This window comes from Mytilus edulis, chromosome 14, assembly GCF_963676685.1.
Source record: "Mytilus edulis chromosome 14, xbMytEdul2.2, whole genome shotgun sequence".
NCBI lineage: Eukaryota > Metazoa > Mollusca > Bivalvia > Mytilida > Mytilidae > Mytilus > Mytilus edulis.
In genome coordinates, this window is record NC_092357.1 from 58,256,283 (window position 1) to 58,328,371 (window position 72,089).

Here is a 72,089-nt window from a genome sequence, read left to right on the forward strand (position 1 = left end):
ATCTGAGATTACTTAATGATTCACCTTTCTTTCCCCTACTAAAAGCTACTTACATGGTGAGTAAAAAATCCGTTTGAACACGAAGAATAACTTATATAAATATTACTGTAGTAATTTCCTCTTTTACGACTACACATTTAAAATGGATATATATTACAGGAGTTAAGAGGACAGCACATGCAACAGGAAATGAAAGACATATCTTTTGGCAATCTTTATTCCAAATTGAAAAAGAAATGTGTCGATTATATTTGGTAAATCGGACGATCGAAATCTGTAATAAACGCTTCTAAAAATGGACTGACAGGTATCGAATATGTCGGGTTTTTCCTAGATTGTTGAATCTTACCTTTCTAACTTAGCTTGGACAGTTTCCCAATTGAGGAGCCTGTTATGCAATGGTTGTCGTTTGTTAATGTTTTACATAATTGTTTGTTTTTCGTACTTTTTTTATACATCAAGCTGATAATTTTATAGTTTGAATTGTTTAACATTTATGTTCATTTATAGCTCACGATATGGTATTGGCTTTGCTCATTGTTGAAGGCCGTATGGTGACCTATAATTGTAATGTTGGTGTTATTTACACTTTTGTGGAAAGTTTTATCATTGGCAATCACACCTCATCCTCTGTTATATGTCTACAGCTATAATTTAAGAAACATTTGATATGTGCCAGTCGAAAGTGAGGAGCCAGTTATTCAAGTTGTCGTGTTTTTATGTTTCTTATACGGTTGAATCGTTCACTCTTAGTGGTTGTATGAAAACTTTTTAATTGATATTCCAGTTCTACGTTTTGCCAAAGACTGCATTTATTCTTATAAAAAATGTAGTTCGTTATACAATATAATTCGCGGTTCCCAGTTTACAACATAATTCAGGAAAATGATAATGAATCCACAGTATATGCTATTTGTATATGTTTGCAGAGTTGATATTGTGGTATGCTGTAGAAACATCAGTCACGGTAGGGAGAGGGTTCACGCTTTACGCCACGTTCTTTATTTTTTGCATAACCAAAGCGTGAAGCATATAGTAAAAGGGTTGTCATAAGTTTGTGCCTGTCATTTTTGCCTTTTCGTAAATCATTCTGATACTAATTAGGCCATTAGTTTGTCTCTTTGAATTATATAATTTGTTTCATTTCGATCCTTTTAAAGTCGACTATATGGTATAGGGTTTTCTCATTGTTGAAAGCTGTATGGTTACCTTCACTTGCTAGAATCAACTTGATTTGATTTGTGGATAGTGGCGTAATTGACTAGCATACCATATTTCATTATGTCTATATAGTAAACCAGGTCGTACCAAATAGCCAGAGGCGCATACCATAAGTAAAAAGTCGATAACAAAAATACCGAGGTCCAAAAAAAATCAAATGGAAAAATCTAAAATTCTAGTAGATAAAACAAATGGATAACATCAGTCATTCTTCTGACTTAACTGAATAGACTTAAACGGTGTGTCGACTGTAATGATGACCCTTTTTTGAATGTGATATGGTATAGTTGCTTTGATATAGGACATGTCAAGTAGCAAGACTAATCACTTCAGATATATCAATGTATATTAAAATAAATGTGCTACATTTATTATGCATCTTCAAAATTATACTACCTTTGGTAAGAAAAAAAATATGTTGGAGAAAAATTCTATTTTAACGATACTTTAACATTACATGTATATGTTTTTGTTTTCCTTTATAACATGTATACAGATATGAACTACGGTTATAAAGATGCAAAATTGTATTATTAAGCAATGTGAGTGTTGTTTTTATGAATTGTATTTAAGACATTTAAAGGAATAAGGCATTGTGTTTCTTTTGTAAAAAAATATGTTGGCTTTTTTAAATTACACATTTTTCATATTTTTTTTACAATGATACAATGATATGTAACAGGGATGTGCTACTGGTATAAATGTATGTAGTCACTTTTGTTGTAAATGTGATTGTGCTGTTGTAAATGTGTATGCGTCTTTTTTTAACAGTTGTATACTCTACTGTTATTAACAAGTTATGATATTGTAAAAAGTACATGTAGTCTTTATAGTAAAAAAAGTTGATGTCTTTTTATTCAGAATCGCTAATTCTAAATTATGAGAAATAAAGCATATAAGACCAGATAACTGAAAGTAAAGTAATCTTTTCTACCTCTTTTGTTGCACCATGTATTGATGAGAAAAAGATTGAAAGCTAAAGATTGTTTGGTCACCAGGTCAACATGGTCAACATGGTTAAGGCGAACATTAAGATCATTTTGTAGGTTCATTGTTAAAACGTGTACCGATTAAACAAATAGAAAAGGCAAATAAGTAATTAAAATTATTTTCTGTCAAAGGCAAGGACAAATCAGCTCGAAATTATCATTCTGGAAAAACAAATTGCAAGTTTGTTTCTCTCTTTGTAATAGCTTGCGTATAAATAAATTACTCATAAAGAATTACAGATCACCATATGATCTACAGTAATAAGCAAATGCAGATATGCTATAATTTCATCATCGGATTACAGCGACAATGTCTAAAACGAGTATGCGAATCATTGCCAACAAACATTTGTTTTTATGATTCGACATTGGAAATTATCATAAAAAGTTTAGTTACAGCATTATCAGCGCTAATCATATATCTGAATAGGAGTTATATATTTTATTCAATGTTAAATCTATCTGATATTGTTCTGAAACCGTTATCAATTGTAAAAATCCTTATCTATTCACTCGATCGAGTTCGAAAGGTAGATTTTGAGTATTCCTATTTAAAACTGATAATCCGATTTAAAGAACAGTTATATCATCTGTTTATAGTCACAAAAAAACTTACAAATAACATTCTAATAATAAACTGAAATAAATCACAGACAGGTTTGCTTCTACAGTTCAAGTTGGCACCATTAAAACGTTCACACTCGCTGAGATTGTTTCCACCTGTCCTAAGTCAGTAGTTGTCGTTTGTTGTTGTGGTTCATTGGTGCTTTTCATTTCTCGTTTTTTTCATACATAGATTATACCGTTTGTAATCTTGTTTGGATGGTTTTACACTAGTCATGTTCGGTGCCCTTTATAGCTTGCTGTTCGGTGTGAGCCAAGGCTCCGTGTTGAAGACCGTACTTTCACCTGTAGTGACGAAGTTTTATAACTGTGAATTGGATGGATACTTTTCTCATTGGTACTTATACCAAATCTTCTTATATCTATATAATCCTTCAATCAGTTTAATTGAAGTCTGAAGCTGGCATGACAATAAATACTAGTAGTCATTTGTTTGTTTATTTATTATAATTGTCATTTTGATTACTTTCTTTTATTACCTTTACTCGGACACGGGCTTCTTTTGAACTGAGTTTTATTTTGCGTATTGCAGTGTGTTCTTTTAATTTACATTGACTTGAGATATAGTGGAAGGGTTAGGATCTCACTAAATATGATCAACCCCAGCGCGTGTTTGCTTTGTAATCTTATTTACAATATTGTAATGTATTCATAGTTATCTCAAAACCTTATTCTAAATAGACAATGGATTGCAACACGGATAATGTGACGCTCGTTTATAATGCAATGTTTCCAAACACAGGTTCGTTGACAAACCAAATCATTGTATCAGAATAAAAGTATATCATTTCAATAATACACTACGTGACTTTAATACTTGACTATACGGTATGGGCCTTGTTCATTGTTGAAAACCGTTCGGTTGCATATAGTTGTAAATTTCTGTGTCATTTGGTCTCTTGTGGAGAGTTGTCTGATTGGCTATCATAACACATCTTTTTGTATACGTAGAAAGCAAAACAAAATATACGGGTATGGAATGTTTAAATAATAGTGGTAATATACACACCATATTTATTGTGCAAATGTACTGCATAGTCCAACATCCAAAACTATCAATTGAAAATAAAATAAAGGCAACAGTAGTATACCGCTGATATAAATATGTTATTTACAACAAAAGTGACTACATACATTTATACCAGTAGCACATCCCTGTTACATATCATTGTATCATTGTAAAAAAAATATGAAAAATGTGTAATTTAAATGTAAATAAAAACGTGCCTTTAATGTCAGCGTAAATTCCCCTGCTAAATAAATGCAACAGTAGTATACCGCTTTTCGAATACAAACGAGGTCAAAAAGTTTTTTTTTTTAGATAGGCACATAGTAACGACTTTGTTTGTTCAGTTGCAAGCTTGAGTCTATAGTATACCTTTAACATAAAGTATAAAGAACAAATAATACACGTACAATACAATCGAATAAAACTTAGATAATATTGGTGATGGCGACATAACATATTACATGATAAACAAACAATCATTTACAAAAACATGTTACTATTGATTTGTCAACAATCTGTCAAGTGCTTTTTCATGGAATTTCCAGTAAAATCTAAAAGTAAAAAAAGCCGTACACATTTTTGATGATTGCAAATAATATGTCTTTATGTTTTTTTGGTTTTCTTTTTGTGTTGGTCAAAAAAGACTTACAAAACAAAACAAGTATACAAACTAAGTTCAGGTATTTTACATCCAATATTTTATGCTAGGATCTGAATTGCTGCAGTACAAATCTTAGTGATTTGCTACAACATAATTCAGACTCTTGTATTACCTTTTCTAAAAAGTTACTCTCGTACAATTTTGTGTGTCCTTTGAAGGATTGTTTTATGTAAATCTGATAGGTGTTCAATTAAATTTTACTATTCGTTCCTTTGTAGTTCTGGCATGTGTCTTCACAGGAAAGGAATATTGTTGGCAGCTCGCAAACATGTTTATCATCGATAGAACATGTAGTAGAAGCGCAGTACGATCTTTGTAAGATCGCAATGGTTGCTGTGCCATCGTAGTAAGAGCACGATTGTAGTCGGAGATACTGCGCTACGATTTCACAGCGTCGTTACTGCGACCTTACTTCGACCAATACCTTCTCACCCAATTACGCTTATACTACGACTATTCAACGTGTATACAACGCTGTTCACAACCATAGTTCGATTCTAGCACGATCTTGCCGTCCCTATCACACTCTTCTTACGACAAGACTACGTTCTTACTGCTGCGACCATTTCGAGCTCTATAGTCATGTTCAGTGTCATTTTCACATAAAATATATATAAGCTCCCCAGGTTTTGTTTGTTTGTAGTTAGTTGTCCTTTTTTCCTGACCATGCATGACACATTAAGGTGTGTCTTTTCATCAATCGTCAATGAAAAAATCGTTATTTGATCTAGATTGGCCATTTTGATATTGGTTTTGATTCAGGATGGATTGGTCGGTCCAACATTTTTACTGGATCAGAATTAGTTTCAGAGGACCTCTGTCTCTACAACCACTTCTACTACCACGCCCATGAGTTATGGTAGATTTTGGTCGAATGACTTTTGTTTCTTTATATCTACGTATGAGAAAAAGAAGGGATGGGACAGTATTTACAAGGAACACAATGTTGACGTTACAGCTAAGAGCGTAGTAATATCGCGGTATGAACTTGGTATTATTCGTAGTATGATCAAGATAAAAATATGCTTCAATCGCAGAAGAAGCGTAGTAAGACCGTGTTGCAATCGGGTAAATCGTGGTAAAGTCGTGGTGAAAACGCGATGATCAAAGCAAGATCGAGATAATCGTACAGAGGTCGTAGAGGTAAGTACTTTAGGACATGACAATTTGTTTGCCTTTATTGTATATCTGTGACCACTGTAGATAGTAAACTGAGAATTGATTGTAATTAGTAAATACTAGTTATTTGTAGTATATTTATGTTCTAGTGATACAGAAATGCGAAAATAATTGATATTAATAAAAAGCGAAAAAATAACAGATTTTCAGAAAAAAAGGGGGAGGGCAAACAAAATTGTCCTGTTCCTAAGTACTTATGCGCAGAATAAGCGTAGCGATAATGTGGAATAATCGTAGCGGGATAGTTATTGTAGCGTAATGAGGATGTAGTAGCATTGTGAAAATAAGAAAATGTCCGTGACATTTGAATGCCACTGACACCGCGAAAAACAGCAATACGCATTAACATCTTACTTTTAAAAATGTCCGAGTCATAGGTTACAAGATATGTACATCTCCTTTACACATATCTATTCTAAATGAGCATAACGTTTGATGAAACATTAAGATTATCCGTACTTGTATAGTAATTCAGTGTCTTTTTTAATATTTCGAAACTGGTCTCGACGTAGCGTATTCGCCTAAAATGCTGGAGATGGTTAGTTTGAATTCCGGCCAGGTCAACCCAAATTCTAAATAAAATGATATGTTTTTGTGTTTATGCTAATCATGCCCCATCTTGTAGTGAGGAGTAAACACTTATAGGCATAGACTCAAAATAATGTGTTCTTTTAAAGTGACATATCTTTACTGCGGGGTAATACCGTGTGAACTAGCACGTCAAAAGCACACTCAACGGGTAGCAATTTAAAATCAAAATAGCTACCCGTTAATATACAATTATAGGCTTTGAAAAAAGAGACCATGCCTGCGGCAGGTCTATGCATTTCTTCATATAGAAGGAATCCCTACAGCGGTATGAGTCTGTAGAATAAAGGTATAGTGCTAAAGATTCAAAGTTTATCACTAATGATATAAAAATCGTGCAGGAGATGCAAATTGTCCTGTAGATGAAGTGTAGCGCTGATGTAACCTCAAGCACTGCAAATGTACAGTATAACGATGTAGATATATTAAAAAGCTAGCAATTCAGATGTCAAGTTAGAAATAAGTTATAGCGATGGAGATTTCAATTACAACAGTATTTACTTTATAGCTGTTGTGCTAAATTTCAAACGCTAGACTATTAATCTTCAGCGCTAGACCTTTAAAAAAGGCTAAACTTTAAAAAAAAACCTGCACTATTTAGAATCTGGTATTACAATCAACGGTCTCTTTACAAGCTGTGTCAAAACTACAGACAAGGTTACAATGACAGATGAAATGTCAAATAACATACGGCAAGTTTATGAATTTCAACGGTTGTATGTGATTGACACTTAGCTAGATGAAAGTTTCATTCAACAGAGAATCGCAATATGGTTCCAAAATATCATAGCCGATACCAGACAATCTCAACATGAAAAACTTTTAACATATTCAGCTCAATACAATTTTATTCGTAAAGAAAAAGAAAAACCTGTAATTTTATTTTTATAAGGTTTTAGAAAAATTCCAATTTATTGATATATACTTTAGCTTTATCGATGATCTCACTGTCATTTTGTCAAAAACCGAATGTTCTGATCACATTTAATTGCTGTAGAGAAGTCATTCTAATGTCGTTTTAAATTATAATGGTCCGTGTGATACACGAGAAAACTGTAATTCAATAATCTATGGCATGACATATTACTTTTCAAAACGAATATTTAATTTTCAGTATATTGACAAAAAGTCGACCTACCTTGTGTTTATTTTGGATATTTTGAACAGAAAGTGCCAAAAAACTTTTTTGAGTCTCAACCATTTGTTTGAGATGAGATGGTTTACTAGGCGTTTCAAATTTGCTTTACCTTACGTGTGACCGTGTTGTTGCCGGAATAGCTAGCTAAGTCTAGTACATTACTTGCTTGTGAAATGATTGTAAAATAGTTTTGCATATTACTGCATGTGATATAATTATGTGGGAATAATCTTAACCTTTTAAATATTCAGCTTTTAACCACATCGGCGACGGTTGATAAAAAGTAATAGAAAATAGAACAAATTTGACGATGAATGTCCTTGAAAGATCGCAATACTTACAAAAAAGGATTATAATGGGGACATCCTATCTTGTAATACCTCAGAACACTTCGACGCATGCTAACTCATTATCTGTAAGAAATGTTAATAGAAATTAATAAAAACAAATATGTGTACCTGTAAAAGGGTACAGATTTTGCAGTTTAAAGATAAATATAGCAGGTATTTGGTTTTTTTTTGTACAAAAGAGGACAACAATTCCATAGTTTATTGTATGTTTCAGGTTTCCATATATAAAGTCATTCAAGAACAAAATATATACAGCAGAAAGGCAAAAGATAACAAATATACTCTCGAACTAATAGATCGGAAATAAAACTGACAACATCATGCCTATACAGTGAAACAGACAAACAACAGTACAAAAAACACAACATAGACAACTAACGAGTGAGCAACAAAAACACCACCAACTTGGTTTCCAACAGTGTCTCTGGAAGATGTTTTGCCAAGCACAGATCTTAACCAAAACACATATGGAAATGTTTTCTTCGTAATTTTCTACTACATAATTCGAACTTTCGAATGACCTCATTTTTAAACTTACTCTCATACAATTCTGTGTGTCTTTCGAAGGATTGTTGTAGGTAAATCTGATTGGTTTTCAATTGAATTTTATCGTATGTTTCTATGTTGTGATATTATGTCTTTGTACAGGAAACAGATATTGTCAAAAGCTCGTAAACATGTTTAACATCGATAAAAAATTAGAGTGTTCGGAGTCTGCTTTACAAAGGTTGTCTTTCTGCAAAAGAATTGAGAAAGGAAATGGGGAGTGTGTCAAAGCGACAACAACCATAGAGCCGACAACATCCGAGGCCACCAATGGGTCTTCAATGTAGCATTGTTTTGCGTTTAGAATTTTCTTCATAAATTGTAATTTAGTACCTTTATAGGCAATTTATTGTATATGTTTTTGTTTGGAAACTTTAACAATTCAATGCCCCACATGTCATTTATGTTGAGTTATCACAATGAAGTATTGTACAATTATGTAATATGAGAATATCTCTTGTTACATACAATATACGTTATGATCCTATCCTTGTATCTGATATCTAAATGTTCAACACAAATGTATGTTTTGTTGAAATTATATCATCGTTGATTTACTTTACGTGTGTCCCGGTCGTTCCGGAATAGATGGCTAAGCCTAGTATATTACCTGAGCAATGATTTTAGTTTTGTTTTTCATATTCCTACATATGATATTATTAAATGGAAATAAACATGAACTCTTAAATATTCAGTGTTTAACTTGACGGAAGGTAATGGTTAATTAAAAAAAAGATAATGTATAAATTGTTATTTTCATATCTTTTTAAGACGATGAATGTCCTTGACGGATCGCAATACTTACGAAAAAGAATTATACCTCAGAACACTTTTAATAGAAATTAATAAAAAAAAATGTGTTTACCTGTAAAAAAGTAGGCAATCACATAATTTATGTTCAATACATTTTCAGTATAAATTTTACTTTTTGCATTAAATTGATCATTCACATTATATAAAATACTATACTTTTGGGATTCTAATAAGCATCACATTAATAAAAACTAACAATAACATCTGATTTTTGGAATGAACATTTGTGTGCATGGCTGTATTTAAAAGTAATCACACAATTTGTATCATTGGTTTTAAATTATAAACTCATACTTACGGTTTCAAACAATCATTTCTAAAAATAACTTTCTTTATTAATTTAACTTGATTAAAATAAAGTATGTATGTATTCAAGCTACTAATTTTACAACATAACATCGAAAAATCTAAATCATGTGTATGCATGAAATAAGCTGAACATTGTCACATTTTTAAGAAAACTTAAATGAATCATTTGTAATACATACATAAATATTTGAACAAATGATAAAAACAAAATAGAAATTTGATATGTAAACATGTAAAATATATATAAATCATCATACGGAAATTATTAAGTAATAAATTTTACATATAATTAATTAAAATACAAAGATATTAATTATATTAAAATATATATGCAGTCTGGTTATCTAAGTTTGAATTAAAAGAATATACGTATAACATGTATAAAAAGGCGAAAGATATCAAAGGTATATTCAAAACGTTCAATTCGAGAAAATCTGCCGGCACATCAGCAAATGTCACACATTATTTTAGTACTAAATTTTATATTTCAAACTGTCTAATTATATTGGTTTCTATAATGTCCATTTTGTATACATATTTAATTTATTCAATACTAAGAATGATCTCGAAAGTCGCTATGAAATTACACGTCCGAAATATTTGTTTACATCTGAAACATGTAAGATTATAAATTTCTATTTGCCAATAACCTTTAAAACTCTAAGCTAATGTAAATATTTGACAAGTTCGTTATGCAACTTTTGATTCGGTCATATCAAATACACACATAATTCAATTGATTGATGGATTGATCACCTATCGTAATTCTTTTTGATAAATCAAATCACTTAATTATATAATTTCTGTTTACAACATGAACCCAACAAACTGTGTTGTAATAGCAACTTTATTTGGTATTTAAAGAAAGATAAATTTGTATTCAAGGACTCCGTTTGGATATGCCAACGAGAGCACATGGACTGCGCTCGGATTTTCAATCGCAATCATATGTATTGTTTTTGGTTTAAAATAACTTACTTGTAACACTGATATTTTATATTTGGACTTCATTAAATGAATTTGGACTTTACCAATTTGTTTATGTTTACTGTATTGAACTGCCGACTTGTATGTGAATAAAGAACTAGTACCCCGCATTGTGAATCGTTCCCAAAGACGGAATCCCAATCAAAGCCGTTCTGGCAATGTTTATAAGAGAAGTGCAAAATCTTCCTTCATACACACACAAAAGACGACGAAAACATAAACAAGTTATCATAACAGAACTTACTAAACAATTGACAGAGCAGTATTTATATTTGATATCTTGCAAACCAGGATTTGAAATAGAATTCAAATACTTCGAATACTCTTACGGTTAATCATTTTGACTGTTTTACTAATGTTAATCGGTCTGTTTAAGTCTATCCGATGAGGCAAATTTCTTTAATCAACACGACTATACAGTCTCTCGTTTCTGTAGGTCGTACGGTGACCTGTATGAAAATTTTTAATTCTTTGCAACTCTTCCCATATTTGGAAAGCACAGATAATTTTTTAGACTAGTTCTTGCCAATCGTTTGTAATAATATCAAAATATAATTATAGTTCGTTTTGCAAATTTAAGCATGTATGATTAGAGAGAATAGTTTAGCACAACAAATCTATCTTTTACGAACATTATTCGTTGTTAAACCTGACCGGCAAATCCTCCCACCAATAAATAGTTATCAAAAGTAACTAAAGACTATAATTTAGTACGCCACACGTGCGTTTCGTCTACATAAGACTCATCAGTGACGCTCATATCAAAAAAGTTATAAAGCCAAACAACTAAAAGAGCATTGAGGATCCGAAATTCCAAAAAGTTGGGCCAAATACGGCTAAGGTAATCTATGCCTGGGATAAGAAAATCCTTAGTTTTTCGAAAAATTCAAAGTTTTGTAAACAGGAAATTTATAAAAATGACCACATTCTTGATATTCATGTCAACACAGAAGTGATGACTACTGGGCGGGTGATACCCTCGGGGACGAAACGTCCTCCTGCAGTGGCATCGACCCAGTGGTGTAAATAGTTAGCAAAGGTACCAGGATTATAATTTAGTACACCAATAAGAATTTGAAAGTTGATACCATTGGTTGACTGTACGAAATAACTATGTTGAAGATTACCGTGGATACGATAAGATTGTCGTTACTACAATATTGTTGCCTTTTCTTTTGATCTGACATCCCCGAATGACCCTAGCCCTATGACAAAAATGAGATAATCTGTATTTTCAGAGTTTTTGTTGCTTTATCATTACTCTTTGTATGTATTGTCTTGAAAATATTTGATTGCCTTTTGAGGTTTTTTGTCACAGCCTTTTGAGTTTCTCTACGAACTAAGATTGTTTTGATATTCCTTTGGTATCCTTTCCTTCTTTGTGTAAGCTATAAACACCTAGATCTAGCCAATGTGTTGTTCTTTTATACAAGTTAGCGATTTAAATAATGTTGCTAGTATCAAGCAATGAGTGAGTTAAAAAGCAAACAAATATCAAGCTTAAATAATATGAACATCAACTAGATGATGTAATTGTTACGAGTCAAAATGATAAACAAAAATGGTCATCTATTACAAAAGCTTTCCAACCACTATAACAATACTTTAGTAAGTTTCTTTTCATTTCTTATTAGTTATAAAATGTAACCTGTGATACACGTTGCATTAAATCTAGAATAAGTGGTTCCTATAATTTAGAATTAACTTTTATGTCGTTAAGAATATAAAAAAAGATTATCTTTTTATTGTTCAAATATAATTTTGTAAATACATTTATATAAATAGATGATTATGCTTACCATAAAACTGTACACCATGTATTACTACTGTGTCTACGTGTATAACAGTCACTGTCGTTGTAGAAACCTTTACCATAATTAGTCGACGGTCATTTGCACAGTAAATCTTGCTATCGTAAACATTAATGTCTTTGTTTGCATTTGTTGTATTCGTGTTTAAGACAGTCATTACATTTTCACCGTTGTAAGTGGAAGATTTTAAAAGGCCAGTTCGATGTTCCATCCAATACAGTCGATCTTCATTATAATCTAATATATAACATATGAATTATGTTAATACATGCATTCTTAACATGTTTAAGCTTAATGGCTTTTATTTCAACATTTGAAATCTCTTGATATTTTTTAAGCTTTTGACCAAACGGAAAAAAAAGTTAGTTTAATTTCGGGATTGTGTCGTCAAGCTCTTCGAATGTGTACTTTATTTGGTCTTTATAATTTTTTGACTCTAGCGTCACTGATGAGTTGTTTATAGACTAGATGCGTGTGTGTCGTATTAAACCTAAATCCTGGCATCTATGATGAGTGTATTTATTAGACCAAGGACAATACCATCAATAGATAACTGTGTGTCTCTGAGTATTTTGTATTGTTCAGTAGTGTGTGTTTTAGTATTGACATGATTTATAACACATCACTATCTAATATTTTCGTTAAACATCCATTTATCATTGTGAAACTATTGTTTCAACTCCCAAAATCAAGGGGATCGTTTGATGTGTTTGATCATTTGATTTTGCGATTTGATAGAGAACTTTCAGTTTTGAGTACCAGTGTAAGGTAATTTTGTCATTGCACTTTTTTCTTGATATACTACTTTTGCCTCAAATCGATGCGTCTAACATATAAAAAGTTTAGATATTTTTGGCTCTTATTCTCGGATTTGCAATTCATTTTACGTCAATACAGTCATGACAGTTGCATGATTGTATCCAAAATTATTACCTTACTAATTTCAAGAAGATATTACCTTTTTGTTGTTTCGATGAAACCTTTTTTAATTGATGCTATAGATTTCTTTTGATGTTCAACTAACGTAATTTACTCATGTTTAAAACAATCTAAGACTTTCATATACCATATATAACATTTGGTCTGCTGACTACGGATGGTTAATATGTAATTATTCTCCAAAATTTTAAGGAAGTTATGAATTTCCAAAATCAATTATATTAATAAGTTGAACACACGTACATCCGTAGTCAGCAGACCAAATGGTAAATGGTCTATGAAAGTCTTGGATTGTTTTAAACATGAGTAAATAACGATGGGTAATGTTGTCCTGCAAGATATGTTCTGTGCTGGTGATATGGTTTGACTAATGTTGACTGGCGGGTTTGTTTACAATTAAACAACCATGTTAATAATTAATGTTTCACTAACACGTTAAACGTAACATGCGCAGTGTATTAAATCCATTGTACATGCAGAAGTCATGCAAATTGGCAAAACGAAAGTGTCTTCAGTTGATGATGTGCAGCTGATTAAAAACAAAATGTCCTGGTTCTTTGCTTTCGAAGAACAAAGAGCAAATATTCAAGATTATTGAAGCAAAAAAACAAATGATAGAAAAGGCATCAAGCATAAATTGGGAAAAATAGAGAGGGATTAGTATAAAATGCAATAACATGTTTCTTAATTCACTGTGAATAATTATGTTTAAACTTATATCATAGCGTTAGTAACAACAGATCATCGTCAACCTTCAACAATGAGCCAAATATATGTTACTGGAAGGCTTTAATATGCCTCAACATTCAATTCAAACGAAAAGAATAAGATTTATGTACAAAATGAAAAATAAGTTCGGGAACGCTCAACCCTTTCGTTAACGTGGGACTATGGTGAAGAAGAACAACATAAGAACAACTTTAAAACTCAGTTGAAATGGAGTTTACCGTGTAATCGTTTTAATTAGAAGCTAATTGTGATGATATATATTTATTACTAATAATAAAACTGTTTATAATACATAAAATAGGAAGTATATCCCCGGTCTTATTTAATTTTTATTAGTCTCTTTCCGTCAGTCCGTCCACCTATCCGTTCGTGTGTTTTTCTGGCTGTCCGTTTGTCCGTACGTCTTTTTGTTTGCCTTTCTGTATGTCTGTCTGTGTATGTCTGTGTTTGTCTGTTTCTGTCTGTCTGTATGTCTGTCCGTTTGTCTGTCTGTCTGTCTGTGTTATATCATGTATGTCTTCTAAATCAATTTTTCTTTTTGCTGGAAGATATTGATTTGATATATAAGTTTATCATAGATATAAGAGGATGCGGTATAAGTGCTATTATAACCAGATCAAGATTGGATTTTTTCCCGACCTGATGAGGGTGCAGAGTAAATATTCACGTAATATCATGCAAATATCAAGGTTTTTTTACAATTTTTTTCGTCATACTTGAAAATATTTATTTAAAATTTGTTAAATAGATAATCCATGATAACCTATAGATAAAGTTCGATTTGATTTCCGTTGAGATGAATTGGAGTGATGGATCTTGACCATAATTTGTTTGTCATTTTGTCCAATTTATGGTTAACTGGTAGGGGACTGTACATTGTCATGCACTACTCTGACTATTTTTCTTACACTTAATGCATGTTTGTATGGTAATTCCTTATGTGTATGTCTGTTAAAATGAGCACTTTTGTGTTTATCAAACTAGAGCAGTGTAGACGGCTAGTGTAAGGTTGGTTGCTTTTGAAACAATAAGAATCAACCTTTGAAACATTTAATTACCTAATTTTTTTATCGGTTATTCGATAAATCGCCAATAATCATCATTTTCGTCTTGTTTACATTTTTGAACGATCACCAGCACCGACAGGGACCGAACTACCAGCAAAGAACATTCACTGGCAGTACAACATACCCACCATGTAAATGATAGTGATTTTATTGTTATTTTTATAATGTCAAAACTTATAAAAGGTATAAAGAAGAGGAAAATTAGGTAGATACATTTTAACCATAGTTTTAATTTTGCAAACAAAAAAAACTATTCGGACGGCGTTGTCTTTCATAGGTCACAACTGTTTTATATTAAACAATAATTGCAATTTTAACAGTTGTAATCATAAACACAAATATTTGCAGAAAACATCATTTATGTCTTTTCGTTTACTTTACAAACATTAAAATATCATACCTATACTCAATCCATATACATATTCTTGATGTGTTTGCACCAATGTCTGTATGTCAGTACCATTGAATCGAGACCGTTTTATTGCTCTGTTGGCTCCGGTGGTAGAATAATAAAGCCATCTGCATGTTATAAGATAATACAAAAGAATGAAAACGTAAACAAAATTACAGAAAATCAGGGTGTTTTAAGTTGTTTTTATCTTTAGCAATACATATTTTTTTCTTTAAAGTTCAAACTTACAAATGTAAGATTACATTACATGATCTACTCGTCGTCTTGTTGGAAATGAATGTCAATGATAGATCATTAAAACTGGCTTCATGGTTTACAGGCAATATGTTTGTCTATTTTCCTTCCTTGTGCCCATTAAATATGTCTTTATCTATTTAATGCGTTAAACGTTTGTCATTACGTATGCGTTTGAGTGATAAGTTCTCTTCCAGAATACATCAATGGGTTGATAGCACCTTTTCTGTCAATAATTTAAATGAACTTATGTATGCACTGATTATGTGTAAAAAGTAAAATTACAAAAATACCAAACTCCGATGAAAATTCAAAACGGAAAGCCCCTAACTTAATGGTAAAAACAAAAGCTCAAAGACATCAAACGAATGAATAACAACTGTCATATTCCTGACCTGATATCCCTTGTTTTTCTATAATACATAAGTACCAAACATCGTATTTGAGATTTTGATTTTTAAACAATCAAAATACATGTTATTCCCATACGTTAAAAAAATATGTATTTTTCAATAAACACACACATATTCCTATGGTGTGTATGCTAGTTCTGAGATATTTCAAACCATTTAAATACGTTATACATAGGAGCTTCGAACAGGACTATTTTTGTTAGTCCCCAATTTTTTTTTTCCAAAATTTTTTTTTGTGTTGTTTATTTCGCGTTTTTCAGTGTTAAATGGACATAAATATACTACGAATCACTCGTATTTGCTCTTGACAGTCAATTCAAAAACGTTTCTTTCAACACCGGGTACTGATATAATATATATACAGAGAAGATATTCCACTTTGTGCCTTATCATCTCTGTTGGTGTAAACGTAGCCCTACTCAGACACAAAATAGAGCTTTTGATGAAAAAAAATATATATTAACCATTTTGAGTCAAAATTCACTTGTCTATGAGTTTGCATTAAAACTTCATGATAAATGCGCTCCATAGTATACTAATTTAGGATTTCCAAGAGACAAGGAGCAATTTTGATAGTACCTATGTTCCAAAGGTCGTCTTTTTTTCATAAGGCTTCAAAGGTATGTTGAACATTGTCATGAAGAAAGGCGATACATGTACGATTCAAGATATACCTGGTTTCTATGAAGTAAAACTTAGAGTTAACTGTTTACAAAGCAGTGAATTTTCTAAATGTGGTTTGTAATTGGTGATCTGACACCTTTAAAGCGAAAAGTGATGAAACCTAAAATTCAAAAACCAGTTAATTGTTTTGTCTTAACCGATCATTTAAAATGATAGAAGCTACATTTCAACCTTTTTCTGGCAAAAAGTCACATATTGCAAATGCAAAGCCTCAATCCTGACTTTGTGCTATTTTTAGCTTTTCTAATCCTGATAATATGCTTTTCTATATACAAATGTCATAAATTGTTATGAATGCAAAGTAAGTTGTTTCTTTTGTATCAAACATTAATGCATGGAATATTTACTACCCAAAAACAGTCGTCATGTAATAGAATTATTTGATTTTTAATCCGTATGTCATTGTGTCATTCCATTTATTTGACAGATAACATGTAGACACTGCATATACTCAAGACAATCCCATTTATTGTCTCAAATGAAATTTTTCTAACTTAAATTTAATTGATTGATAGTAAATAAAAATAGTTTAATGAACATAACTGCACTTCTGATCAATTATTAGTCCCATTACTGACAATAAGTGAAAAAATGTGGTGAATATTCCTATATCTTAAATACCTTGAAGGATTTACTAAATTCATTGTAAAGATAGTGGAAAGTCTTTAAAACAGTAGGACAAAGAAGGAAAAATCAACTAAAATTATCACGATATTAAAAGTTTATGTCCCTATAATCTAAAATAAGATTTTCAAGTATATTAGTTTATTAAAGTCATCCATTACAGTCAGTTTAAATTTAACTGTCAACTTTCTAATATGAGTCTCATCATATGCTCTCAGATAGGATATATTTTTTACCACAAATTGACCAAGGATTAATAATTAAGCAAAACAAAAGGCTTCTGATTAATTGTTTTGCTCTTTGAAACGAAAAGCGTTAAAACCCAAACATTAGAAAACAATAGATTTGTTTTTATCTTAACTGATCATTTGAAATGATTGTATCCATTTTCTAACCTCTTTTTTTGGCAAAAGGTCAAATACTGCAACTTTAATTTGGTTGAAGCGATATGGCTTTTTAATTGGTGGCTTGACACCTCCTATATTCCCACGTGAATTTTGGAGTAAACCCAAGTCTTCTTCATAAAACGTTTAGTTTCCTTTGGGTTAGTTGGCATGTCTCGTTTCCGCTATAATTCCTGTCTTGAATATTCCTGCACTTTTAAGGAAATTTGACTTCTCTTCGCGGAATGATTCACGCTTTTGCTTCGCTCTCGCTATAACTGCAATCCCACTAAGCCACGATCGCACTACGATCTGTGAAAACATTTTGACGATCGTAGTGCGTGAGGTCTTCATGGTCGTGATGAGCGTGGCCAACTTTGAACATGTTAAAAATAAGTGGTGCAGTCATGGCGAAATCAGGTTGTAGTAGAAACAGCACAGTAAGATCGCAAAGGTCGCTGTACCATCGTAGAGACAGCGTTTCGAAAGCGCGATTCTAGTCAGGGAGACTGCGCAACGATCTCACAACGACTTAACTACAACCTCATAACCACCATCACGTTCTTACCGCGACCCAACCACGCTTCCACTACGACTATACCACGCTTATATAAACACGGTATTCAAGATCATGGTACAATTATAGCACCCCCATGTCGTCCTCATCACGCTGTTCTTACGACCTGACTACGTTCATACAACGATTATCATGCTCATTGTCATTGTCATTTAAAATATATAAAAGCTCTCTTTGTTCTCTATTTCAAACGGCTCAACCATGCTTGACACATCTGTGTTATGCCTTTTATCGTTCACTCAAGCAACGGCATTTGATCTTGATGGACCAGCAATAGGTTGTGGTTCAACTTAGGTGGTCGGTCCGACATATGTCTACTAGATCATGATTCGTTACTTTCAGATCTCTCTCTGTCTCTACCTCTACCCTTATCCTTATGTAGATTTTGGTTGCATAACTGCGTTGTTTCCAAGAAACTCATGTATCAATAAGAAATAATTGGAATGATACAGTATTTAGATTGAACACGATGTTGACGATATATCGCTTGGAGCGTAGTATGATCGTGGTAAGAACGTGCTATAATCGCAGTAGAAGCGTGGTAAGATCGCGTTGCAATCAGATAAATTTAGGTTTGTTCGTAGTGAGGACCTGATGAGCGTAGAAAGATCGTTATAATCGTAGTGAGGTTGCAGAATAAGCGTAATTAAGACGTAGTTGCAACGTGAAAGAAACAAAAATTTACATTTGCATGCCGGTCAATTGTATGGTCCACGATCATGAAGAACTCCCCACGAACTAATCACAACCTCCACTCCGATCAACATGGTCCTTCTACGATCGTCAAAATTTGCATATTGTTCAGAGATCGTAGTACGATCGTGGCCTAGTGTGATGGGGGTATGAACAGTACCCCTTAGTGATTTAAAAAAAAATTAAGGTCAAATATTAGGGTAAAGGTTTTCAGAAACATGATAAATAATTTAGATGAATGTTAGTTTACAAATTTTTGACGAGTTTACATAATTGTATTTCCGTTTATATAAATAAAGAAGAAGGTTGACCTGAATGATGAGAGTCTGGCCGGGGATGGGAGGTTTTACTTCAAGTCTGTAGTCTTTAATTATTTTATGTCATTTTTCTGTATTGTTTCTATTTTCAGCCTACTATTCTCTATTCTTGAAACTTAGCACTCCATTTTTCTATTATTTTTTTTAATTTTTGTACCGATTTTTTTTTCGATGATTTGGCCTTTGTTCTCCACTTTTTTCCCATTACTCTATGCTCGTAACCCCCTCAAGACACTCAATGGCTGTAAAGATAAGTTGTTAAAGTCTCTTTTGTTGAAATAGTATTTGGATTGTATGGAACAATCGATATAATTTCAAATAACGAAGAAGTAAATATTCCAATTCTTTTTATAGATTTTGATCTCCATGGGAAAATGCTCCATATCATATGCAATATCAATAGGACACACATACTTAAGTCTACAAGATGATAAAGAGAAGCTCAATTAATTTACCCTTTATTTCCCAGGTATGATATGAAAACCTCATTCACCAAAGTTGAAATAGTTGCATAATAGCATTTGGAATAAGAATTATTTGCAACTTCATGTCTAACGTTTTACTTTATTTTGTTCTTTGAATAAGTTACAGATCTAGAGTATAGTGTCAGAAGCCTTTATTTCAGTGGCTGTTATTTCTTGTTGTTTTGTAAAATCAGGCTGTCAATTTTGTTTTGTTTTTTTTTTAAATTGTTAAATTTCTTTTTTGGTATCTGGTTGGAAGTTTTCTCAGTGTCAATCATATCTTGTCGCATTGGCAATCATACCCAGCTATATATGTTTGAAAAGATAGACATACTACTGGAAAATAAATCACACGAGACAGCAATTTTTTTATAATTTATAACGTATTATTAGAAGAGTCATTTATGTCTAAGTTTGACATAATAGACACATTCTTCTTACATTTCATAGGAGTAATTATTCATGTATATAATCCAACAAAATTCGTGGTACATGTAGGACCTAAATAAAATCCTAACCCTTACCCTAACCTTAACCCAAACCTCTACATCTAATATAAATATCAACATGTAGTGTAGGTGATAGAATTACTCATGTATGATCACCATACATTATTTATCTAGATTACATAAATTCCAAAAACAATTTTTACTAATTAAAAAGTTTTGAATAACATGGGATGATAAGCACAAGGCACTCTTTATGGGTTTATTCTATTCACATAGCCTTATGACTATTCACAGTGTGCAATTTTTATCTTGTTCTGTAAATCAATTATACAAATACTTGTCACTCCTCCCCCCTTCCTTTTTATAAGAATTGTATGCTAAAATAGTGTTTTTGAAGTTGATAACGTTTTCAGTCAACTAATCGTATAAAGTACCTGTTACATTTCATATACAACCTATATTTCTTCTTGATACGATAGTATCTATTGAGTCAGATATAGATAAGGTCGGTTAAATTTCTTCCAAAACACGAATGTAAGGAGACAGGAATTTAACTTCAAGGGGATTATGATTTTTTCCTAAAAAAATATTCTTATTTCCAATTTGACAAACTAACAACAATGTTGACAAGCTGAGATTACAAACAATAATATTCTGAATCCAAGTTTTCCCTTTACCTTATACTTGTAATTTTTTTTAGAAAAAGATGATTGACAGCGTCGAAAAACTAAGACAAAAAAATTCTAACTCGTTTCATATTAAACTGAATTTGCAATTATAATTATAGCTTCACAGTTGTTGCCTGCGGTCATATTACTTTTTTTCGTATTTAACATAAAATTAATAGAAAAAAAACATATTAAAAAAACATTTATGTCTAAGTTTGACATAATAGACACATTCTTCTTACATTTCATAGGAGTAATTATTCATGTATATAATCCAACAAAATTCGTGGTACATGTAGGACCTAAATAAAATCCTAACCCTTACCCTAACCTTAACCCAAACCTCTACATCTAATATAAATATCAACATGTAGTGTAGGTGATAGAATTACTCATGTATGATCACCATACATTATTTATCTAGATTACATAAATTCCAAAAACAATTTTTACTAATTAAAAAGTTTTGAATAACATGGGATGATAAGCACAAGGCACTCTTTATGGGTTTATTCTATTCACATAGCCTTATGACTATTCACAGTGTGCAATTTTTATCTTGTTCTGTAAATCATATTATACAAATACTTGTCACTCCTCCCCCCTTCCTTTTTATAAGAATTGTATGCTAAAATAGTGTTTTTGAAGTTGATAACGTTTTCAGTCAACTAATCGTATAAAGTACCTGTTACATTTCATATACAACCTATATTTCTTCTTGATACGATAGTATCTATTGAGTCAGATATAGATAAGGTCGGTTAAATTTCTTCCAAAACACGAATGTAAGGAGACAGGAATTTAACTTCAAGGGGATTATGATTTTTTCCTAAAAAAATATTCTTATTTCCAATTTGACAAACTAACAACAATGTTGACAAGCTGAGATTACAAACAATAATATTCTGAATCCAAGTTTTCCCTTTACCTTATACTTGTAATTTTTTTTAGAAAAAGATGATTGACAGCGTCGAAAAACTAAGACAAAAAAATTCTAACTCGTTTCATATTAAACTGAATTTGCAATTATAATTATAGCTTCACAGTTGTTGCCTGCGGTCATATTACTTTTTTTCGTATTTAACATAAAATTAATAGAAAAAAAACATATTAAAAAAACATTTTTTTCCTAGATTTATTTCACATTACTTTTTCAAAACGTTGTAGCATCCTTGTTTTGCAAATCTCGATCATCAACGTTGACAATTTGCTGAAAGTTTAGTCATAAAAAAATAAAAATGAATGGGAATCTTGCCATTAATTTTATATTAACGTTCTTCAGTAATGTCATTTAAATATTAATCGTGAAACTCGTGCTTGAACAATTTCCGTAGAAATATGTGTAATCCTGGTTTACGTAAGGAAGGTATCGGACATAAGTGTATTAAACACTGTGTTTTCATTATTTTCTTCAATAAAAGCGTGTATTATTTACTATGTGCCTTTTTCTAAAGATGAATTTGGTTAAGAAAAGAATGCTGTTTTACCGGTAATACATACACTCTAAATTTTTACTGTGGAAATGTAATACGTGCTTCCTTTGCGTTCGTTCGTAACTTTCGTCAAATTGTCAGAAAGCTCTATTATGACTAAAATCACATGCAAGTTTTTCTCTAAAAAATGAAAATATATTACTATACTTCTTAGCTGTCAATAACATATGCAAACAGTAAAAAAAATTTTTCATATATCTTGTGTATAATTTTTTTCTGGGTAAATATGTTTGATGGCCTAAAATAACCCAAAATAAATTTAATCACACACGGACAAGACCATTTTATACTCGTGTGGTATGATATATGTTACATTTTTTTTTCCATTCAAGGGACATTAAATATATGTGAAACAATTTTCCAAACTAGAAAACCAAAGATATTTTTTTCAGGCACAGGTATATCTCAATGTAATTTTTTAATACTTGTTATAAATCTTAAATCCTTGATTCACTGACTGATTCTTCAATTGCTTAAATAACATATTACATGATATATATTTATAAAATTAATAGCATTACAAATCTGTACATGTAGTTGAAAATGTTAAATTAAAAAATGTAAATAATAAAATTACAAAGTAGAATTATTAAAATGGACATACCAGTCTTTATATATATAAAAAAGAAGATGTGGTATGATTGCCAACGGGACAACTCTCCATTAGAGACCAAATGACACAGAAATTAAACCAATCTTCTTATTATATACAAGTTCTACTTTAAGAAAATGTATATAAAAAATGCAGAATAGTTTCCAAGCTCTAACTCAACATATGTACTTTCACTACCTATAGGTTAATATTTACAAAAATGTACATGTATAAAGAAATTATATTACTTTTTTAGGAGCAACCTGGTTCCTGATGCAGGAATTTCTCACTTTGTTGAAGACCTGTTGGTTATTTTTCTGCTAATTGATCAAGCTGTTGTTTGTGCACATTTCCCCGTTTCCCTTCTTAATATTATATAAATAACAATTAGTTATCAATGTATATGGCAAACAACTAAATACGTCAAACGTTTCGTCTATATACCTTAGCCGTATTTGGCACAACTTTTTTGGTAATTTTGGGTCCTCAATGCTCTTCAAATTTGTACTTGTTTGACATAAAAACTATTTTAATCCGAGCGTCACTGATGAGTCTTGTGTAGACGAAACACGCGTCTGACGTATCAAATTATAATCCCGGTACCTTTAATAACTATCTACATAATAAGACTCATCAGAGACGCTCAGATCAATATAGTTAGAAAACCAAACAATTACAAAGTTATAGAGCAGTGAGGACCAACAAATTCCAAAAGTTGTACAAATACAAATAAGGTAATATATGCCTCGGATAAGAATATCCTTAGTATTAATATACAGATGGGTGCAGTCCTAACCTGCACTTGGAGCAGACTTGTTGACTGCTTTCTAAGTTGATTTGAGAAATTTTAAGCAGACAAGTAATTTAACTTCGTCGTTGGAGAACTGCTGCAGACTAATTGACAGGTTTGCCCCAGATCGGACCTGTGGACAGGATGTGTTTATGACAGATTACCGTTTTTAAGACTTGAGCTTTAAATATATAAAAAAAAATCGCATTGTTCTTTTTTCCCAGAAGGCCTATAGCAAATTTCTGTACTCGTTAGACTCTATAATATATATTTGTTTGAAGGACGTCTCCGTTGAACAACTATTGGTGACATTCTGCTGTTGTTTGTTCTATGGTCGGGTTGTTGTCTCTTTGACACATTCCCCATTTCCATTTTCATTGTTATTATACAAATTAAAACAAATCTTTTTTTCCTTTTTTCTAATTATAGTGACTGGTTTTTTTTTTTTCTTTTTTTCATTTCCGTTTGATTTACTCTTTCAACTGATTTTATGGTCATGAATCACACTTGTGCTGGAATCATTTGCAAACGATGTAAAAAAAAATTTCAATAAATGCAGGACCGCATGACACTTAAAAAAAAGATCAAACAATACAGTTTGCATACAAATTATTACATTGTTTACGCATATTTCCGAGTCCTTTTCAAGTCTACACAAGGTGTGATATGCTTCACAAGCTACTAAAATGAAGATCGTGCTGAAGACTGTACTTTGACATATAATGGTTTACTTTTCTAAAATTGAGATTTGGATGAAGAGTTGTTTCTTGACACTCATACCATATCAACTTATATTTATCTATCATTTTCTGAAAAGCAGCCCATTTATTGTTATGAATTATCATCTCTCATTGTCCGCAAGAGCATGCAATATTCCCCAAAAACGGATGTACATTAGCAACAATGAAAATTGCAATAATGATTTTCATAATATTTCATAATTACATTTTTCAATTACAACCCTATTTTGTTATATATTCAAATTATATATATTATGTATCTACTTATCAAAGTTATTTGTTATTGCCAATACCGACAATATGTATGACTTCTAGTGTAGTACGCGCGAGCACCAAATCCGGTAATCAGATACGAAGTGAGATACATTTTCTCTATATGATATATCATTGACTGCTGTTGATAGTAAACTTGCCTTTTGATAGTCAATAGGAAACAGGAAATACAATGTTTAAGATATCTATACAAATTAATACTCATTAAGCACAAAAGAAAACGCCAAACAAATGGATTTAATAGGGAAACAAAAAATAATAGATTTAGAAAAAAAAGAAAAAAAGCAGGGATAAAGAAAATGTCCTGTCCCCAATTACCTATGATATCATACACTGATTTATTCATGTTATGTTTATTTGTTTTTTAGCACTTGTCATGGATAAATGATCAGCGTTTATTTCTGTTAAAATAGTTTATATATTTAGTTTTAGTTTTAGATATTAGATTCCTGTAAAAACTTAGCTTGTGTTTAACTGTGAAAATGAAAATAATAATAAAATTGAGAAAGGAAATGTGAAATGTGTCAAAGCGACAACAACCCGACCATAGAGGAGACAACAGAAGTTACTTTTTAATGCAATAGTTTGACATGATCAATACTCAACAAGCCTGATCTGAAGTTTTGTCAGAGAACAGCGTTGACCCGATTGAACTATAAGTAATGGCGTGTAACTTCAATGTGCCTTAACATCTGCATTAGTCGCTTACTTCGTGCAGTATTTTTTTTATTGAGGATAATTAAATAGATAAGTTATACACGATATTACTGTTAATTATTTAGATATCAAGACACAAACCTATTCTTTTGATCTAATGTTAGGGCAGAAAGTCGATCCTCCTGCAGTACAAGTGTCTTATTTGATCCATCGACATTACATCTGTAAAGTTTTCCAGCATATATTTCTGTCCAATACACATGATTGTGAACTGAATCTACAGCCACACTTCTTGGAAAAATTGTCAGTATCACAGTTTCATAGTTATAATCTTGCTCTGATGGATAACGAAATCTAAAAATATGAATGTAATTGAATAAATATTTTGTTTAAAAAAGTACCCGTGACTATGTCGTGAGCCAAGCCAATATCTACAATTGTTGAGGTAAAACACAATATTATCATTATACTGTTTGGTTAAGTTTTAATAAATCAGTATAAAAATACTAACACATCGTGATGCCAACCGTAAAATTTACGAAACGATTTATCAATATGGACCTCTTGGTTTATAAGTTTCCTTGTGAGCAGCAACCCTCCATCAAGGAATTCATGAAAGGAAATACAAGCAAGGGAATATCGTATCAATTGAAAGATATATACTCCGTATACAAGCGCTGCTGGAATACTACTACGTTTAGATAAAACGTTCACAATTGTGAAGCTGAAACCATTTATGTTTGTCACCCGAACTTCCTATTAAAACGGTGGCATTCTTAACTGCATAATACACATATTGTGCTGACTATTCTTAAGCTGGTAATTAATTTTGAAGGTCTAAATTATTGTGTCTTCAAATACTTTCAGTTACAGACTTTTCGAATTTTGGTTTTTTATTTGGCACGAAATGCCTACACACTTTTACTTCTAAGTACAAATCACTCGAGCTAACGTTTATATTTTCGATTTCTAGTCTAACTCGTGCGACTGTGTTCTTGATATTCAACCGAGAGAACATAATCGAAACGAGTTTTTATTAACAATACTTTGTTTCATTAGAAAAGGTGTTCATTATGAAAGAAGCCTAAAATTAGTATTGTTCTTAAAATTGCTTAAAATAATCAGTACGAATGATAAATCATTTGGATTTTGTTATTACAGTAGCAAAACATTATAATGTTCTGGAACATCATGCAATTAAGTATATATATTGATACATCATTCGACATATAATGAAACATTAAAATACACAATGTATACCTTAATATGTCGTCCCTTTCAAATCTTGCAAAATACATATATCTATGTGTGTAATCATAATGGATAGAATATATGTGAGCCCACAGGTTAGTCAAGAGATCTGATACATTTCCAGTGTTCAAGTTTATTTCTTTTACTGTGCCATAAGTTGTAAATATAATGTTGTTCTGAAGACCTAAACAGTAACATTTGACATAAAGAAGTATTCATAAAGTGAAATGGACAGGGGTGTATAATTTTAATGATTCGATCAAATACATTACAAGTGTATGTAGTTTCTTTGTTAAAAGATTTAAATCACACTGCTTGAACATTTATTTGTTATTTTTAGCATCACATGAAGCAAACGGACCTGAAAAACTTGAACCTTTCTTACTTTAATCTTTGCGTGAAAAAAAAAAACATATTTTATAAAGCGTATTAAAACAGTAAATAAGAACCATATTAAAAAAATATATGCGACTAGGTAAAAAAAAAACGTTTAAATTGGCTTTTTACCTTTTCAACATTAAACACGTGGCATTATAATACATGATCACATACTGGTCGACTATAGTCAGAAATATGTCCAGTTCGATTGACTTTTCTTTCTTCGAACTCATATCTTTTAAACTAAAGCATAAAACACCGACTCCGCGTTTTAGTCTAGTAAAAAGCGTGGTTGATACTCATATTGTATTGACATGTTATCATTCTTAATAGTCAGTCTATTTGCCGTTGGTCGTCATCCATTAGCATAATGTATTTGATCGTTATAGTATAAAGTGAAGTGTATTTCTTCTACTGGTTTATATAAGAACTTCTTCAATTTTCACCAATCAAAATTCAAATAGGGCAGGTTATATTTTTCAACCAAGCACTTGAGACTTGATATCTTTGTGTCTTTTGGGATATACTATATTTGACGGTAATTTTTTTTTTAATTAACTCCGTAAACTTGTATTGAGTCAATTTATTATTCTTTATTATTATGCATCTTTCTATAAAAAAAGGAATGAATGTTGACTCTTAATGTTTTAATGTGTCTGTGTCCTTTTGTTACTGTGGCATTTATGTGTACCTTTATATCCTTTTATTCAAAACCAAATGATTTTCTTGGGTATAGAAACATAGACATCTCTGGACCTCTCCCATCCCACAATATACCCTTGCTAATACAAAAGTGTAGGTTGAGTTCGTTTGGCATATAACACAAATAAATACGGAGCTTTGTCCGATCGAAAAAGGAATGAAGATCTGATGCCTAGTGTGTTGAGAATTTCACGCTATTTTTTCGTTCAAAAACATTAGATGGAAATACGATATATGAATGAGTTGAATGATTGAAATGTAGAAACAACAAGAAAGGTCAGCTAAATCTTTTCAAATAAACGCATGGTTGATTTTAACAGTTGTTTTTTTTTTTTGCAACATTTGCAAAGACCATTGTAGATGAAAAAGATATAAAAATGTAATAATTATTGCTCCATTAATGTCTATGAGGTATCTGCGATGATGATTTTGCGTTGAATAACAATGAAAAATGCACGAGCAGGTTTCTAAATTTAGTTAAACTATCAGCCATTCAGTACATTTGATCGATTTGTTAGAATTTTTTGTAACAGATTAAAAAAGACTTTAACAAGAGTCTGATTTACAGTCAGGACTTTACTTCGTAATAAGAAATTCATAAACTTTGCAATGATAAATATCATAAAATGCAAGAACAAAATATAAGCAATCTATTCTTTTGATTATGTGACATACTAGCTATTTCAAAGTGTACCTTTATTTAAGATACACCCATTGTAATATTATGTTACTGTAACCCAATTTATAAATTAAAGGTGTAGCAAAACAACCGTAGCTATGTCATTGTATTGTGTTTCTCTTTGCAAGAAAAAAGTTAACTACGATAATAATTACATTAACAATTTGTAGAATTTTAATGAACAACTCAGCAAGACAAAATAATGTTATTATATTAACAAATAGGGAAACCATACGACTATTTTGTAATCAGGAGTTATAAATATTTTTTTTCATAAAATTTACATATTATTCAGGGGCGGATGCAGGAATTTTCGAAAGGGGGGGTGCTAACCCAGGGCACCCAGGGCAAAGGGGGGGGTGCAAAACATATGTCCCGATACAAATGCATTGATCGGCAAAAATAAAGGGGGGTTGCGCACCCCCAGAACCCCCCCCCCCCTGGATCCGCCACTGTTATTGGTGAACAAGTTGGAGTGTTCATACATTTGAATTTCTAAACAACACATACAAAAGCTTGATTTTTTCTTATTATATCAAGTATAAATACGCTTACTCAAAATATAACAGACAATTTTTCTAATTTATGAAAACAATAAAATTACATAAATACTAAACGCAGAGGAAAATTCATAACGGAAAGTTCCTCATCAAATAAAAATGTTCCTTTATTACAATTTTTTGTCTGTATTTTTTTACTATTTGTTTTCAACCTGACTAACAGGACGTATGGCAATTTTGTATACTCTCTTTCTGAAAAAGCATATTTTCATGTTCACATACGACCTTTTACCTTGTTTTCTGTTTATTCGAGGTTATTGTTTTATATTTTGATGTTTTGTTTCACGTTAGAGAATTATACAAATATAAATAAAGAATAAAATAAAACACTTAGAAACAGTTTTCACGCACAATGAAAATACAATGTAAATATTGAAGTAGAATAGACAGATAACTTTTTCATTTTTAATATTTATGAACAATGAAAGCATGCCTTTTTCTAGATATTGCCATATTTGTTTCTAACAATAACATCAACCAATAAACTAATATTACTATAAAAATCAATCCTTAAAAAAGATACTTACCTTGACCTATCAGGCAAACAAGAATGATGCATCCAGAACAAAATTGAAATTCCATATTGATGTTATCTACATAACACATAGGGGAAGTCAATACATGGAAGTTACAGTTAAAAGAACAATCTAAGAAATGTAATAACGACGAAGCTTATTAACTAAAATCAAACTTGTACTCGAGAACTTTTCTAATCGTTTTGATATATCTACATTTCATTGTAACGAATGTAACAAATGTGAATCGTTTAATAAATTAATACAACGTGTCAGTTTTAATGCGTAATAAAGTCGCAGTTTTTCAAAATATAACTTATAAGTACAGATTAACTGCGTATATCAGATTGCAAGGTTTAAATAGAATGATACTACCATGACAATCCCAATACCAAGATAAAATGCACGTACCATTATAATTTGTTTTTTAAATCACATACAACACTGCGAATGAAAGGAGAGACATGGCATTGGTAAGTTAAAATTACCGATTTAAATGTGCAGCAGACGATAAAACACATTCACGTAGATGTTAATGTATTAGTTAATAAAGTTAATCAAATGTTCGTATATTGAACGATCATTCAAATCTTATTTAAGGCAATCAATGAAGAGGACTCACATTTCGTTTTGAATAAAATCAATTTCCCAAAATGTAATTTATATCCATGATGAGTAGTTGTTATGTCAATTGAAGTAATCAAATGTTTCAATACGTTTAGCACCGTATATAAATTCCAAGTATCAAGTATATATTTATCTATTAAGCATCTGTAAGCTTTCACATGCGCTTCCTTAGAGCAAAATGTTACTTCAGTAATAACAACGTCAATTGTAAGAATTGGGAAAAAATTGACGAATATGAAAAATATTAAAGTGTTGAAAAATATATGATTAATAAAAGGAAATACGGAATAAGGAATGTTTTTCTTTGGGTCGTAAGAAAAGAAAAGAAAAGTCAGCTCGACCATCAATGTCTCCTAAAATAAAATAAAACTAGAGAATCCATGGATGACAAAGAGAATAAGCAGAAAAAAAGAACAAGAAACCAAAGGGAAATACATTTGATGTCATAAATAGTATAACGTAGGTTTCAAAAAAAAATTTATGTCAGTACCAAAGTACTGGCTACTGGACTAACAACCGGGTACTGGAAACTATTTCTGTCTTAACTCAACAGGTTGTGTGGTGGGGGGGTGGGTGTTTGTCCATTTTAACGGTTGTGTATTTGTTAAAAAATCAGTTTTAGTCAGTTGACAGAAAATCACAATACATTCTTGCAGATTTGTTATTATGCATCTAGCCTTCAGTTTTAATCGTTGTTTTTTTTATAGTTTTTGTTGTTGAACAATTTTGGCTCAGAATATCCCAGGTATTTGTGGCATAGTCAGCTTAACCAAAATGTTTTGTAATGTATTGTTTTGTTGTAGATATTACATATCTTTATAAATGAATTGTCCTTCCCAAATCTTTTGACTTGATATCCACTGATAAATTGTGTGTAGCCGATTCTCCAGTTTGATATACTAATTTAGAAGCGTGATTTCCTTTATGACTTTTTTTAAAATCTTATATTTCAAGGGATCGTATCATACACACAGTTCAAAATTTTTGCTCACACAATGTTGTTAATATAAAAGAATGATATGCAACTGTCATATACGTGAGAGGTTAAGCCAGCTATAAAACCAGGTTTAAACCTCATTTGTTTAATCTAGAAATGTTTGTTACAAGTGAGAAATTTTACCGATGTTTTCAATTCGTTTTGTTAGTTTAGGCTTTTGCTTTTGCTATTTGATATCGTTTTTCTCTGTTTTGGATTTTCATTGGATTATTTCAGTTGTTTAACTTTTTTCTCAAATCAATTTTGGAATGATTATCATCATGTTTATATTCAGGTCATATATTTACTCGATAATTTCCTTTTACCTATTTTTAGGAACGTATGAAATTTAAAGATAATGGTAGCTTCGGTAGAATTGACGTTTTGGAAATTTGAAGACACTTTGATATGCAGGTAAGCTATATGTATATACCACAATGACCACTAGATTATTACTGTATGTTGACCTGAATGTTTTTTTATCTATGGTTTTGTGTTTCATATTTTTCTGGGTTTCTCTCGTTGACATATGACTCATATTTCTTTGAACTCTGACGTAGTTTTGCAGATTTACCTTTTTTCGATTTCTAGGACCAAACCTTTCTATTTGTTTGTTTTTCTTAATCATCTTCTGATATTATCAACGGAATGATTTAAAACATATATTGTGAAACTTCATCATAATCGTGTAATAAAATTTTCATATAATGTGATACACTGTCTGTTGAAATGAGACAATCAAGTTTTGAAAAAAATTAAGCGTGGCCTTCCAAATGTTTAATACATTTGTAATTTAATGTTAACATAGAGAAGAAAAAAACGTATTGCACAATATTTGGTAATAACATCTCTGGTGATTTCACGACAAAATGTAGGCTTGAAAATAAATCCTCGTTGAATTAAATTGACACACCTGTTGAGGCTGTGACTGTATCAAATAATAAATAAAATTTATGTAGATGATGTCTAGAAATCAGGTTATAATTACAAAAATTATATTGTGTCAACATTCAAGTTCATTTGACTTTTGTCCTGATGCAAATATCAAAATTTATCCCATATTTGTTATAAATACCTTAGGTTTTGCATATGTAATAAGCTCAATATTGCCCGGGTCAACAAAGAGTATATTGATAATGTGCCCTGATTTCAAATGACGTGACGTCATTGCGTCCTTAATTTTACATTTTACCTTTTATGTTTCATCAAATTGTTATAATTGATTTTTTTTTTCTCCTTTCTGCAGAACTTAAATATGTGATAAAAAGGATATAACATGTCTTTCCATATTGGCCCGGGTATCATCCCTCGACCCATATCGGCCTCGAGGCCGATATGGGAGTCTCGGGATGATACCAGGGCCAATATGGAAAAGAGCATGTTATAATCTATACATATATCATGATATAGGTTTGTGAGGTAAATCGCACACTGTCAAGCTATTTCTAATTAGAAAGTTTGGACTTTATTTCTACGTAACAATAAGATTCGTTGGTATATAAATATGTTAAGTGCAGGAATGTTCTGTCTATGTTGTGTCTTCTGTAATGTTATTTGTTTGTTTGTCGTTTTATTTTTAGCCGTTTTTATTTTCAATCTATGAATTTGAATGACCCTCTGGTATCTTTTGTTCCCTCTTTTAAAGACTCTTTCTTGTCATTAAACAAGCCAGCATATTGAATAATTTTACACATCAATTTTCTCGTTTTTTCGTTAATTCCTGGTGTCTTATAAATTTACACCCAGTGACAAGTCGATAAGTGTACTACAATGTTGTCTTTCAAACGGACATTCTACCATTCCTGTATCATAAAAAAAAATAAAACGATATAAACGCAAAAAAAAAAACACAATACAATACAATCTGTAATTGTCTCTGTGTTTATGTTCATCAGTCTATGCTTTAAGGTTGAATATAACTTTGATAAAATATTGAAAAATATCAAAAATTTACAACTCACCCAGTGCTCCAGCCGATACATTTACAGACGATTTCGTAATGAATTGCGCACAACAAATAGCTACATTTATGACCTTGTAAAATGTTTAAAGTGTATAATTCTTATTTCAAGTTATTGTACGATAACATCGTCGACCTTCACTCATTTTAAAAGGATTTCATTTACCTCATAGGTATTGATACAGTTGGATACACACTTAGGTTCATAAATTTGTGTGTACCCTTTGATAGATTGCATATACAGACTGACTACGGCCTTTAAATATATAAGTTTTGTTAGGACCATCTGACTACGTTATTATTTCACAGCTCGTTCGCTATACCTGTATTTTTTTTACTTCAACGAACGTAATCTATTTATTACTGGTAAAGTACTAAGCCAAGGGATTGTTACCACAAATTACTTAAAACCTTTACTAAATTCTCCATTAGATATAAATATTTGGTTTTGAAGTTTGGTTGGATCTGTAGAGAACTTATTTCAAACGGGATAGCAAATTCTCATTTTTTACGAAAATGTTGTTTATCGTGCCAGGAAATTTATAAACGATTCATGCAAACTTATCGGTCCTTTTAGATAAACTCATTATAAACTGTTACCAATTTAACACTGTAATAAGATCATTGAATATTATGTTTATTTGTTTAAACGTTGTCAGTAAATTAAAAGCAAACTAATTATTACTGTTTATACACATTCATGGACCTACAATCTGTCGATACCTTTATCTTGGCATTGCAAAAGTTCATGTCTTTTCGCTGATTATTTTGTAAATGTTTCAGTAAATAGATTGAATAAAGAAACATTTTACTTTAAAAGATCCAGTCATTATGTTATTGTTCTACAGTATGTCATTATGTTATAGTTCTCTTGTAAATTAGAAAATACGTTGAACGACAAACGACAAAATTATTGTAATCAATTAGTGGTATTAACCATTTGTGGATTCTTAGAAATTCTTATGAACTACTGGACAATTTTAAATCTTGAATTATTTCTAACATTTATGTGATTAGAGACTTTCCGATTGAATTTTCCTCGGAGTTTAGTATTTTTGTGATTTTACTTTTTAGTGCCATCTGCAACAGTCGGTGAATAAAAACATGTTTATGGTGGACGATTAAAAATATTTTAATTCTACATAGAAATAAGAATTAGTTTATGATAACATTGGCATTGAAACGAACATAAAATGTTTGAAAAAAAAATAATTTATATAACCTCAATTTTAATAACAAAATGAATTTTACAACTTTTACTGTAGTCGAACTTTACAATGTCAGACATTTCAAAATTAATCTTCAGATGACTGTTCACATCATGGCTGATCGTTATATGCCAAAGAATTAGTACTTTGTGCGCAGCCTCCATTCAAACGGATAACCGCATCTTAACGTCTTCTGATTCCTGCCATAAATCGACTAATTTGTTGCTATGGTAGCATCAACCATTTCTGATGAAGGGCATTGTTTATTTCATGATGTGTTTGAACTGGGGTGTCCTTTCACGCATTTTCAGCCCAAAATGTGTCCCACATATGGCCGATATGGTTCAAAGTCGGGCTACGATCTGGCCAAGGAAAATGAACCAAATTCCATTTGAACATTGGATCTTCCTCCACGATGCTAATTTCCATCTTTGGCGAGCTCTGCACTACATTAGATACGGAAAACTGTGTGTTTTTTCGTTAGCAAAGATCTCCGAAATGGTCTTATCGCACGATAACCAGTAGCGATGAGTTGATCTCGAACAGTTCTTGTTAAAAGGCTCATGTATGGCCACCACTCTCTTTTTAGGATTGTCTTGTATGCAATGGGTTTCCGTCTGACCAACCTTCATTGTGCTTGATTTTCTGTAGCAAATGGTATAAGGGGTCTTCATTATCTCGGAAGGTCTTTAACAGCGTTTATTGCCTGATTTTTATTCTCAAAACGACTTATAGTGGAATGGTGATGACCAACAATATGTGCAGTTGTTACAGCGACATCCTTGCTTCTCTTATGCTGATAATCTGCCATCTTGCTGCAGTTAAGAGTTGTCAGGGACACATTACAAGGTGTCAATCACATAACTTTAAAAACTTGGTTATTTAAAGTGTTGAAAACAATGAGGGTAAAAACATCTGTTTTGCTGTTTACGGGTACAGTAGCTGCATGTGCAGATAAAAACTTATCGAGTCGATATTTATTGATTAAACTCAGGTGATACTTAAATAATGTTTAACTAGTTCTATTTTACCAAATTATATCACAAAAAAATATCTCTTACAACTGACTATGCAGTCTAGACTTTGTTCATTGTTGAAGCCGTACGGTGATCTTTAGTTGTTAATTTGTGTGTAATTTGGACTTATAACAATATCGCTGAAATGACAACACTACTTGACAAAAATACAGAACAAACACACAGAAGAACATTCATCACAGAGAAATGCACACACAAATAAGATAATACTAAGTACTATAATAAACAAGGAAACTGTAGAACAACAACGAGCAAACACCACAGGATATAAAAACCAGGGACGCATTTACTTAACTGACTTGCAATTTATACAATAATTTTCACAATACTCTTCCAAACAATTGTTAGGATATATCAAATAACACTATAACAAACTTCTCAATTTTATATTAAAATGTTAGAAATTGACTTGTGACGTAACTTGTTGTGGTGTTGATACTTTCGTGTGACGCACAGTTTGTAAGTTTATCAAGCTGATTTGTGTACTGCCGTACAATTTATTGTAAGAGTTCATTGTTATTTTAAGGTTGACATTTCAAATGTACTATAATTATATTATTTATTTACGTATTTCTATGTCCTGTGTGTTATAAAATTCTCGATTTTATCATTACCTTAATGTCAGAAAGAAAGAAAATATGAGAGGCTTAGAGGAACGTTTTTTTTTTTCACGCATTTATAATATTTTTACCAAAAAGTATATAATAAAAAATGTTGGTACAACTACACAACTTATTTTACATTCCTAAACGATCCAAAGTGTGTCATTGAAAACGAAATCGACATTGAAAGAAATATATCTTTCTTACTTTATTTAGCAGATAGAGACACCAGGAAGATACACCAGGAAGTGTTCCAGCTTTAGTTTAAAGTAATTTAATATAACTTTTCCTCGTGAATCATGTGATTCAAGTGTGTACATAATAAGTATAGGGTTGTAAGGAAGAATTTGATTTACTTGACTAGTTAAATTCAAATTCCATTTATTGATATGAAAAACGCATTTGTCATTATGACAATTTAATTAAATACGCATTTAGATATAAAAGTATCTATAAAAGAAACTTCCTGGGTAATATTTCGTAGTATATCGTTATCAATGCAATTTCCCATAGCACAATATGAAACTTCAAATGAAAACAAAATATGCATATGTTTTTTATAACTAAATGGCTAGTTTTTATTATTAAATTCATGTACATTTAATTTTCTCAGGAAACTTCGATAATTTGTCCAAAATCTAGACAAAATAACGTTTTTTAAGCAAACAATTCGCCGACATGTTTCTCGTAAAAATGCGTTGCTCGCAATACGCAAGTACGAATGGAAACCAAATGTAAACATCGCTCCGTCAGCATGATAAACTACATCTTATTGTATCTGTTATACATGTGCTTACCTGAATATCCATGCTTTCATTGTATTTGTTGATTGTTTACAAACGTGTGACAATCGTTAAACTTCGGCTTCAAAACACGAGAATTAATACTGTGTCTAAATCACACCGGCAAAATTTGATCGGACTCGATGGTATCTAACATCCGGCACAATGACGGTACATTAATAGAAGAAAGATAGGTTTCTCCTTATTTTTCTTATTTTTGTTATGATATCGAAGAATATATATATACATATACAACTATTTTCTATTGTGATATGCAATATTTTCTACAACCGTTCTATATTAACGGAGAAATAAGTAAAAATGCATGTCAAAATGACGAATTGAGTGAACCTTGCCTCGAAATTGTTTAATTTCTCGTTAAATTGTTCACATTGTACGGAAAGAAAGGTACGGGAAGATAGATACTGACATGGAGATTGCAAAACTAGTCATTATGAGCATCTCAATACTTGTATTTTTGTGTATGGAACGAAAGAAATGGGTCATGTAAAATTAAAATACACCGGTTTTGTCATTGTTGTTTCTACACAATCACCCGGTTTCGTCTATATATCACCCGGTTTTTTATATTTTTCTTAAACCAACAATTTATGAAAATCAACGTTTACACGGATCTGAACATTATCTTTCGAAAGAATTTAAATATATATTTATTATAAAGATAACTTGGCGTTGTTAAATTTATTTACATAGGTAATTATAGTAATACACATTTTCCTAATGAAAGGCGTATCCGTTATTTCACTGATCTCCAAACTAAGTTTAAATGGAATATAAATAATCAATAGAAAACACTGATATCTAAATATTTTTTTAACATTAACATTATGATATTTTTTATATAGGTTTTGAGATACATCGCAATATATGACCCCCTTCTTTTTTTACAAAAAAAAAAACTAAATAACGCTTAATAAACAAAATTTAAAACATCACCAAAAAGTATGAAGAAGTTCAGATTTATATTACTAAGAAGTGTGTAAAGTTTGATGCAATAATGATAAATCGTTTTGAGATATGGCGCGACATGTTAAAAAAACACACTCCTGTTCTACTTACAAAGTTCTGTAACTCAAAAAGATTTAATTTGATTTTCACTAAAAGGTTTACAGATCGTTTGACCATTCCAAGAAATAACTTTGTAAAGTTTCATGAAAACTTGATAAGCTGTTCTCAAGTTACGGTGCGACATGTTTACGCTGGACAGAAGGATAGACGGATAGATAGACGGACGGACGGACAGAATGACTGATAGATGGAGGAACGGACGAATGGAAGGAAGGACAGACGGACGGACGGACGGACGGATGTATACAATAATACGTCCTGTCAAAATTGTGACCGGCGTGTAAAAACGCAATGAAATGAAAACAAAACTCTTAATTAAAGGTCAATAAGTTTTATTAGGCCAAGTCGATTTATTTGTATATCTTCTTGACTTCCTAAGTTATTTTTGCTATATGACTTTTATATATATGTTTGAAAATAATAGACAGAAATTGATAAAAAGAACTTCAAATTCGTCACTTAAGGGCAATGCAATAACTCCTTTAAGATTTTATGTGAGAATTTTATAGTAAATGGACAAATAGTAGAGCTCAACAGTTTGAAGATAATCAATCTGGCCCTTTCGAATTGTTTATGTCTACGGCTGTGTTTAAATAATTGACATCATGCACTTGCATGCCCCCCTTTGTTTATTTCTTAGCCACGACGGCCATCTTGGTTGACAAGCGGGGTCACAGTAAACTAGATACCCTAATTATAATTAAAAAAGACATATGATTTTAGATAAGATTTGTTAAATGCAGCCTAGTAATTTTTGATGTGAAAATTTATGTAAAAAATTGTATTGAAAGATAATGAACGACGGTTGACCGGTGCCAAGTGATGAAAAAAAATACTTTTCCTGTTGGGTCAAGTGAGCTAAAAACAACCAAGAATTCCAAACAAAATTACACCGTTCTTGAATTTAAAAAAAAATGTGTAACAACTGAAAATTTCAAATTTCACGAACCGGATAACTTGTTCGGACATAGCAAACAACTTCACTGGCGTTTTTTTTTTTTTTTTTCAATAAAAAAATTTAAGACATTATTTATATTTTAGTGAACGCACTGGCATGTCACAAATGCAGATAAAAAAAATGGTCACAGAAACTTAACCAATTGTTTATGGATCCATTTAAGTCGAGGTCTAATGAATCCTGCCAGACGGACATGGACACATTCTAATTATTAAAACCAACAACACAAAACCCTTAACATTTACCAATCAATGACAGAAATAAGTTCACGGTCACATAAATCGTCATGTGGCCGAAGGAAAAATAATATAGAAATGAGGTCAAGGGCAAGAGCAATGGACATATGACAAATAGGAAAAAAAATCGTTAGATCTGTGTTCCATACTTGTATATGTTACAGTCAAACCAGGGGGGATCCAGCCATTTGAAAAAGGGGGTTCCCAACCCAGAATAAAGGGGGTGGGTTCCAACTATATGCTCTTCTTCAAATGCATTGATCGGCAAAAAAAGGGGGTGTTCCAACCCCCGGAACCCCCTCTAGTTCCGCCAATGCAAACCTTCTAACTTTTGACATATGCAGCTTTATACAAATAGTTCAAAACGCTATGAATTCGAATCACTTAGTGTCGCTTTTTTAAAAATATCAATGGGAATGTTTATAATAAACATAATCAAACTCACATAATCCGATTTCGCGGGTGTCCCTGTTTTTCTATTTCTTACAATATTTCAATTCGGTATACACTTAATAAGATAAGTGGCGAATCTAGAAGACGTATAGATTGCACGCCCCGACCCCACCTTTGATGCATGGTAGTTGTAATCCGTTTCTTCCTATAAACATTAATGTTCTATGTCGATTATGCATGCATATATACATTTGTCTTATCATCACTGTTTATCCTTAAGAAGATTTATTTTTAACGATCATAGAAAAGATTACATACATAGAATGATTAGATTACTTATAAAGGTGTCCATCCTACTGTACGAGAAAATCACATATCAATTGTGTTTTTCGATTTTTTAAGACCGTAAAGTTTAACTCTAATTTCAATATAATTCATATAGAAAACGCATATTTGACAGCTTTAACCTCAATTTGTGTTATAACCTTCATTCCGATTTATTCTGCTGTTATAAATTTTTGAATGCAAAGTAAAATTAAAATTATTTGTGTTCTATAAGAGTAGGAATTCTAGTGTTTGCTTATTATTTATTTGAATCTGCGACTAATCATATCAATAATAAGCCGTTGTCCTGTGAAAGAACTTGTTTTCCAACGACCCGGTCACAAAACTCCTTTTTAACACTGAAGTTAAATTATCAATTATAATGCAATATATATGCGATTATGATTTTTTTTTAGTTGACCAAACCGGGTTATGCATTGTGAAATATATGAACAAACCGGGTGGTAAACATTGACGAAACCGGCCATTTCCATTTTGACATGACCCATTTCTTTCGTTCCATACTCAGAAATACATGTATTGAGGTGTTTATAATGACAAGTTTTGCAATCTCTGTGTCAGTATCTATCTTCCCGTACCTTTCTTTCCGTACAATGTGAACAATTTAACGAGACATTAAACAATTTCGAAGCAAGGTTCACTCAATTCGTCATTTTGACATGCATTTTTACTTATTTCTCTGTTAATATAGAACGGTTGTAGAAAATATTGCATATCACAATAGAAAATAGTTGTATATGTATATATATTCTTCGATATCATAAAAAAATAAGAAAATAAGCAGAAACCTATCTTTCTTCTGTCTATTAATGTACCGTCATTGTGCCGCATGTTAGATACCATCGAGTCCGATCAAATTTTGTCGGTGTGGTTTAGACACAGTGATTAATAAGCTACCATATTTTCACAACAACACTGATCTATTGTAATATTCTACATTTGAAAATGGCTGTACCAAGTCAGGAATATGACAGTTCTTGTCCATTCGTTTTTAATGCGTTTTGTTATTTGATTTTGCCATGTGATTATGGACTTTCCGAATTGATTTTCCTCTAAGTTCTGTATTTTTGTGATTTGACTTTTTTTTTTTGACGATTATATGAAATTGATGCAAAAAAATGATAAAATCGTGCACAGAAGACTAAGTTTGTGATAAATGTATGCATTTGTTTAAGAATTGGATTAACATTATTTTTCACCGGTCACTCGTTTCATATGACTTTAAGCGACGTTTCAATGAGTAGATACAGCGTTGCTGGTTACTGCTCGCGGTATTTTTTCTATTCTTCTAAGGAATAGTGTAAGATGATTGACGTCCTTCAAATCTCGAAGGAGTTTTTTTCACCAGATTTAATTCACTTGACTGGCTGGTAGAACTTACATACACTCGATCAAATTCGATGTAAGAAAATTATACTTCAAAGTAAGTCTTTTCTAAAACGGTTGAGAACTTCATCCTTACAATCTGTTACGATGTTTAAGAACAATGAGAACAAGAACGGTTTTGTGTTTCATAAAGATTTAACACATACCAATGAGGATTTTTGCATTGTAAGTCCAATAGTATATATATACTTTTTTATCTGCTTATCAGGTAGATAGTATTCGGGAAATTACCATTCCTCTCCAGACACTGAAGGAAGCTGTTAAAAACTCAATCAATTCAGATGTACTGTATAGTTTAACGAACCATATGTGTTAATTCAAAGCACAACAACGAGCCGGGATTCAGGAAAACTATAACACTTATCAGAGAATGCTTCCAAACTTGTCATCTTCTGATCCTAAACACATTTTATTGACAATAAATACAATGTTTTGAGAAAGTACAGTGATTGTATATTGCATATGAATATGTTATAGACTTATGTACCAATGTGTTACTCAAGTGTCATTTTTATTTAGAATGAACGGAATATCCAAAACCAATACACGAGTGACATATAAAAAACGTGCACATTAACATGCTTAGTCTGTAATAAAATTGAGAATGGAAATGGAAAATGTGTCAAAGAAACATCAACCCGACCAAAGAGCAGACAAAATCAGAAGGCCACCAATGGGTCTTCAATGCAGCGAGAAACTTCCTCACCCGGAGGAGTCTTTCCACTCGACCATAAACAAATATGGATACTAGTTCAGTGATAATGGACGTCATACTTAACTCCTAATTAATAGTAACATGGTATAAACTTATGTACCAATGTGTTATTCAAGTATAATTTTTATTTCGAATGAAAGGAATGCGGAATATCCAAAACCAACTAGTTCATATGTTCCCATACACGAGTGATGGTATCAAAACGTGTACATTGACATGCTAAGTATGTAAACAAAAATACAAATGTATTAGCATATATTTTTTGAAAAAAAACATGCCTTTTTACATCTGTTCGATTTTTTTTTTTTTTTAATCAAAAATCTGTCAATTTTTTTTTTTTTAATTTGGTACGTCAATAAAAATAATATAAATAAGCACGATGTTGGATAGTTTCAATGAGACAACTATCCCAAAGAGACCAGAATGTGTTCTTGTATAGATAAAAGCACTATCCTAAAAAATTATCAAAACTTATATACATACCTTGATAAGAAAATGTAAAACAATTCAGCAGGATAACAAATGGATTGCTTAAGGGATAATTGAAATTCAAATATAACAGTTACAACCAACGACACTACTTAATTACTGGCTCCTGAAAAAATATTCACATATACAAGGAGGCGGAGCTAAACATATTTTTACGATTATTCAACTCATCCGTTGAGTTCGCACAAGCATGTTTAAAACCCGTCACAACATGTGTTTGCGTTTCCGCTACAGTTACCTGTAATAAAGTGGTTGTCGTTGATTCATGTCCGTCATATTTATTCATATTTTATTAGGTTATCTTTTTTATCGTTTATCGTTTGACTTGATTCACATCTTGTATGCAGTTTATAACTGATTATACGGTAAAGGTTTCTCTCATTGCTGAAGTCCGTACTGGCTATAATTGCTGACTTCCACTTTTTAACTCTTGAGCACAGTTGTCTCATAAGCAATGTTCACACCAAATTTAATAAGAATTGAGCCACTTATTCATAGCCTCATTGCTTTATATGCTACGATTTATTGTACCTTTTGACAAAGTTAGCGTAGATTTTGTTTAGTTTCCAATATTTCTATGGTATCTTTTTGACCAAATTAGTGGTTCTATACCTATTACGAAGTAAAACGATTTACTCAGTTTCCCTCTTATGTCCATTTCTAACAAATAAAAACGCATTAACCAAATTTATGCTCAAATTGAACTTAAAGTAACTCATACGTTATACAAAGACAACTTCACATGGATAATAATAGTGACCAATACGAGACTTTTTCAAGTAATACAACTTCGTATTTGTCAATATCTTCCAACACATCAATGACCCTACCTTTATGCCTCTTTTTACTGAGATTGTTCAATAAATTTAATCATATTGATAATTGATTTATTAAAAAAAACGTTTTGTAAAAAACGTAGATCTAAAAAGAGAAACATTTGTATATTCCAGCTGCACAACTTGGAATCATGTCTAAACATTGCATTTCGAGTGAAATAGTTTTAAAATACCGATAAAAGTATATATCAATTTTCTTATAAATTATTCACACAATAATAAGAAACTTAAATAAAACATAAATACCATCAAGAAGACAACATAATGAAAACAGCATAACCATTTACACAAATTTGTCTTTTGGTGCGAACTTGTTTATAGGGGAATTTTAATGGTATATGTTTACGCTTCCTTACATCGCCATGGCTAAAAACGAAAAGAATAAAACAGACAAATAATAGTACACAAAATAAAAAACAAAAAGTAAAAAATAAGCAACGCCAACCCCCTCCAACAACTTAGGATGATCTCATAAGCTCCGGAAGAATAAGCAAATCCTGCTTAACATGTAGCACCGGTCGTGTTTGCTCAAGTAACACATCAGGATCCAGAGACGTTAAAAAATGTCATGTACTGAAATCCATCTGTCTGTAATGAAACACTCACATGCCAGAAATAAAAACACAAACAAGAACGTTATTCAGAGGAAAATATAGTTTACAAGTGACAAAAAACTGTAGATATGGCATGACTGTCAATAAGACTGCACTCTACCTGAGACCAAATGAAACAGAAATTTACAACTATAGGTCACTGTACCGGTATAATTACTCATCACCTCAACCTCAGCATTATACAAGAACTTTTCCATATAGTTTACTAAACATTAAACATAACGATTACGGCGCATTTTTCTCTTATATCCCTAATAACTTAACAGGTCTTTTGTATTTTATCTATGCAATGGCGTTTTTATAAAACATGGAAAGTTGATATATATATTAATATATAATTTGTAAATTTCTGCAGAGAATAACGCCTCTGCTTGTATAACTTTCGAAGGAAAAATTTCAAGCAGTAATGTTTTCCGCTAAGTTATTTTTAAACTCAGTTATCATGTTAATAATACCATCATATAGGAATAAGAAAATGTGGTATATCTAAAGATAAACAAAAGCTTTGAAATATAAAAAAAACGCCAAGTCTTGAATAGGCTATCAGTAAGTAACGGTAGAAAAATTAACGTGTTGCTCCCTTAAATTTTAACGGAATATCAATGTTAACACTAGAAAAAAAATTATTATATGATATAAAAACAAACTCTCGGGAAAATGGTTCATTCTATTAAAAAGATACTTGAATAAATCGTGAATACCTTTAATTTAGTTCCTTATTTAATAAAATCACATTTATTTTGCTTTAAAAAATTAAGTATCGTGTTGATAAGACTACGTTCGAACCATCCCAAATGGACCTCATTTGACATAATTTTCGATTTTCTTAACCTAGTAACAGAAACATTCCGAATAACATAACAGATAACCTGTGTAAAAAATAAACGATTTTTATGTATGAGTCAGACATGATCTTTGCAATAGACACAATGTGAGTTTTGTGGTATTATGTTGTTAAAAGTAATACACGCAAACTATACACAATATGATTAGTTTTATTGTGCAATAGTTGCATGTTACTATGAATTGTTGAAAATACCAAGCATTTTCATTTGATATTAATTCAAACCTGTGAGGTATAAAACTATAAGAATGAAAGGAGTGATATTTAATGAGACAACTATTCATAGTGAAAGTATCTTTAACATTAATGAAAGATCGCAATATATTATCAACAATGCGCAAAGTCCGTTACAACAAGTAAGCTATGAATGATTATTTATGACATATTTTGACAAATTGCAAAACAGGTTAGACAAAGGAATGTCAGTGTCTGAGCAGAAAGTTGATTAAGCAAGGATATATCAAAGAACGTCTCGAAAATTGATTGAGGGGATACCAGTGTCTGAGTAGAAAGTTGAAGAACCAGTGGTATATCAAAGAAAGTATTGGTTTTTTTTTAAACACATGGAGAATGATGCCAGTGTCTGAGCGTAAAGTTGATGAAGCAGGCGTATGTAAAGAACGTCTCGTCTTTTTTATATCAAAACAAAGAAAATCATGGAGGGTGATGCCAGTGTCTGAGCAGAAAGTTGAAGAACCAGTGATATGTCAGAGAACGTCTTGCCCTTTTAATTAATAAACTTCATGGAGGGTGATGCCAGTGTCTGAGCAGAAAGTTAAAGAACCAGTGGTATGTCAAAGACTTTCTCGCCCTTTTTATAAAAATAAATCATGGAGGGTGATCCCAGTGTCTGAGCAGAAAATTTAAGAACCAGGGGTATGTCATAGAACGTATCGCCCTTTTTATATATAAAAATAGTTATCTGTACCAAACCTTGTTGATAAATATTCCGTATCAACTTCACAAATAATACACCATGGTCTTGAAGTATAGGTTCGGAGTACTGACGTTGTTTATCATATCAATAACGGGTTATAGTGTTCTTTTATTTGTATTACATAATTTTAGCCTTTGAGTAAGGTCGATACAAGGAAATATTGACCTGAAAAGTATATTGACTGAGGACGAATGCTATAATTGTTATATTATTAATTTTTATGATTATTTATGACATATTTTGACAAATTCCAAAACAGTCTAGGCAAAAGGAGTGTCTGAGCAGAAAGTTGATTAAGCAAGGATATATCAAATAGTTAATTAAAGGTACCAGAATTATAATTTAGTACGCCAGACGCGCGTTTCGTCTACATCAGACTCATCAGTGACGTTCATATCAAAATATATATAAAGCCAAAAAAGTACAAAGTTGAAGAGCATTGAGGATCCAAAATTCCAAAAAATTGTGCCAAAGCACGTCTCGTCTTTTTTGTAAAAAAAAAATTCCATGGAGGGTGATGCCAGTGTCTGAGCAGTATCTAATTACTTTTTTGTCTGAATGAGACTCCAGGGTTGCTCGTATAAAATCATTTTGAATATTTGTTGAAGCTAAATCAAAGTTTAAGGAGACGTTGAATTTGAAAAACCAAAGATACGTGAAATCTGGCAAAGGCTATTAGTGAGTGAAGATAGTAAAATCTACGTTTTGATATCTTTACGGACATGTACAACGAGATATCATTTTAAAAATTAAGATGTAAACACTTGAGAACAGTTTATAAAAAACGGAAAAATCGTTCCGAATATTAAAAAGAAACTTGAATAACATGAATAAATCGCGAATATCTTTTGTTTATTTCCTTATTTAATAAAATCACATTTATTTTGTTTTAAGAATACAGTAGCGTGTTGATAGGACTATTTGAGAACCATCCCAAATGGACCTCATTTGACATAATCTTCGATTTACTGTAACTAGTTACAGAAACATTCAAATTAAGATAACAGATAACCTGTGTAAATAGGGAACGGTTTTTATGTATGAGTCAGACATGATCTTTGCAATAGACCCAATGTAAGTATTATATTGTTATAAGTAATACAAGCAAACTATACACAAATTATGATTAGTTTTATTCATGTTATTGCGCAAAAGTTGTATGTTACTATGAATTGTTTAAAATACCAAGAATTTTCATTTGATATTAATTCAAACCTTTGAAGTATAAAAATATAAGAATGAAAGGAGTGATCTTTAATGAGATAACTAGTTATAGTGAAAGTATCTTATACAATTCATGAAAGATCGCAATATACTATCAACAATGCGCAAAGTCTGTTACAACAAGTAAGCTATGAATGATTATGTATGACATATTTTGACAAATTACAAAACAGGCTAGACAAAGGAATGCCAGTTTCTGAGTCGAAAGTTGATTAATCAAGGATATATCAAAGCACATCTCGTCTTTTTTGTAAAAATAAATTCCATGGAGGGTGATACCAGTGTCTGAACAAAAAGTTGAAGAACCAGTGGTATATCAAAGAACGTATCGTCCTTTTTTTCTTCTTTTTAATCCATGGAAAATGATGTCAGTGTCTGAGCAGAAAGTTGGGGAACCAGTGATATGTCAAAGAACGTCTCGCCCTTTTAATAGATAAAATTCATGGAGGGTGGTGCCAGTGTCTGAGCAGAAAGTTGGGGAACCAGTGATATGTCAAAGAACATCTCGCCCTTTTAATAGATAAAATTAATGGAGGGTGATGCCAGTGTCTGAGCACAAAGTAAAAGAACCAGTGGTATATCAAAGAAAGTCTCGCCCTTTTAACAAAAAATCATCGATGGTGATGCCAGTGTTTGAGCAGAAAGAAAAAAACAGTGGTATGTCAAAGAACGTCTCGCCCTTTTTAAATAAAAAAATCATGGAGGTTGATGCCAGTGTGCGGGCACAAAGTTAAAGAACCAAGGATATGTCATAGAACGTATCGCCATTTGTATATATAAAAAAAGTTATCGGTAACAAGACCTTGTTTGTAAATATTCCGTATCAACTTCACAAATAATACACCATGGTCTTGAACTAAAGGATTGGAGTACTGACGTTGTTAATCATATCAATAATGAGTTAAAGTGTTCTTTTATTTGTTTTACCCAATTTTAGCCTTTGAGTAAGGTCGATACAAGGAAATATTGACCTGAAAAGTGTATTGACTGAGGACGAATATTATTATTGTTTTATTATCAATGTCCAAGCATATTTGTATCAAATCGTCAATGTAATATATCATGTTGTGTCCTATACAATAACAACGTATTATTTGTCAGTTTTAATTTTTTTGTACATCGAAAAATCAATTATAAACATAAACTTTTTTATTTTATTTTTTAACAATATCATGAAATTCATTACTTGACGTCAAACAGCATATTGGTTTTTATATTTTCTAAAAATAACCGTCCATTATGCTTTGTGCTATCCGCCGTATTCTATCTACATCGAAAGTATAGTTTAACATGTGGCTACACCTGAACGATTTAAATTATTTATAAATATTACTTTACTGTATGGTCTGGTGTCTCCGCCTCATTTTTAGACTTATATCTCGAATTTGACTTACACAGTCATCTCAGTACCAGAATCTATGACAAACGAGACGATTTTAATTTTGAAATCATAAATTTCCCCCACTTTAGTAGCAATATACCAACTTCACCTGCATATGGGATATATATTTCCCAACTTATTCGATATTCAAGAGCTTGCAGCTCCTACTCAGACTTTGTAATACGTCATCAGTGTCTGAGTAGAAAGTTGATGAAACAGGAGTATTTCAAAAAACGTCTCCTTCTTTTTCTAAAACAGTTCATCGGAAGGTACCAAGACCTTGTTGATAAATATTCCGTATCAACTTCTCAAATAATACACGATGGTCTTGATGTATAGATTCTTCGTACTGATGTTGTTTATCATCTTAACAACGTGTTTTATAGTTCTTTCATTTGTCTTTGTTCTATTATAAATATTACTTTTACTGTTGAATGGTTTCACGTGATATCCGTTTCACGTGGCTCGGTACTTATACATCTCGTCAATGTGTTTGTATTGGCTTTCATTTTGTTGTGGTTTGTTTTGTATTTGCGACTTTTTGTATTTCTTTTGTTCTTATAACGTGACTCTGTACTTTAAAAGATCCCGTCAGTATATTATTGTTCTATTATATGTCATTATGATATATTTCTATTATGAATTACAATATACGTTGAACCACAAACGTCAAAATCATTCAATCGCGTAGTGGAATTAACTATTTTTGGATTCTTATAAATTCTATATATAACTTTTGGACTAGTTTAAATCTCGGTCTATTTCTTAAATTTATTCTTACATACTCTTGATTTTTTAACCCTGTATGCTAACATTCCCATGAAAATTTTAAAATTGTTTGTACGCACATCGAACGACAAATTTATGTGACGTATAAAATTTTCTGACGTCAGACACTCAAATCAATAAATGTGTTCGTAGATAGTAGATGTTTTTGTGTTCTGTTAAATTGTTCCTTTTAAAATTGTTAAACGATGATGACTGATGTACCCATATTTTGACTATTATATTTATTGTGTCTGTTTATTTAACGCATCAATGTAAAAATATCGGAAATTGATGACACTGTCATTAAAGTGAGAGGGTTAGCGCTATAGAACCAGGTTTAATCCACCATTTTCTACATTTGAAAATGCCTGTACCAAGTCAGGAATATGACAGTTTTTGTCCATTCGTTTTTGATGCGTTTTGTTATTTGATTTTGCCATGTGATTATTGACTTTGCCAATAGACAACTTTCGAGTTAATCCATTCCGTCAATGTTTCTTTGATTCTTTTGTACCTGAGTCACGTGATATCAATGAACTTGGGGGCATGTCTATTTCCGGTTTGTATTGTTTACATTGGAAACCCGGGAAATTTGCAATTGAAAAACATGCCCAAGTCTTACTGTGCAGCGGAGGGCTGCAATGCCGACGAATGGAAACGAGGAAGATACGGATTTATGGCAGGCATACGTTTTTTCCCGTTTCCCATACCTGCATATCAAAAAAAGAGATGGACTGACTTGATAAGGCGAGATAATTTTGTTCCTGGCAAGTTCTCCCGTCTGTGTTCTCGTCATTTTATTGATGGAGAACCAAGTGTGCTGCACCCGTATCCAGAGCTTTTCGCTTATAATAACTATAAGGAAGTTGATGACCAAAGGGGAAAATCTTCAATCTTGAAAAGGGAAACCACAGTTACACCACATTCACACAGCAATGATACTGATGTTAGAGAGGCTCCCAACATAAAACAGACAACTTCAAGATCATACCTGGTAACTACTTTCTTTAAAGTTTCAAAAATTTTAATACAAGTTTTTTCTGTTCTTTGAACAGTTTGAAAATAAGACTCCAGGTAGAAAATTATATAATTGTTCTTATCTTTTTGGGGCTTATAAGATAAGATAAGATAAGAAAACTTTATTTTGTTTCGGCATGAGTACAAATAAGCAACACAAGCTCTAAGGAGCTTTTGACCGAATATATTAAATAATATGTATTGCTTATTGCAGGTTGATGAAGAAGGCAACTGTCATACTATATTTTTGCCAGTTTCAAATGAAGTGACTGTAGAAACCACCAAGAATCAAACTAGCAGTGAAACAATGTTTCGTAAGTTTATTTACATGATTTAAGCTATTAAAGTGTACCCAAAATTATATCTAACTGCAAGAAAAATGTATGTTTTTCTTCATGCTGTCTAATTTTATAGCTAGAAAAATACATTATTGTTCTTTGGGTTTACTTTAAAGAATTAAGACTTAATTTAGTATACAATATTTTTCAGAGATGCCTTTACATCATGAGTACATAAATCCAATTCCTTATCGTCCTACATTTTGTGACAGTGAGACCCAAACAGATTTGTCAATGAATGATATATTTGAATTAGAGGCTAACATAAAGCAGATGAAGTTTGACCAGGAGAATTTAGTCAAGACAGAAGAAAAACCTTGTTTGACTGCTGAATTTGTAGACAAAATTACTTCTACAGAAAAGAATGTGTCATCATACCTTGGCATTCCTTCAGTAATGGCTCTTCTTGGAATATTTGGTAAATACAAAATACAATAATTTGCATTAAACCATGTAAATTCAGGGTTCCCATCATCTTTGCAGTAAACAGTCAGACAGTTTTGAAAGATTTTAACGTCTCCAAGTCTCAAATACACTCTAGTGAGAATCTTTACACTGTTTGCAACTCAAATCAAATCATTCAACTGATCATAAATATAAAAAAACTTCAAATGAGCATTTGAAAATAATCTCATATTAACATGATTCTTGGCAAATCTTTTGAATCTTCTTGTAAGTATTGGCTTCGTTCATTGTTGAAGGCCATACAGTGACCTACAGTTGTCAACATCTGTCATTTTGGTCTCTTGTGAACAGTTGTCGCATTGGCAATCATACCATATCTTCTTTTTTTATATTTAAATGATTCTAAATTATGAAGACCATGTGGTATGTACATGTAATAACAAAAAATATAACTGAGGACTATACATTGTTGTTCTGTATATGTTTATTAGTTTATTTTGTCACTGTGTTGCTGTATAATTGACCTATACCAATCATTCTATATTGATACTTTAAACCTTTCACTTCCATATGAGCCTGTGTTAGCAAAATTCATTATCTTCACTTATTTTTGTAACAGGTTCAACACACAAAGACAAAGTGTAACTCATCATATTTATAACATCACCTTTGACCTTGTTCAATGTATTTTTATTGACTTTTATGGCTCATTCTTCTTATTTTTAAGATTAATAATGTGTCAAGCCATAGACTGATAAATAATATTTGTTTTCAGCTATACTTGACAAGGCATCCCCATCATTGAAGTACTGGAGGGGACATGAAGGAACACATCATGATTCAAAATACCAGTTAGAGAGCTCAACAAAAAAACCTGGTCCTTCAAGAAAACTGTCTCGGTACAATGAATTTTTAATTACACTTTTGAAAATCAGGTTGGCTTTACCTTCATTTCTTTTGGGAGATATTTTTGGAATTTCAGAGTCAAGAGTTTCACAAATTTTTTCAACGTGGATCAATTTTATGAATACTGTTTTTACTCCTTTATTAAAGTCGCCAAATTCCAAAAAAGTCAGAAAACATCTTCCAAAATCTTTTAGAACAACTTTTCCTAAAACAACATGTATAATTGACTGTACCGAGATATTTATTCAGAAGCCGACAACACCATCAGCTCAAGCCCGTACATACAGCACATACAAGCAGCACAATACATACAAAATGCTTGTTTCTATTACTCCTACTGGAGCATTTAATTTCGTTTCGAATTTTATTTCTTGATAATATCAAAGCAGGAGATGAAGTTATGGCAGATAGAGGATTCCTGATTCGCGACTTGTTACTGGAAAGGAAAGCAACTCTGAACATTCCTCCTTTCACCAAAAAATGTGCTCAAGGAAAAGGCAGATGTCTTTTGAGTAGAGATATTACAAAAACTAAAAAAATTGCTAAACAGAGAATTCATGTGGAACGAGCCATTGGAGACTTGAAGAATTTCAAGATTTCATCAAATACTTTACCGTTGAGTCTTAAACCATTGTCAAATCAAATAACCAAAGTTTGCAGTTTTCTGTGTAACCTTCAATCACCTTTAGTAAAAAAATAATTATAAATTTGAAATTCACATTGTTTATTACAGTTTCTTCTTTTTCATACACATACATGTAATATACAAGATCTTCATTATTTGAAATATATATATGGTTTATTAAATCCATGTGTTTACTGGTTAAAAATGAATTTTTAGCTTTTAGTTTATCATTGAAAACTCTTTTTCAGCTACAAACATCTCTTATATTTCAGTTAAATATTTTTTGGAAATTCAGTTACAGTTAGGCAAAAGAATTGCTTATCTTTCCATGTTTCAAATTGAAAAAAAAATATTTGAGAAATTAATTTAAGATTGCACTTAAATGCCACTATTTCTTTTTATTTATTGATTGCTGTCTTACTTTTCATTAAATGTTTTTTGTATTACTTTTTCAACAAACCATCTAGATGTAATCTTTAAACTTTATTGAAATCCTCAATAACCTTTCACGGAAATTCAATTATACCCTTTATTTAGGATGTGTTTTAATATCAAGATGTACCATCAAGAGTAAAAATAATAATTTTCTTCCTCATTTTTATCAATTTAACAAAACTGGAATATTTTTTTGTATGCATCATATTAAATTTAGGTACATGTACAGTCTTGCTTGTGTTAAAAGCTTTTAAATTGAATAAAGTAAAAAAAAACATGTTTTTTTCAAATGTAAAGTACATGTAGGACATTGTAAAGTTTTTAGATATATTATCTATTTAAACAGTTAATTATACTTTGATTGACGGCATCTGTTACTTGCACTTTTCTTTTTACATTATGGTCACTCAATGGTAATTTAGTCAGATTGTATAGCTTGTACAACATATTTATGGAAAAATTTCTCACATTTTACAATGATGTCATTGTATTGATTTTTGTCAAAAATAGTTCTGTCGACTGCAATACCTTTCTTTGTGAAAAATACAAAATCACACCATTGCCTTTTACAAATCCCCATCTGACCTTGTATTTGGGTATGCCATGAAGATGATTCCTTTAGTCTTAGACAATTGTTCTCATCTTTGTACACATGGTAATGAGAGTCTAAGCAGGCATCTAGAGGGTTTTCATTTTGATGCATAAAACTGCACTTAATTTCCAATAAACCCTTCCCACAACAGCTGCAAGACACTACTCCATCAGGGGTGGCTCCCATGAATGGAAACTCTGTACAAACATAAAGACCACAATTGTCAATTTGAACATTTTTGTGTTTTGTCCTATACATTTCATTGTAAAATTGTCTAGCCACAGGTTCATTCCTTTTGCCAAAGTTAACTGAAGGACATGACAACATTTTTCCTGTCCTAATAGTTTCTTTAAAATATAGTTGGTAGGTTCATCATTAAATCTGAAATGACAGACAGAATGAAACAAAGAAGCTGTTATCCTACCCTTCCTATGCTCAAACCATGCATCATTGTCTGATTGCCCCCTTGTTAATTCCTCAATTTTAGAAATTATGCTGTCTGAATAGACAGTTTGCAAATAACTTGCCAAAGATTTCCCTTCAGACAATGAGCAAGATGATACAGCATCAGAAAGGGTAGGGATTTCAGCCTCTGCTTCATCCTCAGATGCATCACTTGGCGGGTCGAGGACTTGTAACACAAGGGAGTCTGTGCCTGAAAACAATTTGTACAAGTCTTTTTTAATACTTCTATGTTCCATTGTACTGGCTGGTTTGTAATTTTTGGTCATGGGGGTTCTTTTTAGCTTTGTTGAAGTGTCCCGCCTAATTTCCATTTCATCAATTTCCATTGGCTCTGATTTCTTCTTAGGTTTATCCCATGTGCATACCACATCTGTACATGCTTGTGTGAACCTGTCTCTGTGTCTTTCACTAAAACTCTCAATGGAAAACAGCAAAGCAATACAATGCTTGCATGCCCCATTACCTCTGAAATTTAAAGTGCATTTTGCAAACCCCTTTCATTGAATTCTACTAGACAAGACTAGTTTAATTAGCACGATTAGATAAACTTCAGTGAAAGAAGGTAATAGATCTTATATATAAATAATAAAATTTTATAACAACATAATGACTATCTTATCGGGGCCTTTTATAGTTGACTATGCGGTATGGGCTTTGCTCATTGTTGAAGGCTGTACGGTGACCTATAGTTGTTAATGTTTGTGTCATTTTGGTCTTTTGTGGATAGTTGTCTCATTGGCAATCATACCACATCTTCTTTTTTATAGACTCAAGAAAAGTGTTACTATTGGCACTGATTGACATGTATAATTTTATATCATTTGTGTATGCCCAATTTTTCATCAGCCAGGAGTTGCAAAGAGTAGTTATCATAGAATTCAGTGATAGAATTGGAATAAATTTTTACATGTTTTAATTCTGAATACTGCTACCATAAAAAAAAACCTGCATGTATAATGGAACCATGTATGCAATGAATACTATGAAGTACATGTGATTTTCATTTTTAACAATATTTATATTAATATTTCTATAATTGCAAGTTGAACGCACAAGCTAGGAGTATATCAGTAGTAATGTGTCATTTCTTTTCTGTGCATTTGAATGACCATGATGACATGTTTAGTACTTTCATGTCTGTTGTATCTTAGTGTCCAATAAAATTTACTAGACAACAACTTCAGTTCTCATATTATTTAAGCCAAATTCTTACATTGAAAACAAATAAAAGAATAGGATGAATGTATATAATTTAAATTAGTATAAAATACATATTTACTTTTTTGTTCACTCAACTTAAAATAAATTTTACCACATTCTGCTACATCTGGTTCTCAAACTTCAACATATCCGCATCATGTCTGGCATTAGAAAATACAGAAATCATTCACATTGTTGAAATAATGAAGCTAGTGAGAGAAACACAGAAATGACTGTTTTAAAAATAAAGTGCACTTCAATGTTTCTATCATTTGCCACAGAAACTAACGATTCAGATTGCCACTTTCTCCAGGTTGATTAAATTTCAATTGTCTTGTTAAGAAATGAGTAAAATAACTGTCTTCATTGTCTTCTAGCTAAAAAAAGCTATCAAGAGACACTTTCAATTTAAAACTTTGTAAGATGAATCAGCTACAGAATGTGTAACATGAACTACATTTTGTACATGTAATCAGAAATGTACATGTACATGTAGAAGCAGTTAATCCATTCAACATGATCACTGGTTGATATGACTTAACTATTTTATATGCTTTAAATCAACATAGTAAAAGGAAAAAGAGCAAGATATTTATTGAGATCACTGATAAAACATTATACCTGTACCTTTCCATACATGTATATTCAAAGAGAAGGGGGAAAACAACAGTATTCCTGGTAGCCTGTATGCAGTATTTTTGTGATTTTACTTTTTGTTATATCCAGTTGACGTGGCTCTGTACTTATGCATCCCTTTATTGAGTTATTGTTCAATATTTTTTTAACTATTTTTCATTTATGCTAATGTGCTTTGTGTCTGTAAATTTTAGTGTTTCTTTGATACATATCACGTTGTTCTGTACATCCCGCCATTGTGTTATTGTTCTTTTATAATTTTGTATATTTCTCTTTCGTATACGTATTGCTTATGCTTTGTCTATATGCTTTTTTGTGTGCCCTTAATACATAATGACGTGGCTCTTTTTCAGAAGAAATTCATAATAAGCATATAGATAAACGGCCAGTAGGACAGGGACATTTCTGTTTCAGATTTTGCAGTGAATATGTATCAAATAACTTTCATATTTTGAAAGACAAAATTATTTTATATCCCTACCATGAGGTTGTTCAATTTGATATATGCCTTTTTGTGCTTCTATGTTAAATATTTGTTTGTTTTAAAGTGAAAAAGATAAAACACAATGTTAACAGCTGTACCCCTCTCTTTTTACATTGTTACCTAATATGTCTATTTGTTTTGTTAACGCATATTTATCAATTATTGGAATTTGATGGAACTGTCACGCAAAGAAGAGGTTTAGCCAGCTCTAAAACCAGGCTCAATCCATTTTTTTCTACAAAAGACAATGAATGTACCAAGTCAGGAAAATGACAGTTGTTTATTGTTTAATTCATTCGTTTAATGTGTTTGGCCTTTTTATTTTGCTATTTGATGAGGAACTTTCCGTTTTGAATTTTTCCCGCAGTCCAGTATTTTTGTGATTTTACTTTTTAGTCCACTCTGTAGTAACTGTATTTTTGCAAAGTCAATGTAGGACCTTCTTAGAGAAAATTATGGGTCTTCAAGAAACAGTGGATGCCCTCCAAGGTTGAAAGTAGTTTTAGAATAACCAGAGTTAAGCAAAGGAGCACACATGTATATGATTTACTGTGGGAGAACTAATCCAGAAACGCTATGCTCGTCTACTGCAAATATTTACTTTAAAAATTATAAATTCAACTACCACTCATAAAAGAAAATTTTAATACTATAATTGTACATGAGATATAAAGCGCCAACCGTTATTGTAAATGGTTGGCAGATATTATATAAATACCAATTTCAAAGTCAAAGGAATGAAACTGTTTTGAAGTCCAAACTTTGAATAATCAAGAATAAGATTTGTTTGAATTAAGGATGTTGGCTCCTCCATTTTTTGATTTTTGACAGATTTTCAGAATCCTCTGGTTTTATCCATGTATTGTCATTATAAAATTTTGCCCACTAACCCGTACTTTTCTTTTCATAATTTTATTACATAAAGTTTAAAAAGCCATATTTCAAAATTTTATAAAATTCTTGTTATTTTTTCATAGTTTTTGAAACAAATAAGGTGCCAATGTTAAATATATGAAAAGTCTAGAGAGAATTATTTCCCGCCAAATTTTCAATGGCTTATATCTCGAAAATGAGCACACGGACCTTCCATGTTTTTCTACTTTTTGAGTTTCTTTATTAATATACTATAAATTCATAATAGTCTTTTAAAAAGCTTGTTATTTTTTAACAGAGTAGCGAACATCCTTAAATAAAAGCAGCTTCATTAAAACCTAATATCATAAATAATAATTATGAATCAATTACAATATATATAAATAGAATTGCAGTGTGTACTACAATAGTGAAAAAACATGAATGGTTAAATCTAGGTCACTTACTAAAAACAGCTGATCTCTATGTAATCTAATTTGAAACTTACTATACTTTTCTCTAAACGTTTAAAGGATCAAGTTAATCAATACACCTAAAAATAGTACGTGTGTACACAATATGACAGTAACCAAAATGGCCATAAAGTTCGATTTGGGATAATTCTAACATTATAAAGGGATAAATAAGGATTAAATAGGATGCATTACTAATTTCTGAATAAGGTAATTATGTTGTATTTATAGAAAATCATTCCGCATAACAAGCAAGTGTACAAAAAGTGAAAACATGTATGACCTAGTTTCGCGGAAAATACGGATGAATGAAGGTTATTATTAAAGGATACTGTAAATAATCTTGGCACAACAACGTACGAAATATTTTGTTCTTAAATTGGAAAATGCTTTGATATTTCATTTTACTGTTGTAATCAGTTGTTATGTTATAATAAATGATTTTTAACGTTGACTGAAATATTGTAATTGACTGTTGTTTCTGCGTACCGGTCATAAATATAACATTACTATAATAAATAAGTGTTAGTTTCTTTCGCAGCTAAAAACAATGTACAATTGCAGAAAAGACAATTACAAAACAAGTGTAATTGTATTAAGTTTCAATTCCTTTTTTTATTAGCCTCGTACACATCTAGCTGATATTCAGAGATACTGTATCTGGTCGTGGTGGCGAATCTGTTTCTTGTTTGGGTTTTAACTTAATCCTTTTTTTAATGATCAGCAGACAGATATGACTTTTGTATGTGACGTCATTAGACATGACCTCCTTTTCCGTGTCGTCTCAATAGAAAATTTAAGGAACATCAAGAACATTTGACGTCATAATCGGAGATAAATAAATAAAAAAAACTTAGAGTAAACAAACCATCTGTTAATAAAAATAACAGTTGCGCAAAAAGTAGAGAAGTTTCCTGACTACACTATCTGCTCTATTTTTATCATATGTTTTACAAAACTTTAAATTTTCCGAAAAACTAAGGATTTTCTTATCCCAGGAATAGCAATTAATAGATAACATTAGCCGTATTTGGAACAACTTGTTGGAATTTTGGGTCCTCAATGCTCTTCAAATTTGTACTTGTTCGGCTTAACAATGTATAACTATTTTCATTTGAGCGTCACTGTTGAGTCTTATATAGACGAAACGAGCGTCTGGCGTACTTAATTATAATACTGGTACCTTTGATAACTATTTACACCCATGGGTCGATGCCACTGCTGGTGGACGTTTCGTCCCCGAGGGTATTACCAACAAATTGCAAGTAGTTAGTATTTCGGTATTGACATGAATATCAATTTTATGGCATTTTATTCTATAAATTTCCTGTTACAAAACTTTGAATTTCTCGAAAAGAAGCCGGATTTTGAACAACTTTTGGAAATTAAGGGCCCCCAATGCTCTTCAACTATGTACTTGTTTGGCTTTATGACTATTTTGATCTGAGCGTCACTAATGAGTCTTATGTAGACGACACTCTCTTCTGGCGTACTAAATTATAATCCGGGTACCTTTAATAACTATTAACTATTTTTTTTCAATTTTTGGTGTTCCGTTAAATTTCAAATTGGTATTGCGTGTAATCGATGTAGTTCGTTTGAGAAATATAAAAATACAAATGAATAATAAAAAACTATATACAAAACATGAAGCATTTACAGTGTTCCGCTTTTGTATATACAGTGTAACCTTACTAATCCGACACCTGAGTATTCCAACATCCTACTTTAACCGAAACATTTTCATGGTTTCAAAATATGCCTATCATTCCAGAAAACATCTTAGTATTGAGGCCCCCAGCGTGTTCCAATGCTTTGTTCTTGTCATCCACTGTGTCGGACTACACAGGTTACAATGTACATGTACATGGTGTGTACCTTTTACTAGTAAAACTCCAATCTATGAACTAAACGTTAATTCTAAATATAACAATTCATCTTTATTTTTCAGCTTGCAGTATAAAGATTAAAGCTTTTACGAAGAAATGGATAATCAAAACGATCTGCAATTCTTATCCGTCAAACTATATCATCACCTTTCTGATGTTGTTGTTGGATCTGAAAAAGCTGTTAACTATAGAAGATACTTTTATAAATGCTTCGATGAAACCTCTCTCTTCGGACATTGTAAGGTAATTAGTAGCGGTAGTAAAGCAGAGGGTCTTGATCTTCCTGGTAGTGATATGGATTATATGTTTCTCCCTCAAGGTTATATGGTTGAAGAAAAGCTTGGGAATACAAAAGAACAGCATTTGGTGCTAGACACAGATAATGCTCTGCCAGGTTTTGCCTTAATAAAAATTTCGGATAATAGTGATTTTATAGGCAACATCAATGTCATACAGACAGTTGATGGACAACTCTTAAAAAACGACATTTTAAAACAATCGCGTTTTCAAGTTATGAATGAGGCTCCTTCAATGTTTGACCTTGCTAAAGTACTGAAACTGGACGTTCAAACACTATGTAAGGTTCAGGGTCCAGCAATAACTACTGCAATCGAAGGAGCGGCGGATGTAGATTTTGTTTATTGCCTCCCTTGTCGTGAATGGCCTTCAATTGCAAAACGTTGGTTGCACAGAAGTCGATGCTTCAAATGGCCCTCGTCAGATTTGATAACAGAGGCAATACATGAAGGTGTGTTGTTAGTACCCGTAGGAAGTAAGTCTCCTTCTTCTGAAGAAAACAACACTGAATGGAGGTTTTCATTTTCTTTAACTGAAAAACTGTTAGTTCACTCATTCAATCACACTCAGTTGTTGTGCTATGCCTTGTTAAAGATTGTTCTAAAAGAGATATTTAACAAAGTAAATATTTTTAACAAACTTTTATGTTCGTATTACTTGAAGACGGTTCTATTCTGGGTCTTAGAAGAAGTCGACCACCAATATTGGGTACCAGAAAACTTATTGCGTTGCTTTTCCTTATGTCTACAGCGTCTACATTATTTTATTTCATGTAATTATATTCCAAATTACTTTATACCGGAACATAATATGATTGAAGGGAGATTTTCAAAAATAACTGGAGAACAACTTGGAATGTTTGCAGAAAAACTTCTTATCGAAAATATATGGAAAGTGCTGTTGTCAATAGATTTACTTTCTGATTTACGCCGTGATACTTGCTATGTTTCGAAACCCTTAAAAGTTATTTCAGAATTCGATAAAACCATAATTGCTATGAAAATACCAGACTGCACTCAATGGATTGAAGATATATCATGCAGATCATTGAGTTTCTTTGTTCACAGAATTCGAAATGAGAACTGTGAAAATTTTTTCAAAAATATCTATGCAATTGCCTTACTAGACCTGTGTAAAAGAAAAGCAATTTCCATTACAATGCGTTCTATTAATTCACAGAACATCAGCAATAAGTTCTATTATTCTAAATATAAACAATGCTTATTCCATCTACTGCTGAATTTAAGCGGCGACGCCGTGTCCGGTTGGTTACTTCTTGCTACGTTTTTCTACTCTTGTCAGGAATATCGTAAGATGAATGTTTTACTTCAACTTTCAGAGGAAATTATATCTCGGGATATATATACAGTGTCTATATTAGGGGACTTGTCTGCGGTCAAGCAAACTACTTTTGAAAAAAAGTTAGTTCCTAGTAAACAATTCCTCAAAAGGTTAAGACATTCAGTGATTATATATTTTACTGTTCAAAAGAATGAACAAAATGCTGATAGTTTTATATTTCACCAAGACCTGTCTATTGACGGAGAGGATTTTTTTATGGGAACGCCATTAGTTTTTATACGCTATCTTACATTCTTATATTTTTACAGACAAAACAATACAGAAGGAATGAACAGTGCAATTATGATGTTAAGGGAAGCTGTTGAAAAATCCCCACAGTTAGATGCTTCTTCCATTACTAGAAATTATTGGTTTTTGGGACATGCATTGTCATTTATTAATGATAATATAATTGAGCGTATTGAAACCATCAGAAGCATGATTTCCGCTGTAAAACCTTTTGATGTTACAGGTTTAATACAATATTGGACGGCAGATTTTGAAAATATTATAAGCCCTCTTTTAAATGTTTATCGAAAAGATTCATGAATACAACCACAGTCAAGCTCACGCCTTTCATAATATATATGGTCGCCTGTTTTTATATTACAAAACTGACCATAAAGATTCCGTTCATATTTCTAATGTGGAATCTTTAAAGGTGCGAGGAATTCTCATTATTGTTTTATATGATAATTTGACATGCACCAACTAAAAAAAAATTAAAATGATTTTAATATTGGTGATCTTTACAATGAAAGCTGGTCGTAGATGCTAGCTTGAATGAATTATGTGTATAACCATACTATTGTTGGTTCCAGACATTATGATTTGTTATATATCTATAAAGAAGATGTGTTTTGTTGTGGTTTGACGTGAAACGGAACTTACTTGAGCTAGAGAAGCCCACTCATCGGGAGCGCCATATTGATATAATAGCATTAACACTTTCTCTCTATTTCAGAGCTGAAACAGTTAATTTCTACACCAAAAACGTTGTACATCATTGTGATATCCTGCTTTATAGCGGTTATTTGGTTGGTGCGATTAATACACTACATGCACCGTAAACATGTACAATAAAAACACAGTGTGGTTAATTATCCAATGATTTAACGGACATCGTTTGAATCTCTACATCACAAGGCAAAGTAATTGTAACTGATATTATAGGATCAAGTGTAAATAAAAAAATAAGGAACACAATGTACAAACAATTATATCATTATACTTAATAACATCATCCACTACTTGTTTTTGCAGTTGATGTTGATATTATTCAACTTTGTATATTGCAGAAATCGTCAGAAACATGCATGTTTAATTACTCAATCTTCCAAACGGTTTATAAGATGTGATTGTTTTCTAGGTAGTTGGTTTAGCTCTTTTGTGCGCATGTTTCTGTTAAAGGTTATGTAGAAGGGAATTTATAATGCACGTTATCGTTTCAAATGTTTTGAATTCGATTAACTCTAAACATTAGATATATGCCAATTACTCAGGAATATTTAACTGTGTAAATCCGAAATAAAAGCTAAAAATGTTTAAAATGGTAGTTTTGTCAACTTTGCAATTTAAAAAGAAAATTGCAAAACTCCGTTTTTTAGCTTTATCAAAACAAAAATGTTTCGAACTGTTTCCTGAAGTCTACTATTTATTTTACTTGCCGTCATATAATACTGTAGAGGCTCAATCACTATAATTTGTTTTTAAAATTATTTGTCGGAGTATTTCTACTGACAAACAACGTTAAATGCAGGGTTTTTCATTTTCAATTTAGCAAGCTCATTTAGAGTATTATTACAATTTATAAAAAAATCACCATTCGTCTTCACTCTTCGTGATTCTTTAAACTCAGTAATGTACCATTTTAGATTTATTGAACTATGTCAAAACTATGGTAAAGCTTTCAGCTTTGCGTTTGGTTTTCCCTTTGTTGATTTTTTTATTGATTTGCTACGTTTATTTGCTTGGTACTGCTTTGAGTTCTTACGATCAATTTATTTATTTGTTTATTTCTATATCAATTCAATATTCAATGCGGAATCAAAAAACGTGTGATTGTTTTCTCTTTTACGTGGAATATGTCTTTCCTATATTATTCCTTGTTGTAGGGATATTCTCATAAAATCGTATTACGTTAAGAAATAAAACAGAACAGCTGTTAAAATTTTTTCCACTCCTTCAATACGACACACATAAAACAGCAGAATATACTAATTTTGTATATTTTGTTATACCTAATTTACAAATCCAACAAATAACAGATGTTTAGGTCAAACTCTTAATCGTCGACTATTGAAAATGTATCAGCAAAATAATAGCTTGAAACGCATTTATATACATATTAACATTTGCACAAACACATCATCAAAAATGATTTTGAAAGACCAGTTGATTCTACTTTAAATTTCAGCTTTCCAATTGTGAACTTTCCATTTCTAAGTAGCAACATTCGAGCAGCACCTGCATACGGGGTATATATCTCCCAATTGATACGATGTTCCCGTGCTTGCATTTCCTATCATGATTTTCTTGATAGAGGGTGACTGCTCACAAGGAAACTATCAAACCAAGAGTTCCAAATGGTGAAGTTGAAATCATCCCTTCGTAAATTTTACGGACGCCATCACGAGTTGGTTGACCGTTATGGAATAACCGTTTAACAAATGATATCGGATATGTTCCTTACGTCGTAACTACAATCCCCTTCCTTTTCATGAATTTGACCTACCGATTTAGACTATTTACCGGAATTGTAATCACATAAGCAACACGACGGGTGCCGCATGTGGAGCAGGATCTGCTTACCCTTCCGGAGCACCTGAGATCACCCCTAGTTTTTCTTGGGGTTCGTATTATTTATTCTTTAGTTTTCTATGTTGTGTCATGTGTACTATTGTTTTTTTGTTTGTCTTTTTCATTTTTATCCATGGCGTTGTCAGTTTGTTTTAGATATACGAGTTTGACTGTCCCTTTGGTATCTTTCGTCCCTCTTTTAGGTTAAATTTACTTAAGTGAATTGAAACATATGTTTATATAGCTGTCTTCAAACGAGAAATTGGATATATCGATACCAATATCCTCTTCACGACTTTCAATTATAAAACTAATGACGACCTTCCTTACATGGTACGATCATACAAAATACACATGTTTTTTGTTGTTGTTTTTTTGTATTCTAAAACTATCCGCTTTAAATCTGTCTTTTTGTTTGTTTGTATTCTAAAACTATCCGCTTTAAATCTGTCTTTTTGTTTGTTTGTATTCTAAAACTATCCACATTAAATCTGGAACCGGGGAAGTATAAAAAAAAACTACTTCAGTGCTCAATCAAACTCCAAAATAAACACTAAGAGCTATATTATATCGATATATTTATTATTGGTTTTCATATCCTCCCTAAATATCATATATCAGGAAGACTTAAGCAGATACAGTAAAGGTTAGATTACGTAATATTTTCTGATCAAGTCAAATCTTTTCATTTCAAATGATAAATGCAAACATTAAATGCATTCATATAGATTACACCGTTGGTTTTGCCGTTTGAATGGTTTTACAATAGTAATTTTGGGGCCCTTTACAGCTTGTTGTTCGGTGTGAGCCAAGGCTCCGTGTTGAAGGCCGTACTTTAACCTATAATGGTTTACTTTTTAAATTTTTACTCGGATGGAGAGTTGTCTCATTGGCACTCACACCACATCTTCCTATATCTATTAAAACATGATTTGATTATGAATAATTACATTACATTTTTTTTCCATTAGAATCAGTAATTTTGATTACCTGACATCAATCGCGAGGCACTCCAATATCAAATATAATTTCCGTATAAAATACAACAGCTATGACTGCATATGCTATCAGTGACAATACTAAATAAATCCATGAACAACACGAACAAAAAGCTTTATATAACTCTTAATTTGATGGTTGTAGCATAGAAATGTGATGAAACAAATTAAATGCCCCTATTTACTTTGTAAAAGCGTTAATCGTGCGCATATTTTTAACAGGAAGCGCAAGATGTGCTTCGGTCATCGTTTGTATACACCAATACAATTATAAAAAGGACGGTAAAAGATAAAAGCATGGCAATTTTTTATAATCAAAGCATGCATTTAATTATAACCGTTCAAAAACTAATAAAGGTCGTTGATGGATGTCCATTGCAGAGTTTGGATGATTCATGCTGTAGGTTCAATACAAATCTACTAACGTCAAGGCACCAGTGTTATTAAGGAGAGGACTGCAACTGTACCTGACTAGAAAAAATACAAACTGTACCAAGCAATTGAGCCATGAATTTGTAATATAAGAATATAATTACATTAGATGTATGTTTCATTATGATACTTCATTCTGATTGGCTAACTGTACATCACGTGTTATTCCGTAAGCAATTGCATTGCTCAATAAAACTGTTCATTCATGATAACACGTGGTCCCACAATAAAGTGCACAGGTGAATTAAATAAAACAATAATAAAATTCGTGTTTTCATGATCATTGCTAAAAAAATGTAATTATAAGTATTGAATGCTTGTTTTTGTAACTTCATAGGGTTGTACAAGCGTTGACCGTGCGCACATTTTTAGTATGAAGCTCTTCCGCGCTTTATACAAAATGAACTGTAATAGGCAAATGCACAAACGGTGTGTGACAGATGTTAAAATGTTTGGAGCACGCATACCTCCTTCTAGTATGCGACAATTGTGCATCATAAGAACCAGCTGTGAATTACAATTGAAAAAGGCTTGATTCACCAGTACGTACACAATCAAACGAGCGCAGTTCGGCAATGAACCCTTTATTAACCGTAATTTGATTACCACAATTCAACATTTTACTTTTTCTGTTTTACAGTTAGACATGTTAAAGTTTTTGTTCAGCCTAAGGGTGACAAAGAAACGAACAAAAATTGGGGTTCAGCGCTAAACTAATGTTCATGTTCAAATTGTATACTCTTTGTATAAATAATAAAACATGAATATAGTATGAGTACAACACATGTATTAAAACAAACAATATTACATCAATATGTTTCCAATAGAAAAAAGGGGAACGCAGAATATCTACATGTAATAAGATAAAAGTGTTGATATTACGGTTTCTTTTTTATTAATACATATCTTTTTGTTAATCCTTATTAATTGTCTAACTATGAAATACAATCGAATGGTTTAGGCATGAATTACTAGATGAGTTATTTCTTTATTTCAACAAGGAATAGTAAAGTGGCACTAACTTTTTTTCAGATAGTCAGTATTGATTCTTGATCTTCAAATACAGATTTTGGATTTATAAGGCCGAATTTTTCATGTATGGTTCAATCTTTCTCGGTCTTGGCGTTTGTGCTATTTTGACAATGTGGTTGGTGATCTGCATCTTCAATATGAAACGACACCTTTGTCCAAAAAAGCCAATACAAAGGTGTAAATGGTGTAATCGTCTCCAAAACGAACCAGTAAAGCGCCGATCACCTGTAAAAAATCGACAAAACTTCCCATTGAAAGTGGCCTTTAACCTGCAACAACAAGAAAACGCAATAGACAAAAACCAATATTGTGAACCAGGGGAAGCAACAAGTAGCGTGTGAATGTCAGAAAATGAAATTGACGATGACTAATCATCACTGTAGTGTAAAATAATAAAACATACGAAATAGTAATGTATGAGCAACACAAGGAGAATTATCCCATAAAACATGTCTAAAAATGTAACCGTAAATAATAATTTATCTTCTTTTCCAGTTTTCTGTAATTTTCTTAAATCCACATATTTCACCCAAAATAACCTTTTCCTCATATTATATTAAATGTAGATTTTTAATATGTTGTTAGTACAAGCCTATATTCTAATTTGCACTTCAAAAACCTTGCATTGTAATAAGTTGCAGGTTGAGTGATTTTAGAGCTAAATTGACTGAGCTATATTACAAGTATTTATATATGTAAAAATTGGCATTAGAATATGATATAACCAACAGGAACCTCAAAGATTAGACAAATCAACTATAGGTCAACCTTACCTGATTGGAATATGATATAACCAACAGGAACCTCAAAGATAAGACAAATCAACTATAGGTCAACCTTACCTGATTAGAATATGATATAACCAACAGGAACCTCAAAGATTAGACAAATCAACTATACGTCAACCTTACCTGATTAATTTATAACATCAGTATCTATAACTTTCAGACTGTTGGACATCAACACAATCTTAAATGTATCAACTAATTTGTCACCTCTGATCTAAACTAGCAAATAGAAATATGCAGGGTTAACAATGAATAAATAAACGCATCACATATACAGGGATTAATTTTTGTATTTACGCCAGACGCGCGTTTCGTCTTTCAAAAAAGTAACGCTCGAATCCAAAAAAGTTAAAAAGGCCAAATAAAGTACGAAGTTGAAGAGCATTGAGGACCAAAATAAAAGTTTTGCCAAATACAGCTAAGGTATTCTATTCCTGAGGTAGAAAAGCCTAAGTATTTCCAATATTCAAAAGTTTTGTAAACAGTAAATTTATAAATATAACCATATCAATGATAATTCATGTCAGCACAGAAGTGCTGACTACTGGACTGGTGAATTAAAACTCCATTCATCATAGATTAAAATGTGTACGCCAAACGCGAGTTTCGTCTACAAAAGACGCATAAGGGACGCTCGAATCAAAAAAATTAAATAGGTAAAACAAAGTACGAAGTTGAAGAGCATTGAGCACCCAAAAGCGATACTTCCTGACAAGGTATAGTCACACAAACATGTGACAATTTTATAATCTCGACCTGTGGGAATATAATAGACACACATAGTAGTTTTCAATTAACTTCGGATATAAACACTTAACACTATTTTAGTATCGATGCAATTGATATTGGATTTCATATATTTTTTTAAATATCAGGAAGAATGAAGCAAAGGTTAGATTACAAAACTATATTCTAATCGATCCAACTAAAATGTCAATTTATCAATAATGTGAAACATACACACACTCAAAGATGACCTAATTATAACTGTTAACAATAATAAATAAAAAACCCAAAAAAATCCAAAAAACTCGCAGTTAAAATGTCCTTTGCATTTTATATGTTCTAAAATATTTTCAAATGTCCTTATATCATTGTCATAACAACAATCCCGAGTTTTCATTTTGAAAAAAAAAAAATTGACCCAAAAGTCTTTAAAAAGAAGTTTAAATCTATCGTTAAACATGTAAACACCGCAGCTTCCTTAAAGACGAACACACATACATTCTTTGAACAAAAGAAATTAAAAAGTAAAACAGAAAAATTATATGAAATAGGAGTATTGACATTTTCACAGACAATATAATATGCAACAATTTCACCTTTAATGGTGATCATTACCTTCAAATTAACGGGATGGCTATGGGGACGAAAATGGCACCGTCTTACGCCAATATTGTCATGGGCAAATTAGAAAAAACAATTTATTGCAGCATCTTTATCCAAACCTTTGTCTTGGTTCCGTTTCATTGATGATGTTGACATGAAATGGATTGAATCTCAACAAAAACTGGATGATTTCATCCGACATGCAAACAACGCCCACCATTCAATTAAATTTACGTATGAAATTTCCGACTCTAAGATATCTTTCTTAGACACAACCATATCTATAAAGGACGGTGTCATATCAACAGATCTCTACTGCAAACCCACAGATAAGCATTAATACCTTTCTCCCCAAAGCTGTCACCCCATACACTGTACAAAAAGTATCCCGTACAGTCAAGCTCTCAGAGTCAAGCGGATTTTCTCCTCTGAGGAGGCTGTCACGAAACGGTTACAGGAACTTCGCGTATTTTTGACAAAACGAGGTTATAAGAAATTGGACATAGATGAGGGGTTTGCGCGCGCTAATAATAACAGCCGCAATGACCTCTTACAGTACAAACGGAAGAGGCGCAGCAAAATAGTCATGTTTGTTCTTACATACAATCTAGCCTTTAATAACCTTTCACGTTTAATCCGTGCCAATTGGCAAACTATTGCCAAACACCCTCAATCATCCAATATTTCCCAATCCTCCTGTCTTAGATTTTCGAAGACCAGCAAGTCTGAAAGACGTATTTGTTAGAGCTGACGTATCCTCAAATAAAAGCTGTTCAATTGCAGGATGGTGCAAGTCATGTGGTAACATACGTTGTCTGACTTGTCAACAAATACTGAATATTCAAACATTCACTTGCCTCTCGACTAGGTCTACGTACACTATATATTGCAATATAACTGGCAAAACCCAGAATGTTGTATACCTCCTTCAGTGTCGATGTGGCATGCAGTATGTTGGCGAGACAGAGCAGCCATTCAACAAACGCATGAATGGTCATCGAAGTGACTACACTTGCAAACCCGACCTACCCGTAAGTCGTCATTTGAGATCACCTGGACACACACAAGCTGATCTCAAAAACCTTACAATCACAATCATAGATCACAACGAGGGTTGTTCGAAGTTCGACAGGGTCGCTCGGGAAAGATTTTGGATAAGAAAGTTACGGACAGTTTCCCAAGAGGGCATAAATGAAAAAAACATAGAACTAGTCCCTCATTTTCCTGTCATCACCTGTTTCCAACAATGCCGGCTTTAGTACTTGCTTTACAGTTCGAAATTATTTTTAAAAATAACAGTTTAAAGTACAGGGCTCCATTGATTCGGGATGGATGTGTAAGTACGTAGCCACGTTTAGTTATTTTACCTTGTTATATAAAACTTATTGTTTTAATCATTATTAGACTGCTATTCCTTTGGGAGGCTTAAATATGTAGTTTCTGTTGTGATTGCCCTACCGTCGTCAAATTTATACCATCCTGGATCGGTTAGGACATTTTTTATCATTTTGTTTGAGGACTGCCCTCAATGCAGTTATAACATCTAAACTGTCACAACCTTTGGAAATCTAAAGTTGTGCCAGTTCACAACGAAAATAACTATTTTCATTTGGCATATCTATGTTACCTTTGCGCCGTGTTTGGAAATTTAAAAATTTTATCAGCGTATGTGGTGTTCGTTTAGATTGTATAAATTCAAGATTTAGAAAAAGTATCTCAGTTTGAATATATTGACATGATTCATTTGACATCGTGCTATTATTGAAGAAGGATATCTGTTATCCGAAATATCTAATATTTGTTAATTTTATAGCTATTTAAGGGTGATGTTGTACCCTTTTTGACTTGTTATAGATATATCTATATATATATATATATCACTGAAGAGACATTTATTGTCGAAATCCGGATCTGGTGTACTTAAAAAATATTGACACCGTATGTTTGTGGCATAACATCTTGGCCACAAGTTAAACTTTTATTTCTGTTTAATATTAAATTTATATTAAGATCCATTTTGTTACATCTTGTGATCAATTCTATTTGGCAATTGCAAATGGCAGTCAGCAGGGTTAAAGAACATCAGTTGTTCGACCTGTTAGTCAAATGCGTTTTGTTTAAATATACTTTTTCACCTTTTTGGTCTTTTGGAAAATGTTGTTTGTGCTGTTTTTAGACCCTTCTACAACGAAATGTGTTTACATGCACACGTATAAAAATTGCGGTTGTTTATCCAGCGCAATCATAGGTTTGAACGTAGTTTTCAATTTAGACTCGTATATATACAACTCGTCTAAACATCAACCCAACAATGTTGGATCTGTAAATTTGCTTTCGCAAATTTTTGGTTCTTCCCTCGCCGGGATTCGAACCCATGCTACTGTGATATCGTGACACCAAATCGCCTGCACTGCAGCCGTCCCGCAAGACCACACGACCACCTTGGCTCTAAAAATAGAGGTTTCGATGGCCGTGTGTTACCTTTCCTCGTCAGTTTTAATCTAGCCGCGTACTGCAGTACATGATATATAAGGCATGAAGATGTTATTGTTACAGATCAGTTAAATTATCTATAGTAAAGGATCCTACAAAGTAATATAAGATACAGTCACAGAAAATAATTATATTTATAAGTATGTCTGAGTCAGTGACAACTCTACAACAGATGTATCCATCTGATCGCCATTAATGATGGTGATACATGGCTGTGTACATAATGTATATACAACTCGTCTAAACATCAACAACATTGGTTCAAATCCCGGCGAGGGAAGAACCAAAAATTTGCGAAAGCAAATTTAAAGATCTAACATTGTTGGGTTGATGTTTAGACGAGTTGTATATACATTATGTACACAGCCATGTATCACCATCATTGATGGCGATCCGATGGATACGGTAAGGACATTTTTTATTATTTTGTTTGAGGACTGCCCTCAATGCAGTTATAACATCTAAACTGTCACAACCTTTGGAAATCTAGAGTTCTGCCAGTTCACAACGAAAATAACCATTTTCATTTGGCATATCTTTGCGCCGTGTTTGGAAATTTTAAAATTGTATCAGCGTCTGTGGTGTTCGTTTAGATTGTATATAAGTCTGAAAATTACACCAAACAGTGTTAGACTTAGATTTTCTACTGACAAATTTTTGTCCGTCCCTAAGCGGGATTCAAACTCACACCTTTGATACACTACAGCACCAATCGCTTAGCCTCATGTCCAGCGCTCTAGACCACTCGACCACATACGCTATATAAAAATATAACTTCAATAGTCGTAGTGTTACCTTGTCACGGAAGGTGAATCTAGAGATAGACATGAAAGACGTCTTTTTTCAGCGTGTGTAGATGTTCATATCATTATTTTCATACACAATGTATTTATTATTTGTCAGCGATCTAACTCAACAAATTCTATATATAATATGGGATCATGATTAATTTCATAATACAGTCACTAGAAATAAGTATATTTTACAAACAAGTCTAAACAAGTGACAAACCATACAATATACGTGTCCACTGGATCTAAGAGTGATAGAGATACAAGGTTAATGCAAAATATTGATATAAGTCTGAAAATTACACCAAACAATGTTAGACTTAGATTTTCTACTGACAAATGTTTGTCCGTCCCTCAGCGGGATTCGAACTCACACCTTTGATACACTACAGCACCAATCGCTTAGCCTCATGTCCAGCACTCTCTCTCTATATATATATAATAAATTCTAATATATCAGATTTCTTTAATGTTTAACACTTCAACATTGCTAAATCTTCAAACATTTTAAAATATCTGACTATATTTTACCAGCATTGTCTACAAAATAAATTTTG

General features: G+C 31.9%; 2 protein-coding genes and 2 pseudogenes across 5 annotated transcripts; 2 read left to right on the plus strand and 2 right to left on the minus strand.

The window, feature by feature from the left end:
• Window positions 1–2,633: 2,633 nt before the first annotated feature.
• On the minus strand, window positions 2,634–33,213 carry LOC139503733 (low-density lipoprotein receptor-like). 4 transcript variants are annotated; one of them, XM_071293580.1, is made up of 8 exons: window positions 33,073–33,213; window positions 29,521–29,586; window positions 26,684–26,858; window positions 25,565–25,777; window positions 15,361–15,479; window positions 8,298–12,462; window positions 7,751–7,822; window positions 2,634–4,394 (listed from the first exon to the last, which is right to left on the minus strand). In XM_071293580.1, exons 2-6 carry the CDS (start codon window positions 29,573–29,575, stop codon window positions 12,188–12,190), a joined length of 837 nt encoding a protein of 278 aa, XP_071149681.1. In that variant the 5' UTR covers window positions 29,576–29,586; window positions 33,073–33,213; the 3' UTR covers window positions 2,634–4,394; window positions 7,751–7,822; window positions 8,298–12,187. The 4 variants fall into 4 exon arrangements, with proteins under 4 accessions (XP_071149681.1, XP_071149680.1, XP_071149678.1 ...); XM_071293579.1 differs by having other exon boundaries at window positions 2,634–5,399; XM_071293577.1 differs by having other exon boundaries at window positions 7,751–12,462.
• Window positions 33,214–49,378: 16,165 nt separating this feature from the next.
• On the plus strand, window positions 49,379–52,727 carry LOC139503734 (uncharacterized; annotated as a pseudogene).
• A 30-nt stretch (window positions 52,728–52,757) lies between these two features.
• On the minus strand, window positions 52,758–54,295 carry LOC139503735 (uncharacterized; annotated as a pseudogene).
• Window positions 54,296–57,469: 3,174 nt separating this feature from the next.
• LOC139503737 (uncharacterized) lies at window positions 57,470–62,356 on the plus strand. The gene is made up of 2 exons (XM_071293581.1): window positions 57,470–57,553; window positions 59,295–62,356. The coding sequence occupies exon 2, from the start codon at window positions 59,329–59,331 to the stop codon at window positions 61,417–61,419; it is 2,091 nt and encodes a 696-aa protein (XP_071149682.1). The 5' UTR covers window positions 57,470–57,553; window positions 59,295–59,328; the 3' UTR covers window positions 61,420–62,356.
• Window positions 62,357–72,089: the final 9,733 nt, after the last annotated feature.

What these genes read in the sequence shown, in the direction of transcription:
- LOC139503733 (XM_071293580.1), bottom strand. Translation starts at nt 29,575, where the DNA reads ATGGAATTTCAATTTTGTTCTGGATGCATCATTCTTGTTTGCCTGATA. An exon ending in GAAAGGGACGACATATTAAG is followed by an intron (nt 25,778 to 26,683) that starts GTATACATTGTG and finishes TCATATTTTTAG; the next exon opens with ATTTCGTTATCCATCAGAGC. An exon ending in TGTATATGGATTGAGTATAG is followed by an intron (nt 12,463 to 15,360) that starts GTATGATATTTT and finishes GTTATATATTAG; the next exon opens with ATTATAATGAAGATCGACTG.
- LOC139503737 (XM_071293581.1), top strand. Translation starts at nt 59,329, where the DNA reads ATGGATAATCAAAACGATCTGCAATTCTTATCCGTCAAACTATATCAT.